Genomic DNA, 72,089 nt, shown 5'->3' on the forward strand with positions numbered 1-72,089 from the left:
AAAATCCCTTTTTCCTGTATTTACATCATGTTATAGATTTTCTTCACTGTGTGACGACACAAACACAATCACTGCTGAGAAAGGCAACCAGAGACAAAAAAACTGCTTTTTTTCTGTGATTAAACAGTTTTGGTAAAGACGGTTGAAAGAAACTGAACCATCAACAGAACTACAAATCAAAAGATAAACTACTGCTGAATCACAGTTTGAATGACGGCCGATCTCTCTGCGTTTTACAGATAAAACAATAACGAGCTCAAGGCAAAAGCTATGAAAGAAGTGCTCACTGCAGCTGGAGTTGCCTTTCTGTTTGATTTTATTTATTATTTATTTATTTATTAATGAGTTTTTATTTATTATCACCTTCGGGAGATGAATCTAAATCACGTCGTCGCCTTGAATCCAGACATTTGTTGTCAGCTGAGCGTCTGGACTCAACAGAAAGTCTTCCAACATGAAACTGAGCTGAAAGTCTTGGCTGTAAAAATCAGAACATAAAGAAATATCAGGGCCGTCGGTTTTAGTCAAAGAATATCGAGATATCCAACAAAAGAAAGTCGTCAACAGAACAACATCAACAAATCACTGATTCCCTGAAAATCTCTGAACAGCTTAGAAATGACACCACGATGGGACTAAATGAGTCACAGAATGAGTCAAAATGAAAACTCACAGATTAAAACTCACTGCACCTTCAGCTGCTTCCTTTTTAAGGTGAGAAATTTGCAACTTGTTCCTGGAACAGTCCAAGGAAACCAAACTCCAGCCCAAAGCGGCTGAGTGAATGTGGTCTGGACTCTGTGGAGGAGAGTCATGGTTCCAGAGACGCTGTAGAAGGACAGAATACCTGCTCTGTGATCCAGGTACACTCCCACTCTGGAGGCCCGAGGACCTGAGATGGAGGTTTCTATGTCGTTGTGCCAAAATGAATAACTGTTTTGGTAACATCTTAACGCCCAAGATTTGTCATTAGAACCAAATACACATTCATTCCCACTTCCTGCTCTGCTGATGTTCTTGTATGCGACTGCTACATAAACTTCTCCTCCTCCCATCTCCACCTCCCAGTAACAACGTCCAGTCAGACTCTCTCTGCTCAGGACCTGAAACCAGTAACTGAATCTGTCTGGATGATCAGAATAAGACTGAGGCTGTTCCATTAATGTCACTTTTCTGTTCCCCTCTGACAGTATCAGATATTTGTTTGCTGTGTTTTGATCCAGTGTGATTTCACATGAATATCTTAAGAATCCAGCTCTGCTCTCTGGTTCTGGTCCTGGTTCTGGTTCTGGTTCTGGTTCTGGTTCTGGTCCTGGTTCTGGTTCTGGTTCTGGTTCTGGTTCTGGTCCTGGTTCTGGTTCTGGTTCTGGTTCTGGTTCTGGTCCTGGTTCTGGCTGTGACAGTAAAACATCCACTTCAGCGACTCTCAGTGAGATGTTGGCCCATTCCTCTCTCAGGATGTCCTGTAGTTTATCTCTGAGCTCTGACACAGCTGCTGTCACATCCTCAAAGTGCCTCAGAGGACGGATCTGGATGCTGGATGAGTGTGTAGCCCCCCTGAGTGCTGCCACTGAGGGCCAGCTGTGCAGAAACTGGCTGTGATCCTCTGTGTGTGAGAGCTGCTGCAGCTCAGCATCTTTCCTCTTCAGCTCAGTGATCTCCTGCTCCAGCTTCTCCTGAAGCTCTTTGACTCGCCTCCCTTCGGCTTCCTGCTGGGATCTGATCTGCTGCTTCACATCGGAGCTTCTTTTCTGGAGGAGACGGATCAGCTGGCTGAAGATCTCCTGGCTGTGCTCCTCTGTTTTATCAGCAGAGCGATGGATGGCCTCCAGCTGCTGCTGAAGCAGCTTCACATCTTTCTCTGCGTCCTGGATTCTCTGCTGGATCTGCTGCCGACTCCCCTCCAGCTCTCTCTGCCTCTCAGTCCTTTCTGCTGCAGCTGACACTGTGTCGTGGCCTTTATGTTCATCCATTAAGCAGAGATAACAGATGCACTTCTGATCCGTGCGGCAGAAAATCTTCATCACCTCATCGTGATCAGAGCAGATGTTCTCCTGGAGCTTCTTGGAGGGCTCCACCAGCTTGTGTTTCCTGAGTGGAGCTGAATCATAATGAGGCTGAAGGTGTTCCTCACAGTAAGAGGCCGGACAGGATAAACAGGACTTGGTGGCTTTCAGCTTCCTCCCAGAGCAGACATCACAGGCCACATCTTCAGCTCCAGCATAGCAGTGATCAGCAGGAGCAGCACGGAGTCCAGTCTTCTTCAGCTGCTCCACTAAATCAGCTAACATGGTGTTTTTCCCCAGGACAGGCCTCGCTGTGAATGTCTGCCTGCACTGAGGGCAGCTGTGGATTCCCTTCTGATCCTCTCCATCCCAGAAGCCTTTAACACAGTGAAAGCAGTAGCTGTGTCCACAGGGAATAGTCACCGGATCCTTCAGCAGATCCAAACAGATCGAACACTGGAGCATTTCTCCTTCCAGCTGAACTCCTTTCTGCGCCATTTCACCGTTTAGCAGCAGCGACTGAGTGAGTTTCACTTCCTCAAAGCTGAAACTGCTCTGAGCTCTGAGCTATAAATGACGTGTCGGTGCAGAGAACAGAGCCGGTCGGTTCACTTCCTGTTGGTTACGCCCATAATGAGCTGCAGATCTGAAGGGGAGGGAACAAGGAAACATGTGGGCAGAGCAGAGCCGCTGTGGGTGAGAGCAGGAGGAACAGGGAGGTTATCAGAGTTCAGTCCATTCAATTCTATCTGGGACTACTAATCAGTCCAAGACCAAAGATTAGTTTGAGCTCTTTTGAATATCTGCTTCTCAGTTTTCCCCAAAGTGGAAACCACAGAAACCTCTTGTGTTTGTTGTTGTGTATCGTCCGCCTGGCCCTTATTCTGAGTTCCTGTCTGAGTTCTCAGAGTTTTTATCCCAGTTGGTGCTGAGTACAGATAAAGTCATTGTAGTGGGTGACTCTGATATTCATGTAGACGTTGGAAATGACAGCCTGAATATGAACTTTAATTCTATATGAGACTCTGTTGGATTTCCTCAGAGTGTTCACAGACCGACTCACTGCCTTAATCACACCCTTGATCTTGTGCTGACTTATGGCGGTGAGAGTGAACAGTTAACAGTGTTCCCTCATAACTCTCTCTTATCTGAACATTTCTTGATGACCTTTGAGTTTACAATACTTAACTAAACAGCTTCTGAGAAGGAATGTACATATTCTGACGTTATCTCACAATTTAATATTGTTGATTTTAAAATCCTGGAGGAAACAGTTCGGCATCTGAAATCAACAACTTGCACTCTGGACATAATACCATCCGACTTTTAAAAACTGTTTTTACCTCAGTAGAAAGTGATCTCCTACGAATAGTTAACAGCTCACTGGCATCAGGCATTTTTCCCAAGTCACTAAAGACAGCTGCCATTAAGCCACTCCTAAAGAAGAGAACTCTAGACGCCTCTATGATGAACAACTACAGACCTGTCTCTAATCTCTCTTTTATATCCAAGATTATTGAGAAAGTTGTATTTAACCAGCTCAACGACCTTCTGAATGAAAGTGGAAGTCTTGATAACTTTCAATCAGGCTTCAGACGTCATCACAGCACTGAAACAGCTCTGGTCAAAGTGTTAAACCACATCAGGTTGAACACTGATTCTGGTAATGTTTCAGTCCTGGTCCTGTTGGACCTCAGCGCTGCGTTTGATACTGTAGATCACAGAATCCTGTTGCACAGGCTGGAAAACTGGGTTGGACTTTCTGGAGCGGTCCTTAACTGGTTCAGGTCCTACTTAGAAGGCCGGAGTTATTTTGTTACAGTTGGCAGCTATGAATCTGAGCGAGTGGCCATGACTTGTGGAGTCCCCCAGGGGTCAATTCTTGGACCTCTTCTGTTTAACTTGTATATGCTCCCTTTGGGTCAGATGTGGCAGAACTTTAACATCAGTTATCACAGTTATGCAGACGATCTGTAGCGATTTTACACGTGAAAATGGATTAATATGCTGGATATTAATAAAAGAAAGGGGCACCACCTGCCATATCCATAACCTTAATTCCGTTACAGTCCTGGGAGGAGAAACTGTTAAAAGTTATGAGGGAAAAGTCTCACTGAAGTCGAATTCTGTCTGAAGGGATATCCGACACTTAAGAATTTCTGTGACGCTCTGATCATTTACAAAACTTTTATTTAAACAGTCTTTCACAATTATATGCCAACAGTTGATAAAGAGGACAGAATAGAGATAATTTGCAGTCTTTATAATAAAATACGGGTTAAGAGAGAGACGTAGCTAGGTTGGAATGGGATGAATGGGGAAAGTTTATTAAGTCTGGCCTCTCGCTACCCTGAGTTCGGTATCGGCTAATTAACTTTGACAGCATATTAAAGGGGCCAACACAGCACCAGGGCTCCGAACCGGTTCAAGGAACGGAAACGAAAACAAAATGGTCTTCAACTGTTCCGGAACACAAACGTTATTCTGAAATCCACAAAACCGGTTAATAACGGGTTTTTTCGTTCTCTGTATATTTTATAAAATTTCACAAAAGCGTAGCCTTTGTCAGGGGAAAACAAAGACTGCTTCCGGTTGTGCGTTCACTTCGCTGCCCGCTAGGCTCAATGCAGGCAGCTGTGAAGACTGGCCAACCCCGGGAAAGCTCGTGCCGTGACGTCACCTCGTTCCAGCGTTAGCCTCACGAGCCTGTTTTTGACACTGATAAGTAAAATCTTACCCGTCGTAGTTTTTTTGTGATCAAAAGTTGTTTTAGTTGTTTTATGCAGTAGGATGTTATGACCAAACAGCAGATGAATCGTTACTTTAATGAATCCGAAAGTATGAAATGTTAACGTTGTCAGGTTTACTGACCAAAAGGATTTAAGTGTCAGTAGGAGGACGCTGTCGGGACGAATGAAACGCTTGTTTCAATCGTCACCCACGCCTTAATGCTGGGTCAAAGTAAAACAGGAGGATCCACTATGAATCTGAAACAGGGCTCAAGTAAGTAGCCTCAAGTAATAATAACAGAATAAGTGAATTAGAGGAAATATAGTCTTCAGAATGGCAGAAAAAAAGCTCAACAGAAATTTGGATCTCGCGCATTGGCGCACGTGTTTCATTCGTCCCGGCTCTCCCCCACTTATCCAGACATGTTTTTGATAAGAAATGATTTATCATAGAACAGGCCTATAGGCTACAGTAAGCTTTGTGGGATGGATAGCCCATCTGAATGTTTTTGGATGCTGCCGGTGATTTATTATTTTTGGGCATAGAGCTACGGTGTAAATCAAGGGCAAATACTAATGAGTGCGTCTATTCTAAGGTAAAGTCCACGCACGTAGGGACTTCCGGTAAGATGGCGGACGGGTTGGCAGCATAGTTTTTTAGCTCGCCCAAGTCGGTAGAATTAAACCACTCAACGCAAGTAAACTCGACATATAACTACTTTAAACTTTGAGATGAGTGGCAGACGAGGCCGTAGGAACAACGAAACCCCACTGAAAACGCCAGAACAAATCACAAGAGAAGTCACCGACGAAAGTGAACCTGACAGAGAAAATGGACCACGCCGACACACTGAAAGCTGGACTCGCTGCTATCCGCGGTGATATACGGGACTTCAAGCAAGAACTCCACAACGAGCTGACAACAATCAAAGAGGAGCTCAAAGGTGAAATGAAACAAGAAATCGCTTCCTTGAGACAAGACATTGAGCTGAAGCTTACAGAAAGTCACAAAGAGCTTCAGGAGCAGAAGACGGACCTGACGCGGGCGGCGCTCCGAGAACAGTGGTGGTAAATTTCCTAAAGTTTGAAACGAAGGAGATGGTCCTACAGAAAGTCTGGCAGAAGAAGGGGATACAGGTGGGCAACAGGAAAATCCAATTTGACCACGACTACCCCACGGAAATCGTAAAAAAGCCAAAACATAAATATTGAAAGAAAATGGGATCCGTTTCCAGACTGACAGTTGAAGAGCTATGACAACGCGGGGGAAGCGGCGCGGGACATGAGAGCAAGGGGATCAACTGTGGACGCCGACGCGCCAGATGAGGACGCGGGACGAGCGGCGGGGAAGACTCGAAGTGACCCGGGATGGCAGCGAGCGAGATCCGGTAGATCAAGCCAGGAGACGGCGGCACAACGCGCGAGGGAGAGGTTGCAAGAATACCAGAGGAGGCCTGATAAGTAACATCATGTTTGTGGGCAGGGGTGGAGCAGTGATTTTAAATGTGGGGGTGTTCCGGGGGGGGGGCACATGAGCACCACATCAAGTCGATAGACTGTATATAAAAAGGTCAAGCCTCACAATAGAGATACAGTATCATAATTTACACATTTTTAATCACAAAATGTAACATTTAATCACTATCACGGAGTTATCACCGTGGATTTACTGTAGGCTGCAAATTTCCTGAAAAAAACTGCACTTCATGGCTTGATTGAAAACTCTCGAAAATATATAATTGCCCTCTTAAGAGTATGATTCTGATCATTATTTCCACCCCCCATTAAGTTCTGATGTGTGGCTTGGGGGGGGGGGGGGTCTCACTAATACAAAATTATTATGACTTGATCAGGTGCAGTGACAATGCATCCTTGTTCATATTTTACCAAAAATCATTCCCTTCCAAACATCAAAACCAATCAGATAAACTCAAAAGTGCACTGTCGTAACATTGAAACAAACTATTCACTTCTCAATAGCTGAACACTATTCTAGCATACTTTGTTAGATATACAGTATATAAATATCACTGCAAATATTGAATATCATTTTTTTGGATGAATGTTATTTTAAATCATTCAACAAAACTAGGATTTAAATTATTCTTTTTGTTTGACAGTCCACAGGTCTGGCCAGTCACTACTGATGTATACAGAAAAAAAAATAAAATGATGCATGCATCACACATCTCACACCCACTCACACTATTGTGATCACAATATTCACCAGCAGGACATACGCGTCCCCCTCTTTACATTAACAATCTGGGCAAAGTGAGGCTCCACTTCTATAAACTGGAGATGCATTTAGCTGCCTTTGAACACTCTGACCTGGTGGTGGTAGCCTGGCTCCTTGTGTCTGCCCACACTGACCTGCTTCAGGTTGGGAGCTGCCAGGGCTGCTGGTTTCATGGCTGGGGCCTGTCTGGGTCTGATCTGGGTCTGACTTGTGCTTCTTTACAAAGAAGTCTTTTCATTGTTATCTGTCCCTACACAAAATAAGACAGCCGGGTTAAACCTCAATATTGTGTTAATCTTAAACTCTTTGTCTCCATTCTTGTGCTTTAACTTACTTTAAAACCAACTCCAAACCGAGCTGCTATAAAATTAAACCAGATCATGTAGGTCAGTCAGTTTAAGTACCCCGGCTAAAGTTATACTTTTATACCTTTATAATAACAAACAAGCTTCATGGACATTGTAACAAATGCCCAAATATCATATCAGTTTCATCTAACGTTACAGTTATGAAATCCTTATGAACTGTGTTGATTACACACTTACTGAAAACCAACAATGATATGGTTTTTTAAAGTGCTACATAGCTTCATGCTAACGTGACATTAGCCTTTCCTAACTTTAGCCTACTCGTTTAGCCTAACAATTGGCAACAAAATCTCTTCTCTAAATGTGCAGTGTCTTTAAAAAACAATGACTCATTTGGAAATCACATTAAAACTTAACTGAAAATGATGTATTCCACGAAAGTAGGTTCACTCTGACAGTACTACAGGACTCTCTATGCCTGCCACTCATTTCAAAGACGCCGCGTTTCTCACTCATCTTTCAACGAGACTTGCCTGTCAATCAACTGGAGTGACACCTGAGGTGTCCAATCAGGTTCCAGAGGTGGCCGTTCGTGTCGCGGACAACAGTCTGTGATTGGGTGAATGTCCGTTCAGTTTGACCAATGCCTTTTCGTGCAGCGTAATGGAGCTGAGGTGCGCTCCTTTTTGTATGTTGGTGCACTACGAGGGTGGGCAAACGGGTTTACCTTTTGAAAATGTGGGGGGGATGAAATCATCTTGCTGTAAAAGTGGGGGTGTCGAAACACCCCCATCCCCCACGGGTGCGACGCCCCTGTTTGTGGGGGAAAAAGCAACGGGGCTTCAGATAATATTGTTCTGGGTTAATAACACAGTAAAAACAAGGCATAGTCCTTTGATTGAGACTAAATAATATGAAAAGGCTTCAATAATATAGATTTATGAACAGTAATAGACTACCGACTGGACAGAGACAATGTTGGACTTATCTAGACTGTTTAGGTTTAGAGATGGGCCCTCAAGGAGAGGATTTCCCATCCACCCTCCAACAGGGACTTGGGGAGGAGAAGAACCCCCCTGTGGAAGTTCTAATGTTCTTAATTTTGTTCATGTTCATATTTTTTTGAGCTGCTTGGGAAAAAACATATATGCATCAAAGTGAAGCAATATGGTATGTAACGATCTGAAAATACTGTCCATAAATGTAAATGGTCTAAACACACCTAAAAAGAGAGGAATAGTTATAACTAAACTGAAAAAAGAAAAACAACATGTCATATTTTTACAAGAAACTCATCTCTCACAGACGGAGCATGAAAAATTAAAAAAATTTGGATTCAGGAATTCGTACTATAGTACGTACAAACAAGGACGTAGGAGGGGGGTTATGATATTAATCCCAAACTCAACTATATTTATCTGTGAAAAGGAAATCAAAGATAAAGAGGGTAGATACGTACTGGTGAAGGGAAAACTAGAAAATGAACCTGTTACGTTGATAAATGTTTACGCACCGCCAGAAAGCAGTAAACAATTTTTTAAATCTCTGTTTAATCTTGTTGCAACGGAAAAGGAAGCTACTTTAATCTGTGGGGGGGATTTTAATATAATCTTGAACCATAGTTTAGACACGACAAGTTTAAAGGGGAATACAAAACAGATATCAAAATTTGTTACGGTGTCATTAGAGGAAATGGGAATGATAGACATATGGAGGAACCTCAATCCTTTTGAAAAGGATTTTACGCATTATTCGGCAACACACAATGTACACTCAAGAATAGATTATTATTTCATAAATAAGGAAGATGGATATAGAGTGACTGAGTGTAGGATTGGAGGTGCAGATATATCAGATCATAATGGGCTATTCCTAAAAATAAATCTTAAAGCTGCGGTCGGCAATTTTTTTTTAGTCATATCAGCTTGAACTGTCATGGGATTCTGGAAGTAGAATATTAAATAGGCTGTTTAGGAAAAATAGAAATCTGTAGCTCCCTCTGAAGCCTGTAATCATGCTTGCAAAAACCGAGCGCTCCCGGCTGTTTTTAACCAATCAAGTTAGGGTGGAGGAATCCTAGCTGTCAATCACAGCTTGTGCACACGCTGCTGAGCGTGAGTCTGCATAACTACATAAGTTGAAATGGGAGGAAGAACTTAATTTAGAAATTTCAGATGAGGAATGGCATGAAATGTGGAAGGTTCATCACTCAACTACTTACTCACGAATCTGGAGAGAGTTCGCATGGAAGAACCTAATCCGCTTTTTTATTACACCGAAAATGAAAAGTAGGCAACTGAATAGTCGTCAGAAGTGTTGGCGGGGATGTGGATCTTTTGATGTGAACCAGTCTCATGTTTTCTGGAATTATTGTCAAAAAATAACTGTGTTTTGGGAAATGGTATGTACGGAGCTAAAGAAAATATAAGGATATGGAGTGTCAAAGACCTGTTCGGTGCTTCATCTATGTAAATTTTCAGAAGAGACTGTTGCCACTGGTGACAGCTACTTGATCAAAATATTGTTGGTGGCAGGCAAAAAAGCCATCACTAGAAACTGGGGAAAAGAAACACCACCAACAAAAGATCAGTGGCACTCAATTATGGAAGAAATCTTTCTAATGGAAAAACTGACACACATATTGAGGCTTCAGGAAGCTCAACTGGACAAGAAATGGGAGAAATGGACACTATACAAGGCTCAAGATGATATTGGACAGTAATTGATGAATAGACTAATCCGCAAGATGGTAATAATTTGATGTATTCCAAGGCAGCTTTTTGTTTAAGTTGATTGTGTTTGTATTTGCTTCTGTTGATTTGTCAATAAAAATTTAAGTGATAAAAAAAAGAAATAATTTTTCATTAGTCAAAATATTGGATCCATGCTCCTGAGACCATGTGGATCACCTTTGCTGTATGTGTTCGGTTATGTGTGGATTTAACTATTCAACACTACAGACCACTAGGGGGCAATATGGTTCCATAGGCGGGTTAGTCACTTTTCCAACAAGATCATTTCTTCGCCACGCTTTCAGTCACAATCGTGAAAATCGCCTTTAAATGCATCTCGTGACTTCGCTGAGAACCTGAAAGAACTTGTACAAAGATATCAAACACATTTAAAACAGTTTTAAGATTCGGCTGAAAGAGAATCTGAGTAAAGTCATTTCAGTCCTATTTAGGCATCTGGTTCTCTTATCTGGGAGGAATGAGGGTAAAATGTCAGCTTTGATTTGTTGGTCCAGATAAGGTAGGGGATGGGTTAGTCTCCCATTTCTCCAAAAAGGGTTCTTTGTTTGTTCATCTTGAATTGTTAATGCATCCCTCAAGTTTATGGCAAATGTCTGTTGCTAAATCCACTCCCAAAAGCTTTCATAGGCCGAAGCTGGTTGTAAATTAGGCGATTTCAGTCCCTTTCCTTTGTGTAGACTTCCACATCTGGTCCTTACCCAGAAAAACATCCAACACATGAATGCTTGTATCTTCCAAAGGTTTAAGGTATATTCATTATATATTATTATATATTCATCATCATTCATTATATCAACCGTTCTGTTATTAGCTATATTTTTAAATGCTTCCTCTTAGAGGAAAGTTTATCCATGTTTGTTAGCTTTTGTTAGTTTACTCAAATGACCTGTTATAGTTATACCAATCCTACTGTTAGCTAAAATTACTTGATTTATGTTTTTATTTACCTGTATTTCTGTATGTCTTTATGTAAAGCACATTGAGTTGCCTGTGGTATGAAATGCGCTGTATAAATAAAGATTGATTGATTGATTGGGCTGCATGGTGGTGTGGTGGTTAGCACCGTCGCCTCACAGCAAGAAGGTTCCAGGTTCAATACCCAGCTGGGGCCTTTCTGTGTGGAGTTTGCATGTTCTCCCCGTGTATGCGTGGGTTCTCTCCGGGTACTCCGGCTTCCTCCCACTGTCCAAAAAATCATGCATGTTAGGTTGATTGCCATCTCTAAATTGTCCTTAGGAGTGAGTGTGAGCGTGCATGGTTGTTTGTCTCGTTTGTCTCTATGTGGCCCTGCGATGGACTGGCGGCCTGTCCAGGGTGTACCCCGCCTCTCGCCCATTGACTGCTGGGATAGGCTCCAGCCCGCCCGCGACCCGATCGACGGATTCAGCGGTATAGATAATGGATGGATGGATGGATGATTGATTGATTGATTGATTAATTCCACACTGGAGCTTGCTGCATCACCTTTGCTGTATGGGTTCGGTTATGTGTGCACCTTAACAGCAGGCGTTTGCTTAGACTTAAGCTCAGATATTGACTTTTTTTCTGAAAGAAAAAAGAAAAAAGAAAAACAAGAGTGTGTGGATTTCATATTGAGCGTAGATGTAAAATCTGAATAACGGATCTGTGCCGGATCCAAACCACACGTCTTACATGTCATAGCTTTCTCCATCCCAGAAGCCTTTAACACAGTTAAAGCAGCAGCTGTGTCCACAGGGAATAGTCCCCGGATCCTTCAGCTTACATTTACATTTGCATTCATGCAATCAGCAGACGTTTTTATCCAAAGCTACTTACAAGGAAACAGGAAGTGATGGTAAAAGTTTTTCCTGGGCTTTTCAAAATGGCTGCCATACTGACCAGCATGTTTTATGGGCACAACAGCAGTAAGTTAGTGGATAAACCCCAACAAATCACACATCACTGGAAAGCCCAGGATGGCCTCTCTGCAGCACAACTGTTTTTATTCGTGTACACTGTTTTGTTTTTTTAATAAAGCTGTGAAACTCTGGAACTCTTGGCTCTTAAAGTGTGAATCCTCCTTTAGTTGAAACTTAGAAACCTTTAAATTCTCTGGCTGAAGGTGGGTCAGTATTAGGTTTCACCAGGCGTTGTATAAACTTCTGAAGCTCAGAGACCGGACTTAATCCAAACTGCACATTTTAATGTTTGAGTTCTTAACTTGTAAAATCTGCCAGTCAGCGGCTGAGCAGCAGCAAAGAAACTTCTCAGTAAAACAACATAAATCTGCATCAAACAGCAGTGATGGCGTCCGGATGCTTAAAATGAGACGGAGCGAGTTGCTTCTTTCAGACTGAGAGACCACACCTCAGATATCAGACACAAGAAGTTTTAATCACATCTGAGTTCAAACTTTACAATCAATGAGCCTCATTGTGAAGCCAGAGAGAAAAACAGTGAAGGCATCATTCAGAAGTAACTTCATATCTGAAGCAACACAACACATTCAATCATCTAAAGTCCAGAATGAGACAAAAATCTGCTTTTTTTAAGCACAACTCAGCAAAACATTTCCAAGATAAGAAGGTAAAATCCCTTTTTCCTGTATTTACATCATGTTATAGATTTTCTTCACTGTGTGACGACACAAACACAATCACTGCTGAGAAAGGCAACCAGAGACAAAAAAACTGCTTTTTTTCTGTGATTAAACAGTTTTGGTAAAGACGGTTGAAAGAAACTGAACCATCAACAGAACTACAAATCAAAAGATAAACTACTGCTGAATCACAGTTTGAATGACGGCCGATCTCTCTGCGTTTTACAGATAAAACAATAATGAGCTCAAGGCAAAAGCTATGAAAGAAGTGCTCACTGCAGCTGGAGTTGCCTTTCTGTTTGATTTTATTTATTATTTATTTATTTATTAATAAGTTTTTATTTATTATCACCTTCGGGAGATGAATCTAAATCACGTCGGCACCTTGAATCCAGACATTTGTTGTCAGCTGAGCGTCTGGACTCAACAGAAAGTCTTCCAACATGAAACTGAGCTGAAAGTCTTGGCTGTAAAAATCAGAACATAAAGAAATATCAGGGCCGTCGGTTTTAGTCAAAGAATATCGAGATATCCAACAAAAGAAAGTCGTCAACAGAACAACATCAACAAATCACTGATTCCCTGAAAATCTCTGAACAGCTTAGAAATGACACCACGATGGGACTAAATGAGTCACAGAATGAGTCAAAATGAAAACTCACAGATTAAAACTCACTGCACCTTCAGCTGCTTCCTTTTTCAGCTGAGAAATGTGCAACTTCTTCCTGGAACAATCCAAGGAAACCTAACTCCAGCCCAGAGCGGCTGAGTGAATGTGGTCTGGACTCTGTGGAGGAGAGTCATGGTTCCAGAGACGCTGTAGAAGGACAGAATACCTGCTCTGTGATCCAGGTACACTCCCACTCTGGAGGCCCGAGGACCTGAGATGGAGGTTTCCTTGTTGTTGTGCCTAAATGAATAACTGTTTTGGTCACATCTTAACGCCCAAGATTTGTCATTATAACCAAATCCACTTTCATTCCCTCCTCCTGCTCTGCTGATGTTCTTGTATGCGACTGCTACATCAACTCCTCCTCCCATCTCCACCTCCCAGTAACAACGTCCAGTCAGACTCTCTCTGCTCAGGACCTGAGGCCAGTAACTGAATCTGTCTGGATGATCAGAATAAGGCTGAGGCTGTTTCATTACTGTCACTTTTCTGTTCCCCTCTGACAGTAACAGATATCTGTTTGCTGTGTTTGGATCCAGTGTGATTTCACATGAATATCTTAAGAATCCAGCTCTGCTCTCTGGTCCTGGTTCTGGTTCTGGTTCTGGTTCTGGTCCTGGTTCTGGTCCTGGTCCTGGTTCTGGTTCAGGTTCTGGTTCTGGTTCTGGTTCTGGCTGTGACAGTAAAACATCCCCTTCAGCGACTCTCAGTGAGATGTTGGCCCATTCCTCTCTCAGGATGTCCTGTAGTTTATCTCTGAGCTCTGACACAGCTGCTGTCACATCCTCAAAGTGCCTCAGAGGACGGATCTGGATGCTGGATGAGTGTGTAGCCCCCCTGAGTGCTGCCACTGAGGGGCAGCTGTGCAGAAACTGGCTGTGATCCTCTGTGTGTGAGAGCTGCTGCAGCTCAGCATCTTTCCTCTTCAGCTCAGTGATCTCCTGCTCCAGCTTCTCCTGAAGCTCTTTGACTCGCCTCCCTTCGGCTTCCTGCTGGGATCTGATCTGCTGCTTCACATCAGAGCTTCTTTTCTGGAGGAGACGGATCAGCTGGCTGAAGATCTTCTGGCTGTGCTCCTCTGTTTTATCAGCAGAGCGATGGATGGCCTCCAGCTCCTGCTGAAGCAGCTTCACATCTTTCTCTGCGTCCTGGATTCTCTGCTGGATCTGCTGCCGACTCCCCTCCAGCTCTCTCTGCCTCTCAGTCCTTTCTGCTGCAGCTGACACTGTGTCGTGGCCTTTATGTTCCTCCACAGAGCAGAGATAACAGATGCACTTCTGATCCGTACGGCAGAAAATCTTCATCACCTCATCGTGATCAGAGCAGATGTTCTCCTGGAGCTTCTTGGAGGGCTCCACCAGCTTGTGTTTCCTGAGTGGAGCTGAATCATAATGAGGCTGAAGGTGTTCCTCACAGTAAGAGGCCGGGCAGGATAAACAGGACTTGGTGGCTTTCAGCTTCCTCCCAGAGCAGACATCACAGGCCACATCTTCAGCTCCAGCATAGCAGTGATCAGCAGGAGCAGCTTGGAGTCCAGTCTTCTTCAGCTGCTCCACTAAAGCAGCTAACATGGTGTTTTTCCCCAGGACAGGCCTCGCTGTGAATGTCTGCCTGCACTGAGGGCAGCTGTGGACTCCCTTCTGATCCTCTCCATCCCAGTGGGCTTTAACACAGTGAAAGCAGTAGCTGTGTCCACAGGGAATAGTCACCGGATCCTTCAGCAGATCCAAACAGATCGAACACTGGAGAATTTCTCCTTCCAGCTGAACTCCTTTCTGCGCCATTTCACCGTTTAGCAGCAGCGACTGAGTGAGTTTCACTTCCTCAAAGCTGAAACTGCTCTGAGCTCTGAGCTATAAATGACGTGTCGGTGCAGAGAACAGAGCCGGTCGGTTCACTTCCTGTTGGTTACGCCCATCATGAGCTGCAGATCTGAAGGGGAGGGAACAAGGAAACATGTGGGCCGAGCAGAGCCGCTGTGGGTGAGAGCAGGAGGAACAGGGAGGTTATCAGAGTTCAGTCCATTCAATTCTATCTGGGACTACTAATCAGTCCAAGACCAAAGATTAGTTTGAGCTCTTTTGAATATCTGCTTCTCAGTTTTCCCCAAAGTGGAAACCACAGAAACCTCTTGTGTTTGTTGTTGTGTATCGTCCGCCTGGCCCTTATTCTGAGTTCCTGTCTGAGTTCTCAGAGTTTTTATCCCAGTTTGTGCTGAGTACAGATAAAGTCATTGTAGTGGGTGACTCTAATATTCATGTAGATGTTGGAAATGACAGCCTGAATATGAACTTTAATTCTATATGAGACTCTGTTGGATTTCCTCAGAGTGTTCACAGACCGACTCACTGCCTTAATCACACCCTTGATCTTGTGCTGACTTATGGCGGTGAGAGTGAACAGTTAACAGTGTTCCCTCATAACTCTTATCTGAACATTTCTTGATGACCTTTGAGTTTACAATACTTGACTAAACAGCTTCTGAGAAGGAATGTACATATTCTGACGTTATCTCACAAGTTAATATTGTTGATTTTAAAATCCTAGAGGAAACAGTTCGGCATCTGAAATCAACAACTTGCACTCTGGACATAATACCATCCGACTTTTTAAAAACTGTTTTTACCTCAGTAGAAAGTGATCTCCTACGAATAGTTAACAGCTCACTGGCATCAGGCATTTTTCCCAAGTCACTAAAGACAGCTGCCATTAAGCCACTCCTAAAGAAGAGAACTCTAGACGCCTCTATGATGAACAGCTACAGACCTGTCTCTAATCTCTCTTTTATATCCAAGATTATTGAGAAAGTTGTATTTAACCAGCTCAACGACTTTCTGAATGAAAGTGGAAGTCTTGATAACTTTCAATCAGGCTTCAGACGTCCTCACAGCACTGAAACAGCTCTGGTCAAAGTGTTAAACGACATCAGGTTGAACACTGATTCTGGTAATGTTTCAGTCCTGGTTCTGTTGGACCTCAGCGCTGCGTTTGATACTGTAGATCACAGAATCCTGTTGCACAGGCTGGAAAACTGGGTTGGACTTTCTGGAGCGGTCCTTAACTGGTTCAGGTCCTACGGAGTTATTTTGTTACAATTGGCAGCTATGAATCTGAGCGAGTGGCCATGACTCGTGGAGTCCCCCAGGGGTCAATTCTTGGACCTCTTCTGTTTAACTTGTATATGCTCCCTTTGGGTCAGATATTGCAGAACTTTAACATCAATTATCACAGTCATGCAGACGATACTGTAGCGATTTTACACGTGAAAATGGATTAATATGCTGGATATTAATAAAAGAAAGGGGCACCACCTGCCATATCCATAACCTTAATTTCGTTACAGTCCTGGGAGGAGAAACTGTTAAAAGTTATGAGGGAAAAGTCTCACTGAAGTCGAATTCTGTCTGAAGGGATATCCGACACTTAAGAATTTCTGTGACGCTCTGATCATTTACAAAACTTTTATCTAAACAGTCTTTCACAATTATATGCCAACAGTTGATAAAGAGGACAGAATAGAGATAATTTGCAGTCTTTATAATAAAATACGGGTTAAGAGAGAGACGTAGCTAGGTTGGAATGGGATGAATGGGGAAAGTTTATTAAGTCTGGCCTCTCGCTACCCTGAGTTCAGTATCGGCTAATTAACTTTGACAGCATATTAAAGGGGCCAGCACAGCACCAGGGCTCCGAACCGGTTCAAGGAACGGAAACGGAAACGGAAACAAAATGGTCTTCAACTGTTCCGGAACACAAACGTTATTCTGAAATCCACAAAACCGGTTAATAACGGGTTTTTTCGTTCTCTGTATATTTTATAAAATTTCACAAAAGCGTAGCCTTTGTCAGGGGAAAACAAAGACTGCTTCCGGTTGTGCGTTCACTTCGCTGCCCGCTAGGCTCAATGCAGGAAGCTGTGAAGACTGGCCAACCCCGGGAAAGCTCGTGCCGTGACGTCACCTCGTTCCAGCGTTAGCCCCACCAGCCTGTTTTTGACACTGATAAGTAAAATCTTACCCGTCGTAGTTTTTTTGTGATCAAAAGTTGTTTTAGTTGTTTTATGCAGTAGGATGTTATGACCAAACAGCAGATGAATCGTTACTTTAATAAATCCGAAAGTATGAAATGTTAACGTTGTCAGGTTTACTGACCAAAAGGATTTAAGTGTCAGTAGGAGGACGCTGTCGGGACGAATGAAACGCTTGTTTCAATCGTCACCCACGCCTTAATGCTGGGTCAAAGTAAAACAGGAGGATCCACTATAAATTCTGAAACAGGGCTCAAGTAAGTAGCCTCAAGTAATAATAACAGAATAAGTGAATTAGATGAAATATAGTCTTCAGAATGGCAGAAAAAAAGCTCAACAGAAATTTGGATCTCGCGCATTGGCGCACGTGTTTCATTCGTCCCGGCTCTCCCCCACTTATCCAGAAATGTTTTTGATAAGAAATGATTTATCATAGAACAGGCCTATAGGCTACAGTAAGCTTTGTGGGATGGATAGCCCATCTGAATGTTTTTGGATGCTGCCGGTGATTTATTATTTTTGGGCATAGAGCTACGGTGTAAATCAAGGGCGAATACTAATGAGTGCGTCTATTCTAAGGTAAAGACCACGCACGTAGACTTGATAGGCCCGCCAAACACTGCCGGAACGATAAGAACGAACGATGTTTTGCGTTCCGAACCGGTTCAGGAACGATATGTTGGTGGCGGAACGCGAGAACGAAAACGTTAAACATGCCTGAACCGTTCGGAACGGAACGATTGAAAAATAATTTCGTTTTCAGGCCCTGCACAGCACCATGTCTGAGAAGGAGAGACGAGACCTTACTTGGTGGCAGGGACCCGAAGCACGTGATGTTTGTTCTTCTGGATAACCGTTTGTTATCGGAGGCTGGCGGGTTTCCATGGCAACAGCGGGCTGAGCGCAGGGCCGTATTAAGCCAATGTGGTGCCCCTGGGCACTAAACCTCAAGTGCCCCTAGGCTACATTTTCAAATGTATTCATTCAAAATCAGTAACAATTAAAGCAGCATCCATCTATATACAGTATGTAGGATTATTCAAATATCTCCATTTAAAACCAATCAATTCAATTCACTATCAATCCAAACAGCATCCATGTATTAAAATGTACAGATTCAAAATGTGTATCAATTCAAAGAGCATCCACCTATGCAGCACTAACAACACTCCTATTATCCAGGGGGACGTCATTGCCACAGCCGTCCCAGAGCACTATAAGGGCGTATTCACACCTACCTCGTTTGGACCAAACGACCAAACGGACCAGATTTCCGTTGGTTCGGACCTTTTGGGATGGTCTGAATACAAACCACCGAACTCTGGTCCGGACCAAACAAGCGGACCGAGACCGAGCTGAAAGGTCGGACTCGGTCCGGATCAAACGAACCCTGGTGCGGATCTTTTGGAGGTGTGAAAGCAGACCGGACCTAATCCCAGACTTTTTGCTTTTTTGTACCTCGGGAGCATCCGTCGTTTGTCTGCTGCTAGGTAACAGAACAGAGCGTCGTTCTTCTGATTACTAGACCGGCTGTGGTAAAGCTAACGAAAGACCGAATCAGCGTTCTCCTCCGTAGCCGCCTTGTCCTTTGTCGTCGTTGTTGATAAATTACTTGTACAGCAGCATAGTAATTACACAGTTGTGAAAATAGCAAAACGTTGAAAAAACATATAGTTTTGATTATATTAAAAGCAATAACGGCACGGAAAGCGTCTATGAATACATTCACTTTTGAACTTAGCACTTTGTGTTGCGCGTGTCGATTCTGACCAAAAGCCGAACGACTTCAGGGCGCGTGGCTTTGTTGACATATTTTGGTCCGTTTACTGAAATGTACAGTCTGAAAGCAAACCGCACCAAAATGAAAAAAAAAGGTTCGGACCAAAGCAAGTGAACTATCGGACTTTCCTGGTGTGAATACCAGTGGCGGCTCCTCCATAGGGGCGATTTGTGCGACGAACTACCAAACACGGAGTTTTTTTTTTGTTTTTTTTTAATCTAGTTGCTAAGGCGGGACTGATCTACTGTAGGCAAACCGGTTGTATATTTCATTGTCCAATCAGATTAAGGTCGCGCCTGGTGTTGCCACGCCCATTTTGTGCGATTTCTGTCAGGGTCGAATTTGCACCAGGAAGCTCCCATTGACATGAATGGGACCTCAGTTTTTTTCAAAAATCCTGCTCCCAATGCATTCTCTATGAGAGTTTATGTGCTCGCACAAACGACGCACAACGTGCTTTCGTCATATGTCTGTTGCGCGGGACCATGAACTTTCTACTTGTTGTTGTAACATTGTGGTTTTCAATAAAGAAAAAGAAAAAAAAAAAAAAAACATTCTATGAAGAAGATGGCGAGTGTCGAGTGCAACAATACGGTAGTGTTTCTGAAAGAAGTAGCCTTTAGTCGTCGTACTAATGCGGAGAAGGAAGTTTGGAAGAATTTTGCGGGATTTTCGGGATCAGGCAAAGATGAAACCCAGGGCTCCACCAACCCTGCTATTTTTCCAGGTAGTATTTGATGTAGCTAAATAACTTACCCTTTTGTGCTCAATCATTGACTTGTAATGATTTTAATCTTTTATATAATGTTGACAATGATAGCAGAATGTATAATGACACATTCATTGTTAATGGTGCAGTATTATATTTAAAAAAGAGAGAAATCTCACATAAGGAAGCTGCACTTTAACCATGTTTGACAACTGGTTATGCTTTTCTAAGTCATATTTTCCAAAACTTCAATAAACACTTGACTTGGATTTATATGCTGTCATTTTAATTACATTCTTTAGAATGAAAATTGAATGAATCTTATCATTAAGAGCTAATGTGTTTACTTATTTCATACAATCCTGGAAAATAAATAAATAATGGTTAAGGTGTAATATTAACTGATTGGCAAATTATGCAAAAAATAACAAAAAATTATTTAAAATTATTACAATAAATAATGCTACCTAGACGAATATACCTCAGTCCTGTGGACTTTTATGATACTTATGGACATAACGGGGGGGAAATTGCAGAGTCTGCGTTGTGTTTATTTAAGGAAGACAAGGAGTTTCTGGACGATTGGACATTTTATTTCCTGTGTGGGAGCATAACAGGTTTGCATCAGTGCAATCGGTTCAGCTTCGCACCGCACACTCTGATGCAGCTTTCACAGACTGGAAATTGCACTACCTAAAAAAAATGTCAGGAGCCGCCACTGGTGAATACGCCCTAAGTTGTCTCCCCGGAATGCCAAACCACGCACACTTAAAAACTTAATCAGGGTGCTTGCTCTTTTTCCAAATCAAAATTCCAGACTTTTTCCAGACTTTTTTAAAACTGATACTCTTTTTCCCCAAGACCTTAACTTTATGTACTTGTAACTTGTGTGCCTACTGCCTACTTCAGATTGAACCAACTGTGTTTATTAGAAATGTTAATTTTTATAGGCTTTTTTTCAATGAACAAATGCATTATTCACAGTAAATTATGCTTTTACTGATGAAAACGTTTCAAAACATGAAAATCACAAGTACATGAATTTCACATCAAACAAGTGTCACAAAAACTATCTATAAAAATGAATGGATGGATGAATGTATGTAGAATTCAGTCTCTTTACTCACATCTCATCCCATTAGGCTGATACAGTACGTGAACAGTTAGTAAAATTATAGTTTTATAGCCTACCTTCCTATTTCTCATTTCACAATGCCTTTGAGCATTCTGTAACATTCTACCATACATTTATTTTCCATACTTTATTAAGACTTTCACACAAAATCCAAGACTTTTCAAGGTCTGGAAAACAGTGCTTCAAACTTCCATACTTATTAAGACTTTCAAGACTTGCGCAAGCACCCTGTTCATCACGGCCACAATGCGTTGCAACACCTCTCTCCAATACTTCGCCGCATCCTCTTTTTGTTGTCTGAGAACAACATCAACCGTACCCGCATTCCGTGACCTCCTGAGAAGTGCGAGCAGACACTCGCGGTGGCTTGCGCTCTTCTCATGGGCTGTGACTGTCCGGGTGTTTCCAGTCACTGTACCCCTCGGTGAAAGCATTTTGCTGCCCGGCCAGACATTTACACGCAAAACAATACACCATGCCGGTTGAAGGGGAATAGATTAGCCAATCTCTAGACACTGACTGTTTGTTCGGCAGCTGGCATTGGAAGAGATCATTTGTAAGAAACCTGGTTTTCTTACCGTCGTGCCGTGCTGATGCTGCATATTTAGCCGCCCGGTTGTGGTAGATGGTGGGACCGTTAGCAATAGCCAGCTGGTTGTCAGCAACTGTCGATGTTTTTATAAAGAAACGATCTAACACTGGAACATTTTTAATTGCCGCTAAACGCCTGGAGTCTTTTTATTTTTTTATTTTTCTCTTCGCACAACCACTCAATTGATGTCTATCCATTTATTTTTATTTTTACCGCGTTTTTTAAAAAACATGATGCATTTCACCATAGGTGGACTGGCTCAACTGACAGGGTGAGGGAGGGGGGTTAATGTTCACATTAGGCCACTATTGCTCAGAATTATGATATTTCGTTGCTGTTCTTATCACATTAGTTTTAATAATGAATTTTATATGAATATTTATGTCAAGTATCAAGTGTAATCATTTTAAGTGTACAAACATTCATGAAAAAAACTATTTTTAAAGTTTGTCGTGTGGTGCCCCCCCACTGGCTGTGAATGGTTGGTGCCCCTGGGCACTGTGCCGCAGGCCCATATAGTTAATCCGGCCTTGGATGAGCGGGACGAGCTGTTATTCTCTGACCTGGGCTTCGATCAGGAGGAGTCCCACAGGCTTTTCTCTTCCCTTCTCTGCGTGAAGGTGGTCTGAGCTTGGGCTGTCCAAGATTAACCAAACAACCGCGGGTGTCTGGACCTAAATAACAATAAGGGAAGTTCAAATTAAGAGGATGAATTGGAGTCAAGCGCGAAATTGGATTTTAAGTCAAAAAGGGAAAAAGGCTTGAAGTCAAAAACGAAAGGCAAAATTTAAGAGAGCTAAGACAAAAGTAAGAGAACGCGGAGTCCAAAAAATAAGTTAAGAGGAAGTTATGAGTTAAGAGTTAAGACTCAAGCTGAGAGTAAGTCAAGAGTTTAAGTTAAGAGAGCCAACTGAGTGTCGCGCCTGTTCTTTTAAGCATGGTATGACGCTCAGATTTCACCCAATCAACGCTTAGTGACCAGTGATGCCGGTAACGCGTTACTGTAGTAGGACTACTTTTTATTAGTAACGAGTAGTCTAACGCAACTACTGTTTCAAAACTAGTAGTCAGATTGAAGTTACTTATCTAAAACATCGTGCGTTAGTATTTCTGCATTTCGGGGGAACGTATACCCCGTAGCGGCCGTCCTTTATTCTCCTGTAACGGCCGCCGCCGGCCGGCATGTTATAGTGACCACACAAAAGCTAACATGTTATTTCTGAATGTTACTTACAAGCCCAATACATATATTTGACTTGTAAACATATATTCATGATTATAACCATACATTTGTATTGAAATAATTTGGGATAATTTCGTTTTCTTATGAGTTATATCAGTGTCTGCGACGGGAGCGGGTTCGCCTGAAGTCACTCGTTGTTTTACATCTACCTACCCAGTAAAAGTGATCTGTCCCACTAACATGTGAAACACCAGCGATATCATTTGTTACATTTTACTCACTTTCCCTAATCATTTGAAATAAATACACCAATCTAAACCACAGTTTTCATCAGCAGGCCCGGCCCTAACCAATTTGGCGCCCTAGGCAAGATTTTAGGTGGTGCCCCCTTGTATCGCATTACATTTCACTGCTAGTGTACATATGCTCACAAGACACTGAATAGCTTTGTTTTGAACATTCTTTTATTTAAATAAAGCAATTGCACATTCAAAATACTTCAAGTATTAGATTTCAATATTCCCAAAATAAAAAGTGTAAACAAATTACATTAACTTACGAATACAGTATAAATAAGACACTGTGCAAAATAAGATATGAACAAAACCAGTAGGCACAAAAAATAACAAGGATTTCATTTTTTTTTTTTAAACGATCTTACAAAGACCTCTAGTGGTGTTTTTGGTACTACTGCCTTAACTTGAATGACTACTAAATAATGACTAAACTACCACACAACCTTCTACAGGTTCACTCTCCTGTTTTTTCTTGCAGCAAAGTAATCCACAACATCATCATATGACAACTGATTTGAGACCACATGGTTTATGCTTATGATGGCAAGTCCAGTGAGACGTTCTTGCATCATAGTAGATCTCAGGTAAGCTTTAATCAGTTTGAGCTTAGAGAAGCTTCTTTCTCCTGCAGCCACTGTAACAGGAAGAGTGGCAGAGATTCTCAAAGCACCCCACATGTTGGGGTAAATTTCTGCCAGCTTCTTCTCATGCAGGAAGGTCAAAAGTTCCATGTTTGTCATATTCTTTGATGGCAATGGTGGAAAATTCTGCATTTCCTTTGCAAGTTCTATGCCATCAATGTCTGGCTGGCTGTCATGGGTCAGAGCAGTACTTAGGGTCTGACACTTCTGTAGAAGAATCAGTAAACTGCAGTTTAATATAATGAACTGTAACACAGCAAACAGCTTGCCTAGCTGAGCTAGGCTTACAACTATGTAACATGAATAGCATTTTGATTGACAAGCTAGGAAGACGTGAGATGTCAATGCAATTAACCATGTCAGTGCATGACATTATAACACCAGTTGAACAGATCTAATATTTACACATTTGCCCGAGGAAGGTAAGATGGGGGTAGTTACATTACTATTTTCCATAACAAGTTAAGCCCTTCCATAACATTAACTGACCTTAAAACTAACAGATAGCGCCGGCTATTTGTTCATTAGCAAACCATGTTATGCTAACGATTAATGACGTTATCAATCATCGTTTTGCAACAGCAAAATAATATCATTGACATCATCTTTACTGTAACATTACCTCTGTCTTTGTCCCGTTTTTCCTCCTCTTCTTTTCTTTTTTTCCTCCCCTGGGCACCAGACATTTTATTTGGACGTTTCGACATGTTGACGTGTTCACAGTCTAGTTGCGTTTGACCCATCAAAAAACACAACCACGTAACAGGTAGGCGCCTAAAGTCTGAATAGTCGGGAGGGGTGAAATGTAGGCGCCCACCTAGTATTATTACTACTATTACTTAGTAGGCTTTGCTTTGCAGTTAAATTAATGTGGGCTTATTCTTTTCTTATTAAGAAATAATTGTAATGACGAGACATACACACCGAGTATCAGTCAGAACTTTAACTGCAGATTTTTTTTCCCCTCCATTTGTGACGCCCCCTGGAAGTGCGGCGCCCTTAGCATTTGCCTATACCACCTATGCCACGGGCCGGCCTTGTTCATCAGTGCCCGTCACAGACGATAGTTGATGGGTTTAGCTATTCGTGCTAACTTTATAACATATAGCCTACGTTTCAGGCAGTGCTATGGAGAGGGCTAGCTAGCTGTTTATCTTACCTGGTCGCAATTGATGACTCAAAGATGACTTGTTAACGTCTTTGTACTGTATTACATCTTCTAGTACCTATATACGATATCTGAATGAGTGTACGGGTGTTTATCTATATGTATACTTCGTCAGGTGTAGCTTTGGGTAATCCAGTAACAGCTGCAGTTGTAGGCGACTAGCATACAAACATTTCTGCAAAGCGACGGGTCTGACGATCAATCAGGTTTGTTTAAACTTTTATTGGTCAACGGGTGGATACAGCAAGATAAACGGGACATTTTTCACTCAAAAAGTTGACTGTCATACTGGCTTGGGCCCATAATTATCAGCAGGTTACGTGATATGACCGTCCGTTTGTCTGCATCGCTGCGAGTGAATGACTGATGGCGCAAGTCAAAGTGTCTAACCTCTGTAGGCCTATCATATGCCGTGCTTTGCTAACTGAACACATTCTTTGAAATGTTTCTCAAATTGCCCATTTCTTTGGGAATTCCCAGGGATCTGGAGCATTGTTGTAAAATTCTGTTGGGGTCTAGAGGGTTATATTTATTTATTCTTATCTTAAACTCCACAGTTTCTCGCATAAATGCAACTAAAAGCCAAGTCATGGATACAGATACGGGTTTTATTCTGATTTGTTTAGTAAAACCACTCCTTGCTGCTCTAATGCGGGACAACTACAGGTTCATTAAGATGTTCCATATAACTTAAGTGTTACCGTAATTCATATGGATAGATGCAATCAGAGTTAAACGCATGGAGTCAAGAATGTCTATTGTATTTTGTTTTTTTTAAAGAAGTGTTTATGTTAAATTGAGTCAAGAAACGCTACTTTAATTTTTATAAGAAGTATTTAAGTTAGATTTAATGAAGTAAAAAAAAAGCATTTAATTTGTAATAAGTATTTCAGTTAAATGAAGTGAAGAAAGAGTATTTAGATTTTTTTATACTGTTTTTGTTTCATTAAACCACTTCTTGCTGCTCTAATGTTAGACAACTACAGGTTCAATGGGATGTTCAGTATAGGCCTACATGTTCATTCATTTACACAGGCCTGAGTGCCGTTAGAGTCCGAGTATGTTATTTTATTGTTATAAGTATTTATGTTAAATGAAGTGAATTTTATTTCTGTTTTTTAGGGGGGGGGGGGGGGGTATTATGTATTACTTTTTTACGTAAGAGGTTTTTTTATATTTTAAGTAAAGTCAAGAAAAACTGTCCTTTTTTTTAATTTAAAAAACATGTAAGCCTATTTACAGAAAAGGTGTGCAAATGTCAGAGTCATTTTTGATGTTCCGGTTAAAATAAATGTCAATAAAGTGAGTATTGGCAGAACTGGTAGTCATTTTCATGTTATAGGGGCGGGGGATCAGCCTCTGCTGAGAGTAACTAAAAGTAATCTAACTTAGTTACTTTTAACAGCAAGTAGTCAGTAACTTAACTAAGTTACTTTTTAAAGAAGTAGTCAGATTACTGTTTCAAAGTAACTATGGCAACACTGCTGCTTCCAGGTGCTCCTGGTGCCTCTAAGGCTGGATTCCCCACAAAAGCCGTGAATCGTCTTCAGTTTTGTTTCTACAGGTGTAGCAGCTGGTTGTCTGATTTTTCATTGTTTTCTATGTTTGTCTCTTCATGTTTCTCTTCCTTTTTTTCTCTTCTTCGCTCTCCCTCTCTCTCTGTCCCCCGGTCCGGTTCGGCATCACCACACCATCACATCATGTTAAGTACTGTAACAAAACTAAATCAATAAAAATAAGGAGTTAATGGGCATCAAGGGGAGCTTTACATTCATAAAGCTTCCCTTGGCATAGCAAATGTGTTTGGCATTAACGGTATTCAGATTACAATTCTGCTGCCATAATGCTGGACAGGACAAGGGGTAAAAAAATAAGAAAATGAGACGGAGCGAGTTGCTTCTTTCAGACTGAGAGACCACACCTCAGATATCAGACACAAGAAGTTTTAATCACATCTGAGTTCAAACTTTACAATCAATGAGCCTCATTGTGAAGCCAGAGAGAAAAACAGTGAAGGCATCATTCAGAAGTAACTTCATATCTGAAGCAACACAACACATTCAATCATCTAAAGTCCAGAATGAGACAAAAATCTGCTTTTTTTAAGCACAACTCAGCAAAACATTTCCAAGATAAGAAGGTAAAATCCCTTTTTCCTGTATTTACATCATGTTATAGATTTTCTTCACTGTGTGACGACACAAACACAATCACTGCTGAGAAAGGCAACCAGAGACAAAAAAACTGCTTTTTTTCTGTGATTAAACAGTTTTGGTAAAGACGGTTGAAAGAAACTGAACCATCAACAGAACTACAAATCAAAAGATAAACTACTGCTGAATCACAGTTTGAATGACGGCCGATCTCTCTGCGTTTTACAGATAAAACAATAATGAGCTCAAGGCAAAAGCTATGAAAGAAGTGCTCACTGCAGCTGGAGTTGCCTTTCTGTTTGATTTTATTTATTATTTATTTATTTATTAATGAGTTTTTATTTATTATCACCTTCGGGAGATGAATCTAAATCACGTCGTCACCTTGAATCCAGACATTTGTTGTCAGCTGAGCGTCTGGACTCAACAGAAAGTCTTCAAACATGAAACTGAGCTGAAAGTCTTGGCTGTAAAAATCAGAACATAAAGAAATATCAGGGCCGTCGGTTTTAGTCAAAGAATATCGAGATATCCAACAAAAGAAAGTCGTCAACAGAACAACATCAACAAATCACTGATTCCCTGAAAATCTCTGAACAGCTTAGAAATGACACCACGATGGGACTAAATGAGTCACAGAATGAGTCAAAATGAAAACTCACAGATTAAAACTCACTGCACCTTCAGCTGCTTCCTTTTTCAGCTGAGAAATTTGCAACTTCTTCCTGGAACAAACCCAGGAAACCCAACTCCAGCCCAGAGCGGCTGAGTGAATGTGGTCTGGACTCTGTGGAGGAGAGTCATGGTTCCAGAGACGCTGTAGAAGGACAGAATACCTGCTCTGTGATCCAGGTACACTCCCACTCTGGAGGCCCGAGGACCTGAGATGGAGGTTTCCTTGTTGTTGTACCTAAATGAATAACTGTTTTTGGCACAACTTAACGCCCAAGATTTGTCATTACGACCAAATACACATTCAGTCCATCCTTCTGCTCTGCTGATGTTCTTGTATGCGACTGCTACATCAACTTCTCCTCCCATCTCCACCTCCCAGTAACAACGTCCAGTCAGACTCTCTCTGCTCAGGACCTGAGGCCTGTCAGTGAATCTGTCTGGATGAGCAGAATAAGACTGAGGATGTTTCATTACTGTCACTTTTCTGTTCCCCTCTGACAGTATCAGATATGTGTTTGCTGTGTTTTGATCCAGTGTGATTTCACATGAATATCTTAAGAATCCAGCTCTGCTCTCTGGTTCTGGTTCTGGTCCTGGTTCTGGTTCTGGTTCTGGTTCTGGCTGTGACAGTAAAACATCCACTTCAGCGACTCTCAGTGAGATGTTGGCCCATTCCTCTCTCAGGATGTCCTGTAGTTTATCTCTGAGCTCTGACACAGCTGCTGTCACATCCTCAAAGTGCCTCAGAGGACGGATCTGGATGCTGGATGAGTGTGTAGCCCCCCTGAGTGCTGCCACTGAGGGGCAGCTGTGCAGAAACTGGCTGTGATCCTCTGTGTGTGAGAGCTGCTGCAGCTCAGCATCTTTCCTCTTCAGCTCAGTGATCTCCTGCTCCAGCTTCTCCTGAAGCTCTTTGACTCGCCTCCCTTCGGCTTCCTGCTGGGATCTGATCTGCTGCTTCACATCGGAGCTTCTTTTCTGGAGGAGACGGATCAGCTGGCTGAAGATCTTCTGGCTGTGCTCCTCTGTTTTATCAGCAGAGCGATGGATGGCCTCCAGCTGCTGCTGAAGCAGCTTCACATCTTTCTCTGCGTCCTGGATTCTCTGCTGGATCTGCTGCCGACTCCCCTCCAGCTCTCTCTGCCTCTCAGTCCTTTCTGCTGCAGCTGACACTGTGTCGTGGCCTTTATGATCATCCACAGAGCAGAGATAACAGATGCACTTCTGATCCGTGCGGCAGAAAATCTTCATCACCTCATCGTGATCAGAGCAGATGTTCTCCTGCAGCTTCTTGGAGGGCTCCACCAGCTTGTGTTTCCTGAGTGGAGCTGAATCATAATGAGGCTGAAGGTGTTCCTCACAGTAAGAGGCCGGGCAGGATAAACAGGACTTGATGGCTTTCAGCTTCCTCCCAGAGCAGACATCACAGGCCACATCTTCAGCTCCAGCATAGCAGTGATCAGCAGGAGCAGCACGGAGTCCAGTCTTCTTCAGCTGTTCCACTAAAGCTGCTAACATGGTGCTTTTCACAGGGACAGGCCTCGCTGTGAATGTCTGCCTGCACTGAGGGCAGCTGTGGACTCCCTTCTGATCCTCTCCATCCCAGAAGCCTTTAACACAGTGAAAGCAGTAGCTGTGTCCACAGGGAATAGTCACCGGATCCTTCAGCAGATCCAAACAGATCGAACACTGGAGCATTTCTCCTTCCAGCTGAACTCCTTTCTGCGCCATTTCACCGTTTAGCAGCAGCGACTGACTGAGTTTCACTTCCTCAAAGCTGAAACTGCTCTGAGCTATAAATGACGTGTCGGTGCAGAGAACAGAGCCGGTCGGTTCACTTCCTGTTGGTTACGCCCATAATGAGCTGCAGATCTGAAGGGGAGGGAACAAGGAAACATGTGGGCCGAGCGAGCCGCTGTGGGTGAGAGCAGGAGGAACAGGGAGGTTATCACAGTTCAGTCCATTCAATTCTATCTGGGACTACTAATCAGTCCAAGACCAAAGATTAGTTTGAGCTCTTTTGAATCTCTGCTTCTCAGTTTTCCCCAAAGTGGAAACCACAGAAACCTCTTGTGTTTGTTGTTGTGTATCATCCACCTGGCCCTTATTCTGAGTTCCTGTCTGAGTTCTCAGAGTTTTTATCCCAGTTGGTGCTGAGTACAGATAAAGTCATTGTAGTGGGTGACTCTAATATTCATGTAGATGTTGGAAATGACAGCCTGAATATGAACTTTAATTCTATATGAGACTCTGTTGGATTTCCTCAGAGTGTTCACAGACCGACTCACTGCCTTAATCACACCCTTGATCTTGTGCTGACTTATGGCGGTGAGAGTGAACAGTTAACAGTGTTCCCTCATAACTCTCTCTTATCTGAACATTTATTGATGACCTTTGAGTTTACAATACTTGACTAAACAGCTTCTGATAAGGAATGTACATATTCTGACGTTATCTCACAAGTTAATATTGTTAATTTAAAAATCCTAGAGGAAACAGTTCGGCATCTGAAATCAACAACTTGCACTCTGGACATAATACCATCCGACTTTTTAAAAACTGTTTTTACCTCAGTAGAAAGTGATCTCCTACGAATAGTTAACAGCTCACTGGCATCAGGCATTTTTCCCAAGTCACTAAAGACAGCTGCCATTAAGCCACTCCTAAAGAAGAGAACTCTAGACGCCTCTATGATGAACAGCTACAGACCTGTCTCTAATCTCTCTTTTATATCTAAGATTATTGAGAAAGTTGTATTTAACCAGCTCAACGACTTTCTGAATGAAAGTGGAAGTCTTGATAACTTTCAATCAGGCTTCAGACGTCATCACAGCACTGAAACAGCTCTGGTCAAAGTGTTAAACGACATCAGGTTGAATACTGATTCTGGTAATGTCTCAGTCCTGGTTCTGTTGGACCTCAGCGCTGCGTTTGATACTGTAGATCACAGAATCCTGTTGCACAGGCTGGAAAACTGGGCTGGACTTTCTGGAGCGGTCCTTAACTGGTTCAGGTCCTACTTATAAGGCCGGAGTTATTTTGTTACAGTTGGCAGCTATGAATCTGAGCGAGTGGCCATGACTCGTGGAGTCCCCCAGGGGTCAATTCTTGGACCTCTTCTGTTTAACTTGTATATGCTCCCTTTGGGTCAGATATTGCAGAACTTTAACATCAAGTATCACAGTTATGCAGACGATACTGTAGCGATTTTACACGTGAAAATGGATTAATATGCTGGATATTAATAAAAGAAAGGGGCACCACCTGCCATATCCATAACCTTAATTTCGTTACAGTCCTGGGAGGAGAAACTGTTAAAAGTTATGAGGGAAAAGTCTCACTGAAGTCGAATTCTGTCTGAAGGGATATCCGACACTCAAGAATTTCTGTGACGCTCTGATCATTTACAAAACTTTTATTTAAACAGTCTTTCACAATTATATGCCAACAGTTGATAAAGAGGACAGAATAGAGATAATTTGCAGTCTTTATAATAAAATACGGGTTAAGAGAGAGACGTAGCTAGGTTGGAATGGGATGAATGGGGAAAGTTTATTAAGTCAGGCCTCTCGCTACCCTGAGTTCAGTATCGGCTAATTAACTTTGACAGCATATTAAAGGGGCCAACACAGCACCAGGGCTCCGAACCGGTTCAAGGAACGGAAACGAAAACAAAATGGTCTTCAACTGTTCCGGAACACAAACGTTATTCTGAAATCCACAAAACCGGTTAATAACGGGTTTTTTCGTTCTCTGTATATTTTATAAAATTTCACAAAAGCGTAGCCTTTGTCAGGGGAAAACAAAGACTACTTCCTGTTGTGCGTTCACTTCGCTGCCCGCTAGGCTCAATGCAGGAAGCTGTGAAGACTGGCCAACCCCGGGAAAGCTCGTGCCGTGACGTCACCTCGTTCCAGCGTTAGCCCCACCAGCCTGTTTTTGACACTGATAAGTAAAATCTTACCCGTCGTAGTTTTTTTGTGATCAAAAGTTGTTTTAGTTGTTTTATGCAGTAGGATGTTATGACCAAACAGCAGATGAATCGTTACTTTAATAAATCCGAAAGTATGAAATGTTAACGTTGTCAGGTTTACTGACCAAAAGGATTTAAGTGTCAGTAGGAGGACGCTGTCGGGACGAATGAAACGCTTGTTTCAATCGTCACCCACGCCTTAATGCTGGGTCAAAGTAAAACAGGAGGATCCACTATAAATCTGAAACAGGGCTCAAGTAAGTAGCCTCAAGTAATAATAACAGAATAAGTGAATTAGATGAAATATAGTCTTCAGAATGGCAGAAAAAAAGCTTAACAGAAATTTGGATCTCGCGCATTGGCGCACGTGTTTCATTCGTCCCGGCTCTCCCCCACATATCCAGAAATGTTTTTGATAAGAAATGATTTATCATAGAACAGGCCTATAGGCTACAGTAAGCTTTGTGGGATGGATAGCCCATCTGAATGTTTTTGGATGCTGCCGGTGATTTATTATTTTTGGGCATAGAGCTACAGTGTAAATCAAGGGCGAATACTACTGAGTACGTCTATTCTAAGGTAAAGACCACGCACGTAGACTTGATAGGCCCGCCAAACACTGCCGGAACGATAAGAACGAACGATATTTTGCGTTCCGAACCGGTTCAGGAACGATATGTTGGTGGCGGAACGCGAGAACGAAAACGTTAAACATGCCTGAACCGTTCGGAACGGAACGATTGAAAAATAATTTAGTTTTCAGGCCCTGCACAGCACCATGTCTGAGAAGGAGAGACGAGACCTTACTTGGTGGCAGGGACCCGAAGCACGTGATGTTTGTTCTTCTGGATAACCGTTTGTTATCGGAGGCTGGCGGGTTTCCTTGGCAACAGCGGGATGAGCGCAGGGCCGTATTAAGCCAATGTGGTGCCCTTGGGCACTAAACCTCAAGTGCCCCTAGGCTACATTTTCAAACGTATTCATTCAAAATCAGTAACAATTAAAGCAGCATCCATCTATATACAGTATGTAGGATTATTCAAATATCTCCATTTAAAACCAATCAATTCAATTCACTATCAATCCAAACAGCATCCATGTATTAAAATGTACAGATTCAAAATGTGTATCAATTCAAAGAGCATCCACCTATGCAGCACTAACAACACTCCTATTATCCAGGGGGACGTCATTACCACAGCCGTCCCAGAGCACTATAAGCGCGTATTCACACCTACCTCGTTTGGTCCGGACCAAACGACCAAACGGACCAGATTTCCGTTGGTTCGGACCTTTTGGGATGGTCTGAATACAAACCACCGAACTCTGGTCCGGACCAAACAAGCGGACCGAGACCGAGCTGAAAGGTCGGACTCGGTCCGGATCAAACGAACCCTGGTGCGGATCTTTTGGAGGTGTGAAAGCAGACCGGACCTAATCCCAGACTTTTTGCTTTTTTGTACCTCGGGAGCATCCGTCGTTTGTCTGCTGCTAGGTAACAGAACAGAGCGTCGTTCTTCTGATTACTAGACCGGCTGTGGTAAAGCTAACGAAAGACCGAATCAGCGTTCTCCTCCGTAGCCGCCTTGTCCTTTGTCGTCGTTGTTGATAAATGACTTGTACAGCAGCAAAGTAATTACACAGTTGTGAAAATAGCAAAACGTTGAAAAAACATATAGTTTTGATTATATTAAAAGCAATAACGGCACGGAAAGCGTCCATGAATACATTCACTTTTGAACTTAGCACTTTGTGTTGCGCGTGTCGATTCTGACCAAAAGCCGAACGACTTCAGGGCGCGTGGCTTTGTTGACATATTTTGGTCCGTTTACTGAAATGTACAGTCTGAAAGCAAACCGCACCAAAATGAAAAAAAAAGGTTCGGACCAAAGCAAGTGAACTATCGGACTTTCCTGGTGTGAATACCAGTGGCGGCTCCTCCATAGGGGCGATTTGTGCGACGAACTACCAAACACGGAGTTTTTTTTTGGTTTTTTTTAATCTAGTTGCTAAGGCGGGACTGATCTACTGTAGGCAAACCGGTTGTATATTTCATTGTCCAATCAGATTAAGGTCGCGCCTGGTGTTGCCACGCCCATTTTGTGCGATTTCTGTCAGGGTCGAATTTGCACCAGGAAGCTCCCATTGACATGAATGGGACCTCAGTTTTTTTCAAAAATCCTGCTCCCAATGCATTTTCTATGAGGGTTTATGTGCTCGCACAAACGACGTGCTTTCGTCATATGTCTGTTGCGCGGGACCATGAACATTCTACTTGTTGTTGTAACATTGTGGTTTTCAATAAAGAAAAAAAAAAAAACATTCTATGAAGAAGATGGCGAGTGTCGAGTGCAACAATACGGTAGTGTTTCTGAAAGAAGTACCCTTTAGTCGTCGTACTAATGCGGAGAAGGAAGTTTGGAAGAATTTTGCAGGATTTTCGGGCTCGCCTTGCGAGGCAAAGATGAAACCCAGGGCTCCACCAACCCTGCTATTTTTCCAGGTAGTATTTGATGTAGCTAAATAACTTACCCTTTTGTGCTCAATCATTGACTTGTAATGATTTAAATCTTTTATATAATGTTGACAATGATAGCAGAATGTATAATGACACATTCATTGTTAATGGTGCAGTATTATATTTAAAAAAAGAGAGAAATCTCACATAAGTAAGCTGCACTTAACCATGTTTGACAACTGGTTATGCTTTTCTAAGTCATATTTTCCAAAACTTCAATAAACACTTGACTTGGATTTATATGCTGTCATTTTAATTACATTCTTTAGAATGAAAATTGAATGAATCTTATCATTAAGAGCTAATGTGTTTACTTATTTCATACAATCCTGGAAAATAAATAAATAATGGTTAAGGTGTAATATTAACTGATTGGCAAATTATGCAAAAAATAACAAAAAATTATTTAAAATTATTACAATAAATAATGCTACCTAGACGAATATACCTCAGTCCTGTGGACTTTTATGATACTTATGGACATAACGGGGGGGAAATTGCAGAGTCTGCGTTGTGTTTATTTAAGGAAGACAAGGAGTTTCTGGACGATTGGACATTTTATTTCCTGCGTGGGAACATAACAGGTTTGCATCAGTGCAATCAGTTCAGCTTCGCACCGCACACTCTGATGCAGCTTTCACAGACTGGAAATTGCACTACCTAAAAAAAATGTCAGGAGCCGCCACTGGTGAATACGCCCTAAGTTGTCTCCCCGGAATGCCAAACCACGCACACTTAAAAACTTAATCAGGGTGCTTGCTCTTTTTCCAAAACAAAATTCCAGACTTTTTCCAGACTTTTTTAAAACTGAGACTTTTTTTCCCCAAGACCTTAACTTTATGTACTTGTAACTTGTGTGCCTACTGCCTACTTCAGATTGAACCAACTGTGTTTATTAGAAATGTTAATTTTTATAGGCTAGTATTCAATGAACAAATGCATTATTCACAGTAAATTATGCTTTTACTGATGAAAACCATTCAAAACATGAAAATCACAAGTACATGAATTTCACATCAAACAAGTGTCACAAAAACTATCTATAAAAAATGAATGGATGGATGAATGTGTGTAGAATTCAGTCTCTTTACTCACATCTCATCCCATTAGGCTAATACAGTAAGTGACCAGTTAGTAAAATGATAGTTTTATAGCCTACTTTCCTATTTCTCATTTCACAATGCCTTTGAGCATACTGTAACATTCTACCATACATTTATTTTCCATCCTTTATTAAGACTTTCATACAAAATCCAAGACTTTTCAAGGTCTGGAAAACAGTGCTTCAAAATTCCATACTTATTAAGACTTTCAAGACTTGCGCAAGCACCCTGTTCATCACGGCCACAATGCGTCGCAACACCTCTCTCCAATACTTCGCCGCATCCTCTTTTTGTTGTCTGAGAACAACATCAACCGTACCGCATTCCGTGACCTCCTGAGAAGTGCGAGCAGACACTCGCGGTGGCTTGCGCACTTCTCGTGGGCTGTGACTCTGTCCGGGTGTTTCCAGTCACTGTACCCCTCGGTGAAAGCATTTTGCTGCCCGGCCAGGCATTTACACGCAAAACAATACACCATGCCGGTTGAAGGGGAATAGATTAGCCAATCTCTAGACACTGACTGTTTGTTCGGCAGCTGGCATTGGAAGAGATCATTTGTAAGAAACCTGGTTTTCTTACCGTCGTGCCGTGCTGATGCTGCATATTTAGCCGCCCGGTTGTGGGAGATGGTGGGACCGTTAGCAATAGCCAGCGTGTTGTCAGCAACTGTCGATGTTTTTATAAAGAAACGATCTAACACTGGAACATTTTTAATTGCCGCTAAACGCCTGGAGTCTTTTTATTTTTTTATTTTTCTCTTCGCACAACCACTCAATTGATGTCTATCCATTTATTTTTATTTTTACCGCGTTTTTTAAAAAACATGATGCATTTCACCATAGGTGGACTGGCTCAACTGACAGGGTGAGGGAGGGGGGTTAATGTTCACATTAGGCCACTATTGCTCAGAATTATGATATATCGTTGCTGTTCTTATCACATTAGTTTTAATAATGAATTTTATATGAATATTTATGTCAAGTGTCAAGTGTAATCCTTTTAAGTGTACAAACATTCATGAAAAAACTATTTTTAAAGTTTGTCGTGTGGTGCCCCCCCACTGGCTGTGAATGGTTGGTGCCCCTGGGCACTGTGCCGCAGGCCCATATAGTTAATCCGGCCTTGGATGAGCGGGACGAGCTGTTATTCTCTGACCTGGGCTTCGATCAGGAGGAGTCCCACAGGCTTTTCTCTTCCCTTCTCTGCGTGAAGGTGGTCTGAGCTTGGGCTGTCCAAGATTAACCAAACAACCGCGGGTGTCTGGACCTAAATAACAATAAGGGAAGTTCAAATTAAGAGGATGAATTGGAGTCAAGCGCGAAATTGGATTTTAAGTCAAAAAGGGAAAAAGGCTTGAAGTCAAAAACGAAAGGCAAAATTTAAGAGAGCTAAGACAAAAGTAAGAGAACGCGGAGTCCAAAAAATAAGTTAAGAGGAAGTTATGAGTTAAGAGTTAAGACTCAAGCTGAGAGTAAGTCAAGAGTTTAAGTTAAGAGAGCCAACTGAGTGTCGCGCCTGTTCTTTTAAGCATGGTATGATGCTCAGATTTCAACCAATCAACGCTTAGTGACCAGCGATGCCGGTAACGCGTTACTGTAGTCGGACTACTTTTTTCAGTAACGAGTAGTCTAACGCAACTACTATTTCAAAACTAGTAGTCAGAATGAAGTTACTTATCTAAAACATCGTGCGTTAGTATTTCTGCATTTCGGGGGAACGTATACCCCGTAGCGGCCGTCCTTTATTCTCCTGTAACGGCCGCCGCCGGCCGGCATGTTATAGTGACCATACAGAAGCTAACATCTTATTTCTGAATGTTACTTACAAGCCCAATACATATATTTGACTTGTAAACATATATTCATGATTATAACCATACATTTGTATTGAAATAATTTGGGATAATTTCGTTTTCTTATGAGTTATATCAGTGTCCGCGACGGGAGCGGGTTCGCCTGAAGTCACTGGTTGTTTTACATCTGCCTACCCAGTAAAAGTGATCTGTCCCACTAACATGTGAAACACCAGCGATATCATTTGTTACATTTTACTCACTTTCCCTAATCATTTTAAATAAATACACCAATCTAAACCACAGTTTTCATCAGTGCCCGCCACAGACGATAGTTGCTAGGTTTAGCTATTCGTGCTAACTTTATAACATATAGCCTACGTTTCAGGCAGTGCTATGGAGAGGGCTAGCTAGCTGTTTATCTTACCTGGTCGCAATTGATGACTCAAAGATGACTTGTTAACGTCTTTGTACTGTATTACATCTTCTAGTACCTATATATGATATCTGAATGAGTGTACGGGTGTTTATCTATATGTATACTTCGTCAGGTGTAGCTTTGGGTAATCCAGTAACGGCTGCAGTTGTAGGCGACTAGCATACAAACATTTCTGCAAAGCGACGGGTCTGACGATCAATCAGGTTTGTTTAAACTTTTATTGCTCAACGGGTGGATACAGCAAGATAAACGGGACATTTTTCGCTCAAAAACTTGACTGTCATACTGGCTTGGGCCCATAATTATCAGCAGGTTACGTGATATGACCGTCCGTTTGTCTGCATCGCTGCGAGTGAATGACTGATGGCGCAAGTCAAAGTGTCTAACCTCTGTAGGCCTATCATATGCCGTGCTTTGCTAACTGAACAAATTCTTTGAAATGTTTCTCAAATTGCCCATTTCTTTGGGAATTCCCAGGGATCTGGAGCATTGATGTAAAATTCTGTTGGGGTCTAGAGGGTTATATTTATTTATTCTTATCTTAAACTCCACAGTTTCTCGCATAAATGCAACTAAAAGCCAAGTCATGAATACAGATACGGGTTTTGTTCTGATTTGTTTTGTAAAACCACTCCTTGCTGCTCTAATGCGGGACAACTACAGGTTCATTAAGATGTTCAATATAACTTAAGTGTTACCGTAATTCATATGGATACATGCAATCAGAGTTAAATGCATGGAGTCAAGAATGTCTATTGTATTTTGTTTTTTTTAAAGAAGTGTTTATGTTCTTGAGTCACGTGACGCGATGCGAGAGGAAGCCACGGAGTCGGGGAGCTCCGCTCGCGTCGTTGCCTTTATCCTTTAAAATATTTACACCAGAGATAATAGCTTCCAGTATACTTGATACTAACTAAAGAAGTTGCAAAAATGTCTAAACATGCTAAGACTTCGGCTTGTGGAGACATTAAAAGACATTTACGTTCATACGGGACTGACGCGGGAGTGAAGGGAGACGAGAGATTGAACGGGCTCATTGGATTGCTAGCCAACGATCCACACCAGGTGACAGACCCAGAGCGATACTGGCCAGGTTTTTGAGATCGTCGGACCGGGATGCGGTGTTGCGGGCTGCGAGGAACAAAGGCAAGCTGAGCTGGGAAAACACCACTATTATGCTTTTCCCCGACTACTCCAGAGCTACCCAGATGAAGCGCGACAAGTTCAGGGAATGCAAGAAAAAGCTGCATGATCGTGAAGTACGCTTCAGGATGCTATTCCCGGCTAAACTGAGGATCGAGACCGACGAGGGGGAGAGGGCGTTTGACAGTCCCCGGGAAGCTATGGCTTTCATAGACGCTATGCAGTAAGTGCTGATAACGGAAGTGTTTTCATTTTCATCCCAAGCACCTAAATGTTCAATTAAAGACACTGGTGTAGACTCATTGTTATGGCAGCGACGCGCGTGAGGGGTTACGACGAGTGGAGTCTCGCGGACCAGACACGGACCGTCGGACCTTCGTTGAAGGGACTTTTGTGGGGGTGGAAATGTGAAAAGTTCAGGTTCAGTTGCACACGCTTTGTTTTGTTAGTTTTATGGGGATTTTGTTTAGACACCACCACTGTGTAATGTCATTGTTTTTGGTGAAGGGTTGTATGTTATTAAAGCGGCAGTAGGCAACTATTTTTTAGTCATATTAGCTTGAACTGTCATGGGATTCTGGAAGTAGAATATTAAATAGGCTGTTTAGGAAAAATAACGAAATCTGTAGTTCCCTCTGAAGCCTGTAATCATGCTTGCAAAAACCGAGCGCTCCCGGCTGTTTTTAACCAATCAAGTTAGGGTGGAGGAATCCTACCTGTCAATCACAGCTTGTGCACACGCTGCTGAGCGTGAGTCTGCCCCAGCTTGTGTGCGCTCACACTGGTGTGAACTCACGTGCACAACCTCGTCCACAGAGGGGGAGGGGTTTGGGGGGCGATTCGGAGCTTGTTAGAGGTTGGGGGAGGGACCTGAAAGTTGTATCAGTTCGAATTTTCCGACTTTAGACTCGTTATTTTGAAAACTTGCCTACTGCAGCTTTAATGCGCGGGCAGGAATGCCTTCACAAATAGGTTTAATGCGTCTCGCCACTTGGAATGTAAATGGGCTGGGGAACCCGGTTAAGAGAAAAAAGGTTATGATGATGCTTAAGAACAAAAAATATGACGTGGTGTTTCTTCAAGAAACACACATGTCAAAAGAGGAGTCTGAGAAGCTCTGTGCAGGATGGGTTGGACATGTTTTTTACAGCACAGGCTCTAGCCAGAGCAAGGGTGTTATAACCTTAGTAAGTAAACATTTACAGTTTAACTGTCTTAAGCAAATTAAGGATAATTCGGGAAGGATGATAATTGTACTGGCTGAAATACAGTCTCAGAAGCTGATCTTGGCTAACATATATGCACCTAATCTGGATGACCAAACTTTTTTCACTGACCTTGAAAGGAAATTACAAACTGCTGGGAATCATGCTGTTGTTTTGGGAGGGGATTTTAATCTTTTAATGGATCCAGCTCTTGACCACAGTGGGACAGTGTTGCGTAAAGTGCCAAGGGCTGCTATAACATTACAGAGAATTTGCAAATCTTTAGGATTAATAGATATTTGGAGGATCATGAACCCCTCTGGCAGAGACTACACTTTTCTTTCACCAGTACACAAGACCTATAGCCGAATAGATTTTTTCCTAATATCCAAAGCACTCATTTCCTCTGCTATAGGTTGTGAAATAGGGAACATTCTTATTACTGATCATGCTTGGGTCAGCTTGGACCTTTTACCCCAAAGTGAGAGAAGAAAGTCTTACAGATGGCGTTTGAACTCGTCTCTTCTGCAGGACCCAGTAAATGTTGAGTGGCTAAGGACAGAACTAAATAATTATTTGGAGATTAATTGGCAATCTGTATCATCAGCAGGTGTTGCATGGGAGGCCCTAAAGGCTGTGATCAGGGGACGGATCATCCAACGCACGTCATATCATAAGAAAATTAAAACACGGGAGCTGCTAGAATTGGAAAATGTAATTAAACAGGCCGAAACAGAGTTGAAGCAACATATGACACAAGACGGCATGAGAAAATTGACAAAGTTAAAATATCATTATAATAACATACTATCCCAGAAGGTTGAATTTAATCTATTTAGGTCTAGACAAACATATTTTGAGTCAGGAGACAAAGCAGGAAAGTTGCTTGCCAGTTATATAAAGCAGAGGGAGTTGTCCTCCACTATTCCTGCTGTTAGGTCGCTGGCTGGAGACCTGCTTACTGCAACTGTAGATATTAATCAGGCATTTAAAGAATTTTATAGTAATCTCTATAGTTCAGCATCTACCTCGTCTGAAGAAGAAATTCATGACTTTATAGTACCACTAGGACTGCCAAAACTGACAGATGAACAAAGGGATTTTCTAGACCTTGATATTACTGTTGAGGAGATTAAAGGGGTAATTAAGGCTTTACCGTCGAGTAAAGCACCTGGGCCCGATGGCTTTACTGGGGAATTCTTTAAGAGCTTTGCAACAGAGTTAGCTTCACCTTTACTAGAGGTCTATAAGGAAGCGCTAGAGGGGGGAGTTCTGCCACCGACTCTGAGACAGGCCCTTATTAGTCTAGTTCCCAAGAAAGGTAAAGATCTGGATGAATGCAAGAATTATCGTCCTATTTCATTAATGCAAATCGATGTTAAGATCATTTCAAAAATTTTAGCAAACCGATTAGATAGCGTAATTACATCACTGATTCATACTGACCAAGTGGGATTCATTCGCGGTCGTAGCTCCTCAGATAATATTAGACGCCTTATTGATGTCATGTGGTCGGTGGCCGACACCCAATCCCCGGTTGCTGCAATATCTCTGGACGCCGAAAAGGCTTTTGATATGGTCGAATGGGGGTATTTATTCAAAATCTTAAAAGAGTTTGGATTTGGTAGCACCTTTATAAGATGGATTCATGTATTATATAAGCACCCAGAAGCAGCAGTGCAGACCAATGGGTTGATTTCAGACTATTTTATGTTGGGAAGAGGAACCAGGCAGGGTTCACCCCTATCCCCTTTGCTTTTCTGTTTAGCCATTGAGCCTCTTGCAGCTGCCATACGTGAGGCGACAGATTTTCCGGGGGTCACTGTGGGTGGGATGGTACATAAACTGATGCTTTACGCCGATGACATCTTATTACTGGTCTCCGATCCTAGCAGATCTGTACCATGTCTTCTTGGAATTATAGACTTATTTTCAAAATTTTCCGGATACAGGGTGAACTGGTCCAAGTCCGAGGCACTCCCCTTAACAGCTTATTGCCCCTCCACTGCCTTCCGTCCAGGTGCATTTCAGTGGCCTCAGCAAGGTATTCTGTATTTGGGTATTCGGTTTCCCAGACAGCTTAAAGATTTGGTTAAAGTCAATTTTGACCCATTATTACAAAAAATTTCTTGTGATGTTGAAAGATGGGCAACTCTTAATTTGTCTATGGCAGGTAAAGTTAACATTTTGAAAATGAACTGTGTTCCCAAACTCAATTATCTTATGCAGTCCCTCCCCTTAGAAATTCCCCACTGTTATTTTAAAAGGTTCGACAGAATATCCAAGATATTTATCTGGAATGGTAGACGGCCCCGTCTGAACCACAGCAAGTTACAGAGACCGGCTGATAAAGGAGGCTTAGGGCTACCAAAGATGTTATTTTACTATTATGCTTTTAATTTAAGGCACTTGGCCCATTGGTCTCTCCCTCCGGAAAGAGCCCCGCCGTGGTATTGTATGGAACAAGCTGTTGTTGCCCCTCTGTCACCCATGCAAGTCTTGTCTACTAAATTAAGTAAAAAAGCAAATACGCATCCAATAATCGGTCATCTTAAATTAATTTGGACAAGGGTTGCCCGTATATTCAAATTTGATCCCTTTCTAAATATCTCTTCAAGTATCTGGTTAAATCCTAAATTACGAATTGGTAAATTTCCCATTTATTGGAAGATATGGCAGGAGAAGGGAGTGGTCACACTGGGGGATCTGTATTGTGATGGTTCATTAAATTCTTTTGGGGAGTTGGTGCGGCGGTTCAGCATCCCTACATCTCACTTTTTCAGGTACCTGCAACTCCGACATATGTTGGGGGCGGTTTTTGGGTCCGCTGTAGCGGTTCCCCACAATGCAGAACCTCTAGAAAGAATTTTAAAGAGTTATGGGAAAGGACACGAGGCAGCTGTCTATTATTCTATGTTGATTCAGACTCTTGGTAATGGGCCCATTGCAGCTCTACAGAAGACATGGGAAAGGGATCTGAACTTGACATTTAGTGATGAGGATTGGAACAGAATTTGTAGGAATATTAAAGTAGTTTCAAGGGATGCAAGAATACGCCTTATTCAATTCAAAATTATGCATCGTTTTTATTGGACTCCCTCTAGATTATTTAGATTAGGATTATCATCCACTTCGCACTGTTGGCGATGTAAGTCTGAGGAAGGTACTTTAATTCATGTTTTATGGTCATGTCACAAAGTCCAACAATTTTGGACCAATGTTTATGATAATCTATGTGAGATAACAGAGATGCTAATTCCATTTATTCCTAGACTATTTATTTTGAGTGATCATTCAGTTCTGACAGGACAGGATAAACATGTTAAAAGCTTTATCCAGTCTAGTATTATGATTGGCAGACAAATACTTGTCAGGGGATGGAAGACGGAGGGGGTACCCTCTACGCAAGAGTGGGCAGTAGAGATGGCACGAGTTGCAGCTTTTGAAAAAATGTCATATAAACGACTGGGTAGACTGGATATATATGAGGCAAAGTGGAGCAAATATCTAACTTTTAACTTCTATTAAAGGGGTTATATAGTGGAGAGACGCAAGGTTTCAAAAAAGTTGTATAAATATATAACTGTGTTTCTTCTTATTTTTATATGTATTTTATGTTTTTTATTGTTACTTTGATCATGTTGTTTGTTAACAGAATACCTCTTTAATGCAGTGCTCACCTTATTTACTTCTTGTTTTGATTTTACCGCAAATAATTTTCTGTGTCTATTTTTGTCTTCATTGATACGATTGGTGTAACTATGGCAGTTATGTGAAGGAGCACGGGGGTAGATGTTGGTAACCAGAAAGCGATCAGCACAGATGGTGGTGCTTGTTTAGGGGGGTGGGGGGTCTGTCTGTTTTGTAATTGTTGAATAATGAAAATGGAAATAAAAACTGTTAATCACAAAAAAAAAAAAAAGTGTTTATGTTAAATTGAGTCAAGAAACGCTACTTTATTTTTTATAAGAAGTATTTAAGTTAGATTTAATGAAGTAAAAAAAACATTTAATTTGTAATAAGTATTTCAGTTAAATGAAGTGAAGAAAGAGTATTTAGATTTTTTTATACTGTTTTTGTTTCATTAAACCACTTCTTGCTGCTCTAATGTTAGACAACTACAGGTTCAATGGGATGTTCAATATAGGCCTACATGTTCATTCATTTACACAGGCCTGAGTGCTGTTAGAGTCCGAGTATGTTATTTTATTGTTATAAGTATTTATGTTAAATGAAGTGAATTTTATTTGGGGTTTTTTTTTGGGGGGGGGGTATTATTTATTACTTTTTTACGTAAGAGGTTTTTTTATATTTGAAGTAAAACCAAGAAAGACTGTCCTTTTTTTAAATTTAAAAAACATTTAAGCCTATTTCAAGAAAAAGTTTGCAAATGTCAGTGTCATTTTTGATGTTCCGGTTAAAATAAATGTCAATAAAGTGAGTATTGGCAGAACTGGTAGTCATTTTCATGTTATAGGGGCGGGGGATCAGCCTCTGCTGAGAGTAACTAAAAGTAATCTAACTTAGTTACTTTTAACAGCAAGTAGTCAGTAACTTAACTAAGTTACTTTTTACAGAAGTAGTCAGATTACTGTTTCAAAGTAACTATGGCAACACTGCTGCTTCCAGGTGCTCCTGGTGCCTCTAAGGCTGGATTCCCCACAAAAGCCGTGAATCGTCTTCAGTTTTGTTTCTACAGGTGTAGCAGCTGGTTGTCTGATTTTTCATTGTTTTCTATGTTTGTCTCTTCATGTTTCTCTTCCTTTTTTTCCCTTCTTCGCTCTCCCTCTCTCTCTGTCCCCCGGTCCGGTTCGGCACCATCACACCATCACATCATGTTAAGTATTGTAACAAAACTAAATAAATAAAAATAAGGAGTTAATGGGCATCAAGGGGAGCTTTACATTCATAAAGCTTCCCTTGGCATAGCAAATGTGTTTGGCATTAACGGTATTCAGATTACAATTCTGCTGCCATAATGCTGGACAGGACAAGGGGTAAAAAAATAAGAAAATGAGACGGAACGAGTTGCTTCTTTCAGACTGAGAGACCACACCTCAGATATCAGACACAAGAAGTTTTAATCACATCTGAGTTCAAACTTTACAATCAATGAGCCTCATTGTGAAGCCAGAGAGAAAAACAGTGAAGGCATCATTCAGAAGTAACTTCATATCTGAAGCAACACAACACATTCAATCATCTAAAGTCCAGAATGAGACAAAAATCTGCTTTTTTTAAGCACAACTCAGCAAAACATTTCCAAGATAAGAAGGTAAAATCCCTTTTTCCTGTATTTACATCATGTTATAGATTTTCTTCACTGTGTGACGACACAAACACAATCACTGCTGAGAAAGGCAACCAGAGACAAAAAAACTGCTTTTTTTCTGTGATTAAACAGTTTTGGTAAAGACGGTTGAAAGAAACTGAACCATCAACAGAACTACAAATCAAAAGATAAACTACTGCTGAATCACAGTTTGAATGACGGCCGATCTCTCTGCGTTTTACAGATAAAACAATAATGAGCTCAAGGCAAAAGCTATGAAAGAAGTGCTCACTGCAGCTGGAGTTGCCTTTCTGTTTGATTTTAGTTATTATTTATTTATTTATTAATGAGTTTTTATTTATTATCACCTTCGGGAGATGAATCTAAATCACGTCGTCACCTTGAATCCAGACATTTGTTGTCAGCTGAGCGTCTGGACTCAACAGAAAGTCTTCCAACATGAAACTGAGCTGAAAGTCTTGGCTGTAAAAATCAGAACATAAAGAAATATCAGGGCCGTCGGTTTTAGTCAAAGAATATCGAGATATCCAACAAAAGAAAGTCGTCAACAGAACAACATCAACAAATCACTGATTCCCTGAAAATCTCTGAACAGCTTAGAAATGACACCACGATGGGACTAAATGAGTCACAGAATGAGTCAAAATGAAAACTCACAGATTAAAACTCACTGCACCTTCAGCTGCTTCCTTTTTCAGGGGAGAAATTTGCAACTTCTTTCTGAAACAGACCACCCAGGAAACCAAACTCCAGCCCAGAGCGGCTGAGTGAATGTGGTCTGGACTCTGTGGAGGAGAGTCATGGTTCCAGAGACGCTGTAGAAGGACAGAATACCTGCTCTGTGATCCAGGTACACTCCCACTCTGGAGGCCCGAGGACCTGAGATGCAGGTTTCCTTGTTGTTGTACCAAAATGAATAACTGCTTTGGTCACATCTTAACGCCCAAGATTTGTCATTATAACCAAATATACATTCAATCCCTCCTGCTCTGCTGATGTTCTTGTATGCGACTGCTACATAAACTTCTCCTCCCATCTCCACCTCCCAGTAACAACGTCCAGTCAGACTCTCTCTGCTCAGGACCTGAGGCCAGAAAGTGAATCTGTCTGGATGATCAGAATAAGACTGAGGATGTTTCATTACTGTCACTTTTCTGTTCCCCTCTGACAGTATCAGCTTTCTGTTTGCTGTGTTTGGATCCAGTGTGATTTCACATGAATATCTTAAGAATCCAGCTCTGCTCTCTGGTTCTGGTTCTGGTCCTGGTCCTGGTCCTGGTCCTGGTCCTGGTCCTGGTCCTGGTCCTGGTTCTGGCTGTGGCAGTAAAACATCCACTTCAGCGACTCTCAGTGAGATGTTGGTCCATTCCTCTCTCAGGATGTCCTGTAGTTTATCTCTGAGCTCTGACACAGCTGCTGTCACATCCTCAAAGTGCCTCAGAGGACGGATCTGGATGCTGGATGAGTGTGTAGCCCCCCTGAGTGCTGCCACTGAGGGCCAGCTGTGCAGAAACTGGCTGTGATCCTCTGTGTGTGAGAGCTGCTGCAGCTCAGCATCTTTCCTCTTCAGCTCAGTGATCTCCTGCTCCAGCTTCTCCTGAAGCTCTTTGACTCGCCTCCCTTCGGCTTCCTGCTGGGATCTGATCTGCTGCTTCACATCAGAGCTTCTTTTCTGGAGGAGACGGATCAGCTGGCTGAAGATCTCCTGGCTGTGCTCCTCTGTTTTATCAGCAGAGCGATGGATGGCCTCCAGCTCCTGCTGAAGCAGCTTCACATCTTTCTCTGCGTCCTGGATTCTCTGCTGGATCTGCTGCCGACTCCCCTCCAGCTCTCTCTGCCTCTCAGTCCTTTCTGCTGCAGCTGACACTGTGTCGTGGCCTTTATGTTCATCCATTAAGCAGAGATAACAGATGCACTTCTGATCCGTGCGGCAGAAAATCTTCATCACCTCATCGTGATCAGAGCAGATGTTCTCCTGGAGCTTCTTGGAGGGCTCCACCAGCTTGTGTTTCCTGAATGGAGCTGAATCATAATGAGGCTGAAGGTGTTCCTCACAGTAAGAGGCCAGGCAGGATAAACAGGACTTGGTGGCTTTCAGTTTCCTCCCAGAGCAGACATCACAGGCCACATCTTCAGCTCCAGCATAGCAGTGATCAGCAGGAGCAGCTTGGAGTCCAGTCTTCTTCAGCTGCTCCACTAAAGCTGCTAACATGGTGCTTTTCCCCAGGACAGGCCTCGCTGTGAATGTCTGCCTGCACTGAGGGCAGCTGTGGACTCCCTTCTGATCCTCTCCATCCCAGAAGCCTTTAACACAGTGAAAGCAGTAGCTGTGTCCACAGGGAATAGTCACCGGATCCTTCAGCAGATCCAAACAGATCGAACACTGGAGAATTTCTCCTTCCAGCTGAACTCCTTTCTGCGCCATTTCACCGTTTAGCAGCAGCGACTGAGTGAGTTTCACTTCCTCAATGCTGAAACTGCTCTGAGCTCTGAGCTATAAATGACGTGTCGGTGCAGAGAACAGAGCCGGTCGGTTCACTTCCTGTTGGTTACGCCCATAATGAGCTGCAGATCTGAAGGGGAGGGAACAAGGAAACATGTGGGCCGAGCAGAGCCGCTGTGGGTGAGAGCAGGAGGAACAGGGAGGTTATCAGAGTTCAGTCCATTCAATTCTATCTGGGACTACTAATCAGTCCAAGACCAAAGATTAGTTTGAGCTCTTTTGAATCTCTGCTTCTCAGTTTCCCCCAAAGTGGAAACCACAGAAACCTCTTGTGTTTGTTGTTGTGTATCGTCCACCTGGCCCTTATTCTGAGTTCCTGTCTGAGTTCTCAGAGTTTTTATCCCAGTTGGTGCTGAGTACAGATAAAGTCATTGTAGTGGGTGACTCTAATATTCATGTAGATGTTGGAAATGACAGCCTGAATATGAACTTTAATTCTATATGAGACTCTGTTGGATTTCCTCAGAGTGTTCACAGACCGACTCACTGCCTTAATCACACCCTTGATCTTGTGCTGACTTATGGCATTGAGAGTGAACAGTTAACAGTGTTCCCTCATAACTCTCTCTTATCTGAACATTTATTGATGACATTTGAGTTTCCAATACTTGACTAAACAGCTTCTGATAAGGAATGTACATATTCTGACGTTATCTCACAAGTTAATATTGTTGATTTTAAAATCCTAGAGGAAACAGTTCGGCATCTGAAATCAACAACTTGCACTCTGGACATAATACCATCCGACTTTTTAAAAACTGTTTTTACCTCAGTAGAAAGTGATCTCCTACGAATAGTTAACAGCTCACTGGCATCAGGCATTTTTCCCAAGTCACTAAAGACAGCTGCCATTAAGCCACTCCTAAAGAAGAGAACTCTATGATGAACAGCTACAGACAATGCCGGTTTGGCAATGGTATTATCCGGGACCTATCCCGGCCCAAACCATCGACCTGGGCTGCTTGGCCCATGGGGAAAATAGTTGTAACTAATTTTTATCACTTATCTTATTCTTGCATTAATATCAATTCAACTGTAGTCTGCATAAATTCACCATTGCAGCGCAGCCGCCTGCAGCATCACAGCAGATTAAATAGGTTCTACCATGTAAGGGAATTCTCTCCTCCCAAATGTTTCAGATGGTTTGGCCCATGGCTCGTCTTTTAAATAACAATGGCGCGAAACAGAGCGCGTCAGTGATGGAGGGTAGAAAGAGGCCAGGTGGAACAGAGAGGGCTAAGCTCAAAAAAAGACAGGAGGTGGCAGCCAAATTGACAGATATCTTCTCAAGACAAGCTGGTAGGTTACTGAGAGATATGGATAATAGGCCTGGTTGTGAATTTGATCAAATAGGCTATAACGTGGCGAACGTTTGCAATGTCAACTCAACTGTCATATGACAGCTTTTGTTGTTAAATATGTAAAATCTCACAATTTATATGATTTAGAAGTGTATTCCTATATTCAAAGAAGGACCGAACACTTTCTTTACATTCCAGTTCTGATGAGCAATTGCTTAACACTTTATCACGCTTTATCTCCTCATCAACTGTAGCCTGCATTCCCACAGGCGCGCACATGTGGAACTAACGCAATATTAAATAGGGGCGATCACGTTTGTTGTTTGATATTTGTTATTAAATGCATCTCAAACATGCAATTAAAATAAATATAATTATTTAGAAGGGCTGTATGCAAATATTGTACATGGTTTGCGTGCGCAGGGACGGGGGCAGCGCGAGCACGTTGGGGTGTTTAGTTGCCTTTTTTAATTACTGGAGAGTGCACGCGCGTTCTATCCGCGGGAATCAGCATCATGTTTCATGTTCAAGCCTTCCCCTCCCATTTATTATAATGTGAGCTGAGCCCGCTCACGCCCGTGCAGGGAATAGACTGTTCTATTTTCAAGTTGCAATGAGCACTTATCCGGACACCGCGCGGGCACGACGCTTTGATGTGAAAGGAAGAATCTGTTTTCTTGTTGATTTCTATCCATTTCGGACTGAACACGAATGCAGATGCAGACCCGTGCTTGCTAAACGAACCGAACACTTGCTTTACATTCCAGTTGTCCATTTTTTGACAAACAGTTTCAAATGTGCTGTCACGCTTATCTCCTCTGCAACTGTAACCTATTTCGTCTCGCCGTCATATCGTGCATTTCCACAGAGGCGCGCACACTGTGGTTATCAACTCACTATTAAATATATTTTTTTTATTGTTATCGATTGTTAAGAATTGTTTTTTGTTTGTTTTATCTTTTTTCATGGACTCAAATTCCTCCTCCATATCAGAGTGGCCTGAATTTGAATTAAATTCCCGGACTGAGAAAATGGCCCACCCCAGCCCTGGCTACAGACCTGTCTCTAATCTCGCTTTTATATCTAAGATTATTGAGAAAGTTGTATTTAACCAGCTCAACGACCTTCTGAATGAAAGTGGAAGTCTTGATAACTTTCAATCAGGCTTCAGACGTCATCACAGCACTGAAACAGCTCTGGTCAAAGTGTTAAACGACATCAGGTTGAACACTGATTCGGGTAATGTTTCAGTCCTGGTTCTGTTGGACCTCTGCGCTGCGTTTGATACTGTAGATCACAGAATCCTGTTGCACAGGCTGGAAAACTGGGCTGGACTTTCTGGAGCGGTCCTTAACTGGTTCAGGTCCTACTTAGAAGGCCGGAGTTATTTTGTTACTATTGGCAGCTATGAATCTGAGCGAGTGGCCATGACTTGTGGAGTCCCCCAGGGGTAAATTCTTGGACCTCTTCTGTTTAACTTGTATATGCTCCCTTTGGGTCAGATATTGCAGAACTTTAACATCAGTTATCACAGTTATGCAGACGATACTGTAGCGATTTTACACGTGAAAATGGATTAATATGCTGGATATTAATAAAAGAAAGGGGCACCACCTGCCATATCCATAACCTTAATTTCGTTACAGTCCTGGGAGGAGAAACTGTTAAAAGTTATGAGGGAAAAGTCTCACTGAAGTCGAATTCTGTCTGAAGGGATATCCGACACTTAAGAATTTCTGACGCTCTGATCATTTACAAAACTTTTATTTAAACAGTCTTTCACAATTATATGCCAACAGTTGATAAAGAGGACAGAATAGAGATAATTTGCAGTCTTTATAATAAAATACGGGTTAAGAGAGAGACGTAGCTAGGTTGGAATGGGATGAATGGGGAAAGTTTATTAAGTCTGGCCTCTCGCTACCCTGAGTTCAGTATCGGCTAATTAACTTTGACAGCATATTAAAGGGGCCAACACAGCACCAGGGCTCCGAACCGGTTCAAGAAACGGAAACGAAAACAAAATGGTCTTCAACTGTTCCGGAACACAAACGTTATTCTGAAATCCACAAAACCGGTTAATAACGGGTTTTTTTCGTTCTCTGTATATTTTATAAAATTTCACAAAAGCGTAGCCTTTGTCAGGGGAAAACAAAGACTACTTCCGGTTGTGCGTTCACTTCGCTGCCCGCTAGGCTCAATGCAGGAAGCTGTGAAGACTGGCCAACCCCGGGAAAGCTCGTGCCGTGACGTCACCTCGTTCCAGCGTTAGCCCCACCAGCCTGTTTTTGACACTGATAAGTAAAATCTTACCCGTCGTAGTTTTTTTGTGATCAAAAGTTGTTTTAGTTGTTTTATGCAGTAGGATGTTATGACCAAACAGCAGATGAATCGTTACTTTAATGAATCCGAAAGTATGAAATGTTAACGTTGTCAGGTTTACTGACCAAAAGGATTTAAGGCTGCGGCTACACGGAAACGTTTTTCACTGTAAACGATACTTTTTCTTATCGTTTCGCTGTCGCGGCCACACGGAGCCGGCGTTCCCACTACCCCAAAACGATAGTTTTTGAAAACGGGTTCCAGAGTGGGAAAGTTTGAAAACGGCCTCGTTTCGTTTCCATTGTTACAGCTAAAACGTTTTTGCGTCAGTCACACGTTGACGCTGGGAGCCAATTTTAACACTTCTCTATTGTCTCACAGCGTGGCGTGACACAGTGGCGTGTGCACTGCATCGTTTCATCGTTTTCGTCTGGACCAGCAGCGCGTTTCCGTGTGGTCGCAAGAATTTTCGAACCCGTTTTCAAAAAAAACCTCGTTTCGTTTTCGTGTAGCCGTAGCCTAAGTGTCAGTAGGAGGACGCTGTCGGGACGAATGAAACGCTTGTTTCAATCGTCACCCACGCCTTAATGCTGGGTCAAAGTAAAACAGGAGGATCCACTATGAATCTGAAACAGGGCTCAAGTAAGTAGCCTCAAGTAATAATAACAGAATAAGTGAATTAGAGGAAATATAGTCTTCAGAATGGCAGAAAAAAAGCTTAACAGAAATTTGGATCTCGCGCATTGGCGCACGTGTTTCATTCGTCCCGGCTCTCCCCCACTTATCCAGAAATGTTTTTGATAAGAAATGATTTATCATAGAACAGGCCTATAGGCTACAGTAAGCTTTGTGGGATGGATAGCCCATCTGAATGTTTTTGGATGCTGCCGGTGATTTATTATTTTTGGGCATAGAGCTACGGTGTAAATCAAGGGCGAATACTAATGAGTATGTCTATTCTAAGGTAAAGTCCACGCACGTAGGGACTTCCGGTAAGATGGCGGACGGGTTGGCAGCATAGTTTTTTAGCTCACCCAAGTCGGTAGAATTAAACCACTCAACGCAAGTAAACTCGACATATAACTACTTTAAACTTTGAGATGAGTGGCAGACGAGGCCGTAGGAACAACGAAACCCCACTGAAAACGCCAGAACAAATCACAAGAGAAGTCACCGACGAAAGTGAACCTGACAGAGAAAATGGACCACGCCGACACACTGAAAGCTGGACTCGCTGCTATCCGCGGTGATATACGGGACTTCAAGCAAGAACTCCACAACGAGCTGACAACAATCAAAGAGGAGCTCAAAGGTGAAATGAAACAAGAAATCGCTTCCTTGAGACAAGATATTGAGCTGAAGCTTACAGAAAGTCGCAGAGAGCTTCAGGAGCAGAAGACGGACCTGACGCGGGCGGCGCTCCGAGAACAGTGGTGGTAAATTTCCTAAAGTTTGAAACGAAGGAGATGGTCCTACAGAAAGTCTGGCAGAAGAAGGGGATACAGGTGGGCAACAAGAAAATCCAATTTGACCACGACTACCCCACGGAAATCGTAAAAAAGCCAAAACATAAATATTGAAAGAAAATGGGATCCGTTTCCAGACTGACAGTTGAAGAGCTATGACAACGCGGGGGAAGCGGCGCGGGACATGAGAGCAAGGGGATCAACTGTGGACGCCGACGCGCCAGATGAGGACGCGGGACGAGCGGCGGGGAAGACTCGAAGTGACCCGGGATGGCAGCGAGCGAGATCCGGTAGATCAAGCCAGGAGACGGCGGCACAACGCGCGAGGGAGAGGTTGCAAGAATACCAGAGGAGGCCTGATAAGTAACATCATGTTTGTGGGGGAAAAAGCAACGGGGCTTCAGATAATATTGTTCTGGGTTAATAACACAGTAAAAACAAGGCATAGTCCTTTGATTGAGACTAAATAATATGAAAAGGCTTCAATAATATAGATTTATGAACAGTATTAGACTACCGACTGGACAGAGACAATGTTGGACTTATCTAGACTGTTTAGGTTTAGAGATGGGCCCTCAAGGAGAGGATTTCCCATCCACCCTCCAACAGGGACTTGGGGAGGAGAAGAACCCCCCTGTGGAAGTTCTAATGTTCTTAATTTTGTTCATGTTCATATTTTTTTGAGCTGCTTGGGAAAAAACATATATGCATCAAAGTGAAGCAATATGGTATGTAACGATCTGAAAATACTGTCCATAAATGTAAATGGTCTAAACACACCTAAAAAGAGAGGAATAGTTATAACTAAACTGAAAAAAGAAAAACAACATGTCATATTTTTACAAGAAACTCATCTCTCACAGACGGAGCATGAAAAATTAAAAAAATTTGGATTCAGGAATTCGTACTATAGTACGTACAAACAAGGACGTAGGAGGGGGGTTATGATATTAATCCCAAACTCAACTATATTTGTCTGTGAAAAGGAAATCAAAGATAAAGAGGGTAGATACGTACTGGTGAAGGGAAAACTAGAAAATGAACCTGTTACGTTGTTAAATGTTTACGCACCGCCAGAAAGCAGTAAACAATTTTTTAAATCTCTGTTTAATCTTGTTGCAACGGAAAAGGAAGCTACTTTAATCTGTGGGGGGGATTTGAATATAATCTTGAACCATAGTTTAGACACGACAAGTTTAAAGGGGAATACAAAACAGATATCAAAATTTGTTACGGTGTCATTAGAGGAAATGGGAATGATAGACATATGGAGGAACCTCAATCCTTTTGAAAAGGATTTTACGCATTATTCGGCAACACACAATGTACACTCAAGAATAGATTATTATTTCATAAATAAGGAAGATGGATATAGAGTGACTGAGTGTAGGATTGGAGGTGCAGATATATCAGATCATAATGGGCTATTCCTAAAAATAAATCTTAAAGCTGCGGTCGGCAATTTTTTTTTAGTCATATCAGCTTGAACTGTCATGGGATTCTGGAAGTAGAATATTAAATAGGCTGTTTAGGAAAAATAGAAATCTGTAGCTCCCTCTGAAGCCTGTAATCATGCTTGCAAAAACCGAGCGCTCCCGGCTGTTTTTAACCAATCAAGTTAGGGTGGAGGAATCCTACCTGTCAATCACAGCTTGTGCACACGCTGCTGAGCGTGAGTCTGCATAACTACATAAGTTGAAATGGGAGGAAGAACTTAATTTAGAAATTTCAGATGAGGAATGGCATGAAATGTGGAAGGTTCATCACTCAACTACTTACTCACGAATCTGGAGAGAGTTCGCATGGAAGAACCTAATCCGCTTTTTTATTACACCGAAAATGAAAAGTAGGCAACTGAATAGTCGTCAGAAGTGTTGGCGGGGATGTGGATCTTTTGATGTGAACCAGTCTCATGTTTTCTGGAATTATTGTCAAAAAATAACTGTGTTTTGGGAAATGGTATGTACGGAGCTAAAGAAAATATAAGGATATGGAGTGTCAAAGACCTGTTCGGTGCTTCATCTATGTAAATTTTCAGAAGAGACTGTTGCCACTGGTGACAGCTACTTGATCAAAATATTGTTGGCGGCAGGCAAAAAGGCCATCACTAGAAACTGGGGAAAAGAAACACCACCAACAAAAGATCAGTGGCACTCAATTATGGAAGAAATCTTTCTAATGGAAAAACTGACACACATATTGAGGCTTCAGGAAGCTCAACTGGACAAGAAATGGGAGAAATGGACACTATACAAGGCTCAAGATGATATTGGACAGTAATTGATGAATAGACTAATCCGCAAGATGGTAATAATTTGATGTATTCCAAGGCAGCTTTTTGTTTAAGTTGATTGTGTTTGTATTTGCTTCTGTTGATTTGTCAATAAAAATTTAAGTGATTAAAAATAAGAAATAATTTTTCATTAGTCAAAATATTGGATGCATGCTCCTGAGACCATGTGGATCACCTTTGCTGTATGTGTTCGGTTACGTGTGGATTTAACTATTCAACACTACAGACCACTAGGGGGCAATATGGTTCCATAGGCGGGTTAGTCACTTTTCCAACAAGATCATTTCTTCGCCACGCTTTCAGTCACAATCGTGAAAATCGCCTTTAAATGCATCTCGTGACTTCGCTGAGAACCTGAAAGAACTTGTACAAAGATATCAAACACATTTAAAACAGTTTTAAGATTCGGCTGAAAGTGAATCTGAGTAAAGTCATTTCAGTCCTATTTAGGCATCTGGTTCTCTTCTCTGGGGGGAATGAGGGTAAAATGTCAGCTTTGATTTGTTGGTCCAGATAAGGTAGAGGATGGGTTAGTCTCCCATTTCTCCAAAAAGGGTTCTTTGTTTGTTCATCTTGAATTGTTAATGCATCCCTCAAGTTTATGGCAAATGTCTGTTGCTAAATCCACTCCCAAAAGCTTTCATAGGCCGAAGCTGGTTGTAAATTAGGCGATTTCAGTCCCTTTCCTTTGTGTAGACTTCCACATCTGGTCCTTACTCAGAAAAACATCCAACACATGAATGCTTGTATCTTCCAAAGGTTTAAGGTATATTCATTATATATTATTATATATTCATTATCATTCATTATATCAACCGTTCTGTTATTAGCTATATTTTTAAATGCTTCCTCTTAGAGGAAAGTTTATCCATGTTTGTTAGCTTTTGTTAGTTTACTCAAATGACCTGTTATAGTTATACCAATCTTACTGTTAGCTAAAATTACCTGATTGATGTTTTTATTTACCTGTATTTCTGTATGTCTTTATGTAAAGCACATTGAGTTGCCTGTGGTATGAAATGCGCTATATAAATAAAGATTGATTGATTGATTGATTGATTGATTGATTCCACACTGGAGCTTGCTGCATCACCTTTGCTGTATGGGTTCGGTTATGTGTGCACCTTAACAGCAGGCGTTTGCTTAGACTTAAGCTCAGATATTGACTTTTTTTCTGAAAGAAAAAAGAAAAAAGAAAAACAAGAGTGTGTGGATTTCATATTGAGCGCAGATGTAAAATCTGAATAACGGATCTGTGCCGGATCCAAACCACACGTCGACATGTCATAGCTTTCTCCATCCCAGAAGCCTTTAACACAGTTAAAGCAGCTGCTGTGTCCACAGGGAATAGTCCCCGGATCCTTCAGCTTACATTTACATTTGCATTCATGCAATCAGCAGACTTTTTTATCCAAAGCGACTTACAAGGAAACAGGAAGTGATGGTAAAAGTTTTTCCTGGGCTTTTCAAAATGGCTGCCATACTGACCAGCATGTTTTATGGGCACAACAGCAGTAAGTTAGTGGATAAACCCCAACAAATCACACATCACTGGAAAGCCCAGGATGGCCTCTCTGCAGCACAACTGTTTTTATTCGTGTACACTGTTTTGTTTTTTTAATAAAGCTGTGAAACTCTGGAACTCTCGGCTCTTAAAGTGTGAATCCTCCTTTAGTTGAAACTTAGAAACCTTTAAATTCTCTGGCTGAAGGTGGGTCAGTATTAGGTTTCACCAGGCGTTGTATAAACTTCTGAAGCTTAGAGACCGAACTTAATCCAAACTGCACATTTTAATGTTTGAGTTCTTAACTTGTAAAATCTGCCAGTCAGCGGCTGAGCAGCAGCAAAGAAACTTCTCAGTAAAACAACATAAATCTGCATCAAACAGCAGTGATGGCGTCCGGATGCTTAAAATGAGACGGAGCGAGTTGCTTCTTTCAGACTGAGAGACCACACCTCAGATATCAGACACAAGAAGTTTTAATCACATCTGAGTTCAAACTTTACAATCAATGAGCCTCATTGTGAAGCCAGAGAGAAAAACAGTGAAGGCATCATTCAGAAGTAACTTCATATCTGAAGCAACACAACACATTCAATCATCTAAAGTCCAGAATGAGACAAAAATCTGCTTTTTTTAAGCACAACTCAGCAAAACATTTCCAAGATAAGAAGGTAAAATCCCTTTTTCCTGTATTTACATCATGTTATAGATTTTCTTCACTGTGTGACGACACAAACACAATCACTGCTGAGAAAGGCAACCAGAGACAAAAAAACTGCTTTTTTTCTGTGATTAAACAGTTTTGGTAAAGACGGTTGAAAGAAACTGAACCATCAACAGAACTACAAATCAAAAGATAAACTACTGCTGAATCACAGTTTGAATGACGGCCGATCTCTCTGCGTTTTACAGATAAAACAATAATGAGCTCAAGGCAAAAGCTATGAAAGAAGTGCTCACTGCAGCTGGAGTTGCCTTTCTGTTTGATTTTAGTTATTATTTATTTATTTATTAATGAGTTTTTATTTATTATTTATTATCACCTTCGGGAGATGAATCTAAATCACGTCGTCACCTTGAATCCAGACATTTGTTGTCAGCTGAGCGTCTGGACTCAACAGAAAGTCTTCAAACATGAAACTGAGCTGAAAGTCTTGGCTGTAAAAATCAGAACATAAAGAAATATCAGGGCCGTCGGTTTTAGTCAAAGAATATCGAGATATCCAACAAAAGAAAGTCGTCAACAGAACAACATCAACAAATCACTGATTCCCTGAAAATCTCTGAACAGCTTAGAAATGACACCACGATGGGACTAAATGAGTCACAGAATGAGTCAAAATGAAAACTCACAGATTAAAACTCACTGCACCTTCAGCTGCTTCCTTTTTCAGCTGAGAAATTTGCAACTTGTTCCTGAAACACACCAATGAAGCCCAACTCCAGCGCAGAGCGGCTGAGTGAATGTGGTCTGGACTCTGTGGAGGAGAGTCATGGTTCCAGAGACGCTGTAGAAGGACAGAATACCTGCTCTGTGATCCAGGTACACTCCCACTCTGGAGGCCCGAGGACCTGAGATGGAGGTTTCCTTGTTGTTGTGCCTAAATGAATAACTGTTATGGTCACATCTTAACGCCCAAGATTTGTCATTATAACCAAATCTACATTCATTCCCCCATCCTGCTCTGCTGATGTTCTTGTATGCGACTGCTACATAAACTCCTTCTCCTCCCATCTCCACCTCCCAGTAACAACGTCCAGTCAGACTCTCTCTGCTCAGGACCTGCCACATGTCAGTGAATCTGTCTGGATGAGCAGAATAAGACTGAGGATGTTTCATAAATGTCACTTTTCTGTTCCCCTCTGACAGTATCAGCTTTCTGTTTGCTGTGTTTGGATCCAGTGTGATTTCACATGAATATCTTAAGAATCCAGCTCTGCTCGTTGGTTCAGGTTCTGGTTCTGGTTCTGGTCCTGGTCCTGGTTCTGGTTCTGGTTCTGGTTCTGGTCCTGGTTCTGGTTCTGGTTCTGGTCCTGGTTCTGGTCCTGGTTCTGGTTCTGGTCCTGGTCCTGGTTCTGGTTCTGGTTCTGGTTCTGGTTCTGGTCCTGGTTCTGGTTCTGGTCCTGGTCCTGGTTCTGGTTCTGGTTCTGGCTGTGACAGTAAAACATCCACTTCAGCGACTCTCAGTGAGATGTTGGCCCATTCCTCTCTCAGGATGTCCTGTAGTTTCTCTCTGAGCTCTGACACAGCTGCTGTCACATCCTCAAAGTGCCTCAGAGGACGGATCTGGATGCTGGATGAGTGTGTAGCCCCCCTGAGTGCTGCCACTGAGGGGCAGCTGTGCAGAAACTGGCTGTGATCCTCTGTGTGTGAGAGCTGCTGCAGCTCAGCATCTTTCCTCTTCAGCTCAGTGATCTCCTGCTCCAGCTTCTCCTGAAGCTCTTTGACTCGCCTCCCTTCGGCTTCCTGCTGGGATCTGATCTGCTGCTTCACATCAGAGCTTCTTTTCTGGAGGAGACGGATCAGCTGGCTGAAGATCTTCTGGCTGTGCTCCTCTGTTTTATCAGCAGACTGATGGATGGCCTCCAGCTGCTGCTGAAGCAGCTTCACATCTTTCTCTGCGTCCTGGATTCTCTGCTGGATCTGCTGCCGACTCCCCTCCAGCTCTCTCTGCCTCTCAGTCCTTTCTGCTGCAGCTGACACTGTGTCGTGGCCTTTATGATCATCCACAGAGCAGAGATAACAGATGCACTTCTGATCCGTACGGCAGAAAATCTTCATCACCTCATCGTGATCAGAGCAGATGTTCTCCTGGAGCTTGTTGGAGGGCTCCACCAGCTTGTGTTTCCTGAGTGGAGCTGAATCATAATGAGGCTGAAGGTGTTCCTCACAGTAAGAGGCCGGGCAGGATAAACAGGACTTGGTGGCTTTCAGCTTCCTCCCAGAGCAGACATCACAGGCCACATCTTCAGCTCCAGCATAGCAGTGATCAGCAGGAGCAGCTTGGAGTCCAGTCTTCTTCAGCTGCTCCACTAAAGCTGCTAACATGGTGTTTTTCCCCAGGACAGGCCTCGCTGTGAATGTCTGCCTGCACTGAGGGCAGCTGTGGACTCCCTTCTGATCCTCTCCATCCCAGAAGCCTTTAACACAGTGAAAGCAGTAGCTGTGTCCACAGGGAATAGTCACCGGATCCTTCAGCAGATCCAAACAGATCGAACACTGGAGAATTTCTCCTTCCAGCTGAACTCCTTTCTGCGCCATTTCACCGTTTAGCAGCAGCGACTGAGTGAGTTTCACTTCCTCAAAGCTGAAACTGCTCTGAGCTCTGAGCTATAAATGACGTGTCGGTGCAGAGAACAGAGCCGGTCGGTTCACTTCCTGTTGGTTACGCCCATCATGAGCTGCAGATCTGAAGGGGAGGGAACAAGGAAACATGTGGACAGAGCGAGCTGCTGTGGGTGAGAGCAGGAGGAACAGGGAGGTTATCACAGTTCAGTCCATTCAATTCTATCTGGGACTACTAATCAGTCCAAGACCAAAGATTAGTTTGAGCTCTTTTGAATATCTGATTCTCAGTTTTCCCCAAAGTGGAAACCACAGAAACCTCTTGTGTTTGTTGTTGTGTATCGTCCACCTGGCCCTTATTCTGAGTTCCTGTCTGAGTTCTCAGAGTTTTTATCCCAGTTGGTGCTGAGTACAGATAAAGTCATTGTAGTGGGTGACTCTAATATTCATGTAGATGTTGGAAATGACAGCCTGAATATGAACTTTAATTCTATATGAGACTCTGTTGGATTTCCTCAGAGTGTTCACAGACCGACTCACTGCCTTAATCACACCCTTGATCTTGTGCTGACTTATGGCGGTGAGAGTGAACAGTTAACAGTGTTCCCTCATAACTCTTATCTGAACATTTATTGATGACCTTTGAGTTTACAATACTTGACTAAACAGCTTCTGATAAGGAATGTACATATTCTGACGTTATCTCACAAGTTAATGTTGTTAATTTTAAAATCCTAGAGGAAACAGTTCGGCATCTGAAATCAACAACTTGCACTCTGGACATAATACCATCCGACTTTTTAAAAACTGTTTTTACCTCAGTAGAAAGTGATCTCCTACGAATAGTTAACAGCTCACTGGCATCAGGCATTTTTCCCAAGTCACTAAAGACAGCTGCCATTAAGCCACTCCTAAAGAAGAGAACTCCAGACGCCTCTATGATGAACAGCTACAGACCTGTCTCTAATCTCTCTTTTATATCTAAGATTATTGAGAAAGTTGTATTTAACCAGCTCAACGACTTTCTGAATGAAACTGGAAGTCTTGATAACTTTCAATCAGGCTTCAGACGTCCTCACAGCACTGAAACAGCTCTGGTCAACGTGTTAAACGACATCAGGTTGAATACTGATTCTGGTAATGTTTCAGTCCTGGTTCTGTTGGACCTCAGCGCTGCGTTTGATACTGTAGATCACAGAATCCTGCTGCACAGGCTGGAAAACTGGGCTGGACTTTCTGGAGCGGTCCTTAACTGGTTCAGGTCCTACTTAGAAGGCCGGAGTTATTTTGTTACAATTGGCAGCTATGAATCTGAGCGAGTGGCCATGACTCGTGGAGTCCCCCAGGGGTCAATTCTTGGGCCTCTTCTGTTTAACTTGTATATGCTCCCTTTGGGTCAGATATTGCAGAACTTTAACATCAATTATCACAGTTATGCAGACGATACTGTAGCGAATTTACACGTGAAAATGGATTAATATACTGGATATTAATAAAAGAAAGGGGCACCACCTGCCATATCCATAACCTTAATTTCGTTACAGTCCTGGGAGGAGAAACTGTTAAAAGTTATGAGGGAAAAGTCTCACTGAAGTCGAATTCTGTCTGAAGGGATATCCGACACTTAAGAATTTCTGTGACGCTCTGATCATTTACAAAACTTTTATTTAAACAGTCTTTCACAATTATATGCCAACAGTTGATAAAGAGGACAGAATAGAGATAATTTGCAGTCTTTATAATAAAATACGGGTTAAGAGAGAGAGACGTAGCTAGTTTGGAATGGGATGAATGGGTAAAGTTTATTAAGTCTGGCCTCTCGCTACCCTGAGTTCAGTATCGGCTAATTAACTTTGACAGCATATTAAAGGGGCCAACACAGCACCAGGGCTCCGAACCGGTTCAAGGAACGGAAACGAAAACAAAATGGTCTTCAACTGTTCCGGAACACAAACGTTATTCTGAAATCCACAAAACCGGTTAATAACGGGTTTTTTCGTTCTCTGTATATTTTATAAAATTTCACAAAAGCGTAGCCTTTGTCAGGGGAAAACAAAGACTACTTCCGGTTGTGCGTTCACTTCGCTGCCCGCTAGGCTCAATGCAGGAAGCTGTGAAGACTGGCCAACCCCGGGAAAGCTCGTGCCGTGACGTCACCTCGTTCCAGCGTTAGCCCCACCAGCCTGTTTTTGACACTGATAAGTAAAATCTTACCCGTCGTAGTTTTTTTGTGATCAAAAGTTGTTTTAGTTGTTTTATGCAGTAGGATGTTATGACCAAACAGCAGATGAATCGTTACTTTCATAAATCCGAAAGTATGAAATGTTAACGTTGTCAGGTTTACTGACCAAAAGGATTTAAGTGTCAGTAGGAGGACGCTGTCGGGACGAATGAAACGCTTGTTTCAATCGTCACCCACGCCTTAATGCTGGGTCAAAGTAAAACAGGAGGATCCACTATGAATCTGAAACAGGGCTCAAGTAAGTAGCCTCAAGTAATAATAACAGAATAAGTGAATTAGATGAAATATAGTCTTCAGAATGGCAGAAAAAAAGCTCAACAGAAATTTGGATCTCGCGCATTGGCGCACGTGTTTCATTCGTCCCGGCTCTCCCCCACTTATCCAGAAATGTTTTTGATAAGAAATGATTTATCATAGAACAGGCCTATAGGCTACAGTAAGCTTTGTGGGATGGATAGCCCATCTGAATGTTTTTGGATGCTGCCGGTGATTTATTATTTTTGGGCATAGAGCTACGGTGTAAATCAAGGGCGAATACTGATGAGTACGTCTATTCTAAGGTAAAGTCCACGCACGTAGACTTGATAGGCCCGCCAAACACTGCCGGAACGATAAGAACGAACGATATTTTGCGTTCCGAACCGGTTCAGGAACGATATGTTGGTGGCGGAACGCAAGAACGAAAACGTTAAACATGCCTGAACCGTTCGGAACGGAACGATTGAAAATAATTTCGTTTTCAGGCCCTGCACAGCACCATGTCTGAGAAGGAGAGACGAGACCTTACTTGGTGGCAGGGACCCGAAGCACGTGATGTTTGTTCTTCTGGATAACCGTTTGTTATCGGAGGCTGGCGGGTTTCCATGGCAACAGCGGGCTGAGCGGGACGAGCTGTTATTCTCTGACCTGGGCTTCGATCAGGAGGAGTCCCACAGGCTTTTCTCTTCCCTTCTCTGCCTGAAGGTGGTCTGAGCTTGGGCTGTGTAGCAGTCACAGTGCCGTGTGGATTAAGAGTTTTTCAAACTTTGACAAAACCAACATTCCTGTGGGGGATGTTTACGTATGTGGATATAAACCAGATCTTCATTTTCTTTCCACAAAGGAAAAAGAGACAGAAACTGCCTAATTTACGTTGATCTTCTACCCTCTTTAGAGTTTTTGGGGAGTCGAACTCGCAACAGACACTTGCCATAAAAATTGGAAAACTCGAATGAACAAAGGATCTTTCTGTTGGAGACCTCACTATCTTATCTTCACCATGAATCGAATTGACATTTTAACACCCTCTCCCACCAGAGAAAGAGACCAGATGGCTACACATGAACTGAGAAGACTCACTTTTAGTCGAATCTTAAAACTATATTAAATGTGTTTGATAACCGTGTACAATTTCTTTCAGGTTTCCCGCTTGATCACAAGACGCATATAGAGACAATTTGTACGATTCTGGCTTAAATATTGACAAAGAACTGATTTTGGTGGAAAATGCCCAACCTGCCTGATGGAACCACATTGCCCCCTAGTGGTCTGCAGTGTGATTAGTTGAACATTTAAATCCCAAAGGACTCAGTAAAATGGATATGGAATGGACAATATATGCAACTAGTAACTTCTAACGATGTCCCTTCGGTATCTATTTGGTATTTGTTTAGTGTCCCCATTGTTAACACAGAAATTAGCATCGTGTGACTCACTATTCATATGTCACGATTTCATAGATATTCATCTGAATTTTGAAAGTCATAATTGTCTTTATCATGTGTGTTATTTTGATGTCTTTATATTACAAGTCTATGTTATATCTTTAATCTGCATATCTTAACAAGATGTGGTGTTTTCAGAATCACCGAGACAAATGTTCTATGAGATGGGAGTAATGGAGAAACACAGAGTTCTTTGTCTCATCCAGAAATCCCCCTAGCACAGATCACCTTACAGAGACATGCACACAGTTCAAGCATGTCATTGGCTGAAAAAGTAGTGTAAGCCCCGCCTCCGAGAGTCAAAACCCGGAACAGCGGAAAACACACGCGCTCTTGCCCTCTTGCCTTCTTCCCTCTTGTTCCAGAAGGGTTCCAACCCAGAGTTTCAGAAGGAGATTTGAGCAGAGAACAGCTGCTCAGAGACTTTTAGAGATGGTTTAAGCAGAAGAGAAGAGCTCGCCGGAGTTTGGGAGTGTTCCCATAATCTCATGAGAGAGCGGAAGGACGTGTGGATAACGATGCAGCGGACGACCGGAGGAGACCCTCCAGAACCCAGTGAGACCCCGGAGACGAGAAAGAAAGATCCGAACAAAGAAACAGATTGAAATACTCTGAAGATGCACGTTTTACGTGTTTGTGTTCGTCCCTCGCCATCCACGTCCTTCTACGTCGCACGTCCTAACCTCCGCTGTTTCACGCCATCATCACCTTTTCCTACCAAGAAAGCCAACTCCAAGCAACCTTTTATTAATCTTCTGTGAACTTAAGTTCACTTCATCAGAGAAAGCAGCAACGGACCAACTCTGACACAACGATGGATTTGATCATCCCACAGTAAAGCCCTCGACATCATCGTCCCCGTTTCCCGGTGAAAGAAGCAACTGAGAAGCTAAAAAGGTCAGCCACCACAGCCAGGAAGGCCCAGAGAGCGGAAGAGAAATCCCCTCGGACCCCGCGTGGCCGCTACCATGGTCCGAACCGACTGAACAGAACTTCAGCACAGTAAGACCGACCCGTTTTCACCTTAAAGTGGGTTTGATGGATGTCTCGAGGCTTTCACAGAATGATAAATTAATCCGAAATGTCAGTACAGTATTTAGATTCAAATAGTCAGCCAACCCAAACTATTTGAATAAATCCAGTATTTTCCCATTCCCCATATTTTATTTTATATTCACTAAGTGTTTTATATAATCACCCATATTCAATGCATCTCCTGTTTGTTTAAAGGTTCATGTCTAAGATCATATCATTGTAATAAACAGTTCATATATCTATATATATGTTATAATCACAGATTGTGTCGTATGCTTTCTTTACGTAATGTCTGTCCAACCAAACGAGAACTTCACGAAAGTAGCGAGATATGAGACTGAATATTAATTGAATATTAATTTAACACCAGGATCGTAAGATTTCGAACAGTTTTCCTACCTGACTGTGACTTAAAATTAAGTCAAAACCTAGGTTGGTGGTGCCCCTGAATTCGAGGTAAGGTTTATTTGAGACTGTAAGAACATCTCATAAATCCTTCTATTTAATAGGTATATAAATACCCGGTAACGCTACATATTTTTGGTGCGCCGTGCGAGACGTTTTACGGTAGACTGACTTACGTGAAGGAAAGCATAAACATGATATTGGCTGGTTCATTATCTGTGTGTGAGCAATGCAAGCAGTGGCTGTGTCTGTCTTTATAAACTTAGAATGACTAAAAGCACTTTATCAGAGTAATCGTGGACGCATGATAACTCTCCAAATCCGTGGGTGCGCAATATTAATTGCACACCGCAGAAGAGCAGCCAGCAGCCCAGCTGTCGCTGTTTCCCCCCAGAATAAAGATTGCATGCACAGCGTAAGAACGCTGAATTTAAAGGCCTGGCCGTAGTTGCGAGTTTCCAACACGGTTGATTTGATTTTTTTTTTTATGAGTATCACAAATTCAGCCGCGAGTCCCGGCGAATTTAGTCAACTCAGAGCCTCCTCAAACACAGGAGTTTTGATCCGCTGTAATCTTGCAGCCGCGGACATAAAAAAAGCATCAAGGTGCTATATTGAAACCCCATGAAGTGGGGGAGCGAGTTTAAACGTTGTTTAACGGAGCGTTGTGACGCCTAAAATAAAGTAATACAGATTACTTATTGAAAGTTAAAGCTGCTGAGCTTAACTGAATGAGTCAGAGCCGTCGCTCCTGATAAAATAAATGAATAAAATAAATAAATAAAATACACACGGTCACAAAACGTGATCGCATGAATGACTTAAACAGTCAATTGTTTTTGTATTATTAAATAAACGACCGGAACGTCGTGTCTGTTGAACCCAGTTGAAAGAAAAACTGAGGGTGTGTTTATTTTTAAAATGCTTACAAGCCCTAACTAAAATAATATACGGCAGTAGTGGACAGACAAATTTTGCTGCAGAAAAATTGAGTTGGTGACTCTATTCGTTGTTATTATCAAAGTTGGTGACTTTTAGAAGCATTCTGAACTGAGGCCGCGTGTCTCAAGCATTGTGAATGTTGCAAATCTGTGTTTAAAAAGTTTGTGAGCAAACCACAACATCGCTTTTGCACTGTCTGTGAGAGACGTTAACCCTTTCATTCCCCAGGGTTAATGAGGCAAATTCACTGAGTCCTTGAAGGACTATTGGTGGGCGGTGCTAGAAATCGTCACCAGTGACGTCAACTCCTCACTCCCTTCTCTCAAACCCGCCCACTTGAAGCTTTGACATGTGAGCCGCTTCAGGATCACATTAAATAGGATCACGAAGAAAGCTGATCATTTTGCTTGGTACTAACGAATACCAGCTTTATTTGAATATTCTTTAATGCATTTGAATCAATTGTTTGACATAAACAATACCAACTTTGTTATTTGGAAACATTAATTGAAGCTAATTTATCTCAAATGTGTGTCTTTCACCAAATCAGATTACCTTAACAGGAACTGATTATAAGACACTAAGGCTTAAAGAAAACAACAGCCAAGAGCTTGTATGTTCCCTTTTGTGTTAGCATTAATGTTTTCCCTCTTTTTACCATAACGGTTAATGATAAGCTTCTAAATTAAATGCATTTCTTCCAGTTTTGAGTAAAATAACACAGTCGTGTTTATTTTAACATCCTTCCTTATTTGTTTCTCAAGTAAACAAATTCAAAAGGAAGAAATTAATTTCAGGAGAACAATCCTTATTCCCAACTACCTTCACATTAACCCAACTATTTTCCCTTGTTCCAAACTCAAACCTATTTTCAGAAAGAACCCTTTCTGAGACAAGTGAAAAACAAGATGATGGACTTAACAAAAAAGTTGATACTGGGTTATGCCTTAAAGAAAAGATGCATTAAAACACCTGAAACAGAGCCAATCAGTTTAAAGCCATCGGCTGAGACAAAAGCTAAAAAGCCCAAAGAAGAATCTCTGACCAAAATGTTAAGTAGTCTAGCTGTGGTGTTCGTTAAACATGCACACCAAGTGATGGAACAAGCCGCTGACAAACTTAAAACTCGGTCACAGAAAAAGCCACAGTTTCAGGAGGAAACCAAATTCCTCCAACACCAACTTAAAGCCACTGAGAGGGCATCCAGCCAAGCTAATGCCCAAGTAACAGAGTTAACAACACAGGTTGAAAACTCAAACCAACAAATTATTCAACTCAATGAAAACAACAAAAAGCTTGAACAGCTACTTCAAAACTGCCAACAAGAGTTGATTTCAACCCAAGTCCAACTGAAGAAGGTGGACCAAGCACAAAAACAGTCCCAGCAATCTCTACACGTGGTTCTGCAGAAAATGCAGGATTTAACAGTCAAAGTGCCAACTGATGACAAGCATCTTAATGTTGAAAAGGAACAAATGCAGCTGTTGACAGAACAGCTAAGCAAAGCTAAGGATGAGCAAACCGCCGCTCATCCACAGCAGGAACACCTATCAGATAAACCAGAAGGTGTTGAGATAGACCTACGTCAGTCTTTGGAGACGGGACATGAACAGGAAACACATGGTTTCCCCCAGGAAGACAGAGGGAACCCTTTTCCTGAAGTGAAAACAGCCTACAAGAGCTCAATTATTTCACCCCCGTCTTCAACGACAACAAATTCTTTCAGATCTGAAAAGATCGTTTATGATCCAGGTAAACCGGATCAATCATTTCCCACTCTAAAACCCCACGTTCCACAAGCTCCTTCTGACGAAGAGCTTGACAAAATTGCTCGCCATGTGCCCAGATTCGAACCGACTCTTGGGACGCCACATGACACCCGAGCATATTTGGACGACATTGATTTCTTCCTGCGAAGGTTTCCAAACGCATCAGTTAACAACAAATTCTACTTGATTAAGGTTACATCTAGCCGCGAAGTCAGTAGATTCATTGAACGTCAACCCGAGTACATCCGGAACGACTATACACTCCTCTGCCAAACACTCGAACGCGAGTTTTCAGACGAGCTGACCCCATCTGGCTTAACCGCTGCCATGATGGTTAAACAGGGACAGAATGAGCTGCCTCAGCAGTATTATTACCGCCTCCTCAAAGCTTATTTTGGTTTCAGCAACAAGGTAGGAATGGAAGAAGACATGAGTTTCAAAACTCTTTTCCTTCAAAACCTCCATCCAACTACCAGCTATCACTTAGGAGTTATAGCTAACCCTCACACTGCTACCATTCAGCAGCTACGTGAATGGGCCAGTCTAGGTTTCCAAAAACATAGACAAGCTAAACAGCCAGAACCCATCACCACACAGACCCAGAACCCTGGTTCTTGGTCCCCAGAGTTAGAAGTGGGACAAAGTGGCAGACCTCCAGCAGAGGTCCCCCACTGGCCACATTCTCAACGACCTAAGAAAGGCTCCAAACACAACTATTCCAAATCCTCATGGCCCAGCCATGAACCAACTCACTGCCACAGTGAAAACCACAGTGTTCATTCAAACCCGCAAAAAGACATGTCTTTTCAAAATCGACATGACCAGCAATCCGCTCGAAACCGCAACTGCAATTATAGACTTCGGTCTCGCTATAAACCATCACACACTGCATGGTCACAACCATCACCAGATCAGAAAACAACTGAGATGAGCAGAGTCATCAACAAGGACCACATCAAATCTCAGCAATGGTCTAGTGAAATAAGTGCCATCAGTCAAGATGATATTGATAGCCTGAAAAGTCTGCTACTAAAAGAAAAGAAAAAGTTCAGAACCCAACCGTGCTAACAGAGACTTAGAAATGCTAGCCTGTTCCTGGAGGTAGGACCATACACTCCAACAAACATTCTAGTAACCCCGAATACCAAACCTTTAACCATAGCTAACTCTTAAAGGAAGCAAAGAAGCTTACTCTCAAAATATCACTTACCTAATCACGATAAAACTACTCCGTAGTATCATGATGCCTCAAGATTGAATCCAGGACACCTCAGTGTTCAAAAATTTCAATTTTCAAGTCTATCATCATCTGGTGACACACTCAACTTACCTTATTTCACCCATGTGACATCTACAAATGGGGGAAACTGGTCTACAACTGAATTAAAAGCCAAATTAGCAGTGAAACACTGACAACAGCTTTCACCATGGATCCTTTTAGTTAGAATATCACTTGTTACTGCTGTACAGTGAAGCCCTGTCCAGGACCGCCGCCGCGACAAATATGTTACACATTACTGTTCGTATAAAGTCCTGCGAATATTGCTCACACTCAGGTAGTAAACGTTCTCATTTCCTAACTATTAAGAAATACCACATCCTAGATCATGACTCTAACATGAGCAAAAAAATTCTCCCCTAACATTGATCTTTTTCCAAAAGAAATCTGCATGCTTTTACTAGGATTTTCCATTTGAAATTATATAGGCTTAGAAACCTTTACTTATGAACATTATCTTTAGCTATTAGACATTTACTACGTAGGTTAAGTAAGCTTAACAAAATTACGTTTATAGCCATTGTACGTTTATAGCCATTGTTGTGTCAGAATTGTATTAGGCTGTCTCGAGACACCCACCATAACCCTCTTGAGAGTCCTAGCAACCACCAGACTCGGACACACTGGACTTCTTCACCTGCGATTCGGATCAGCCACGAGTTCAGATCCGATTCGAATGGGGGAATGTAACAGTCACAGTGCCGTGTGGATTAAGAGTTTTTCAAACTTTGACAAAACCAACATTCCTGTGGGGGATGTTTACGTATGTGGATATAAACCAGATCTTCATTTTCTTTCCACAAAGGAAAAAGAGACAGAAACTGCCTAATTTACGTTGATCTTCTACCCTCTTTAGAGTTTTTGGGGAGTCGAACTCGCAACAGACACTTGCCATAAAAATTGGAAAACTCGAATGAACAAAGGATCTTTCTGTTGGAGACCTCACTATCTTATCTTCACCATGAATCGAATTGACATTTTAACACCCTCTCCCACCAGAGAAAGAGACCAGATGGCTACACATGAACTGAGAAGACTCACTTTTAGTCGAATCTTAAAACTATATTAAATGTGTTTGATAACCGTGTACAATTTCTTTCAGGTTTCCAGCTTGATCACAAGACGCATATAGAGACAATTTGTACGATTCTGGCTTAAATATTGACAAAGAACTGATTTTGGTGGAAAATGCCCAACCTGCCTGATGGAACCACATTGCCCCCTAGTGGTCTGCAGTGTGATTAGTTGAACATTTAAATCCCAAAGGACTCAGTAAAATGGATATGGAATGGACAATATATGCAACTAGTAACTTCTAACGATGTCCCTTCGGTATCTATTTGGTATTTGTTTAGTGTCCCCATTGTTAACACAGAAATTAGCATCGTGTAATTCACTATTCATTTGTCACGATTTCATAGATATTCATCTGAATTTTGAAAGTCATAATTGTCTTTATCATGTGTGTTATTTTGATGTCTTTATATTACAAGTCTATGTTATATCTTTAATCTGCATATCTTAACAAGATGTGGTGTTTTCAGAATCACCGAGACAAATGTTCTATGAGATGGGAGTAATGGAGAAACACAGAGTTCTTTGTCTCATCCAGAAATCCCCCTAGCACAGATCACCTTACAGAGACATGCACACAGTTCAAGCATGTCATTGGCTGAAAAAGTAGTGTAAGCCCCGCCTCCGAGAGTCAAAACCCGGAACAGCGGAAAACACAGGCCTCTTGCCCTCTTGTGCTCGTTTGCTGGCTCGCTTGAGGCGTCTGCTCTTGCCCTCTTGTGCTCTGGCTCTTGTTCCAGAAGGGTTCCAACCCAGAGTTTCAGAAGGAGATTTGAGCAGAGAACAGCTGCTCAGAGACTTTTAGAGATGGTTTAAGCAGAAGAGAAGAGCTCGCCGGAGTTTGGGAGTGTTCCCATAATCTCATGAGAGAGCGGAAGGACGTGTGGATAACGATGCAGCGGACGACCGGAGGAGACCCTCCAGAACCCAGTGAGACCCCGGAGACGAGAAAGAAAGATCCGAACAAAGAAACAGATTGAAATACTCTGAAGATGCACGTTTTACGTGTTTGTGTTCGTCCCTCGCCATCCACGTCCTTCTACGTCGCACGTCCTAACCTCCGCTGTTTCACGCCATCATCACCTTTTCCTACCAAGAAAGCCAACTCCAAGCAACCTTTTATTAATCTTCTGTGAACTTAAGTTCACTTCATCAGAGAAAGCAGCAACGGACCAACTCTGACACAACGATGGATTTGATCATCCCACAGTAAAGCCCTCGACATCATCGTCCCCGTTTCCCGGTGAAAGAAGCAACTGAGAAGCTAAAAAGGTCAGCCACCACAGCCAGGAAGGCCCAGAGAGCGGAAGAGAAATCCCCTCGGACCCCGCGTGGCCGCTACCATGGTCCGAACCGACTGAACAGAACTTCAGCACAGTAAGACCGACCCGTTTTCACCTTAAAGTGGGTTTGATGGATGTCTCGAGGCTTTCACAGAATGATAAATTAATCCGAAATGTCAGTACAGTATTTAGATTCAAATAGTCAGCCAACCCAAACTATTTGAATAAATCCAGTATTTTCCCATTCCCCATATTTTATTTTATATTCACTAAGTGTTTTATATAATCACCCATATTCAATGCATCTCCTGTTTGTTTAAAGGTTCATGTCTAAGATCATATCATTGTAATAAACAGTTCATATATCTATATATATGTTATAATCACAGATTGTGTCGTATGCTTTCTTTACGTAATGTCTGTCCAACCAAACGAGAACTTCACGAAAGTAGCGAGATATGAGACTGAATATTAATTGAATATTAATTTAACACCAGGATCGTAAGATTTCGAACAGTTTTCCTACCTGACTGTGACTTAAAATTAAGTCAAAACCTAGGTTGGTGGTGCCCCTGAATTCGAGGTAAGGTTT

At 42.1% G+C, this 72,089-nt stretch overlaps 4 protein-coding genes across 4 annotated transcripts; all 4 read right to left on the reverse strand.

The window, feature by feature from the left end:
* Positions 1-93: 93 nt before the first annotated feature.
* On the reverse strand, positions 94-2,504 carry LOC142365945 (tripartite motif-containing protein 16-like). Its single transcript, XM_075447697.1, has one exon. The coding sequence runs from the start codon at positions 2,502-2,504 to the stop codon at positions 684-686; it is 1,821 nt and encodes a 606-aa protein (XP_075303812.1). The 3' UTR covers positions 94-683.
* A 10,693-nt stretch (positions 2,505-13,197) lies between these two features.
* On the reverse strand, positions 13,198-15,049 carry LOC142366237 (tripartite motif-containing protein 16-like). The gene has a single exon (XM_075448067.1). It carries the CDS (start codon positions 15,047-15,049, stop codon positions 13,295-13,297), a length of 1,755 nt encoding a protein of 584 aa, XP_075304182.1. The 3' UTR covers positions 13,198-13,294.
* A 30,643-nt stretch (positions 15,050-45,692) lies between these two features.
* On the reverse strand, positions 45,693-47,524 carry LOC142365984 (tripartite motif-containing protein 16-like). The gene has a single exon (XM_075447748.1). The coding sequence runs from the start codon at positions 47,513-47,515 to the stop codon at positions 45,785-45,787; it is 1,731 nt and encodes a 576-aa protein (XP_075303863.1). The 5' UTR covers positions 47,516-47,524; the 3' UTR covers positions 45,693-45,784.
* A 10,316-nt stretch (positions 47,525-57,840) lies between these two features.
* Positions 57,841-59,741, reverse strand: LOC142365860 (tripartite motif-containing protein 16-like). The gene has a single exon (XM_075447601.1). It carries the CDS (start codon positions 59,739-59,741, stop codon positions 57,870-57,872), a length of 1,872 nt encoding a protein of 623 aa, XP_075303716.1. The 3' UTR covers positions 57,841-57,869.
* Between the last annotated feature and the right edge of the window lie 12,348 nt (positions 59,742-72,089).

The sequence above is a fragment of the Odontesthes bonariensis genome, chromosome 17 (assembly GCF_027942865.1).
Source record: "Odontesthes bonariensis isolate fOdoBon6 chromosome 17, fOdoBon6.hap1, whole genome shotgun sequence".
NCBI classification, from domain to species: domain Eukaryota; kingdom Metazoa; phylum Chordata; class Actinopteri; order Atheriniformes; family Atherinopsidae; genus Odontesthes; species Odontesthes bonariensis.

Bases quoted from the DNA above. Each gene is read 5' to 3' on its own strand.
- LOC142365945 (XM_075447697.1), bottom strand. From the start codon at position 2,504: ATGGCGCAGAAAGGAGTTCAGCTGGAAGGAGAAATGCTCCAGTGTTCG.
- LOC142366237 (XM_075448067.1), bottom strand. From the start codon at position 15,049: ATGGCGCAGAAAGGAGTTCAGCTGGAAGGAGAAATTCTCCAGTGTTCG.
- LOC142365984 (XM_075447748.1), bottom strand. From the start codon at position 47,515: ATGGCGCAGAAAGGAGTTCAGCTGGAAGGAGAAATTCTCCAGTGTTCG.
- LOC142365860 (XM_075447601.1), bottom strand. From the start codon at position 59,741: ATGGCGCAGAAAGGAGTTCAGCTGGAAGGAGAAATTCTCCAGTGTTCG.